The following is a 72,089-nucleotide window of genomic DNA, read 5'->3' on the forward strand; positions in this document are numbered from 1 at the left end:
TCCCATAATATCCAAGGCAGACAGACACAATAGAACAGTGATGGCGAACCTTGGCACCCCAGATGTTTTGGAACTACATTTCCCATGATGCTCATGCACTCTGCAGTGTAGTGGAGTATCATGGGAAATGTAGTTTCAAAACATCAGGAGTGCCAAGGTTCGCCATCACTGCAATAGAACATTGGAATACAGCCACACCCCAAACGATCACAGCAAAGAGTCCACAACAGCATGAGACAACACACAATATATACATTTATACAACATTCCAGTGTGGCTGTACAATGTGTCTAAATAGCACAAATCATAGTGGGGTTCTCAGTCACCATGTGCCCCTAATGGACACAGGGTGCTTTACACATAAGAGGGGCCAGCGGAGCAAAACCCCCACCCAAAATCACTCCAGTCACAGTTTTAAAGCAAAAAGTAAAAAATATTGGGGTTTTTTTGTTTAGTTTTTTTCAAAATTATTGGTCTTTTTTTGTTTATAGAGCAAAAAAGAAACCGCGGAGGTGATCACATACCACCAAAAGAAAGCCCTATTTGTGGGCAAAAAAAGGACATCAATATTATTTGGGTACAGTGTCACATGACCGCACAATTGTCAGTTAAAATAACGCACTGCCATACTGGCAAAAAAAGGGCCTGGTCGTGAAGGGGGGGGTAAACCTTCCGGAGGTGAAGTGGTTAAACAGCATTTATTATTTACAGGTTACCAATACATTTCCAGTTATTGGGGAAGGTTTTTTTGTTTTTTTTTTATATGGGGAGGCCGTTTTCGTGCGTTACATATGGATTCCATGATCTCTGTGCACGGCACAATGCAGGCATTATAACATCAATGAATCTTAATGGACAATATATTCCGTTAATGCCAGTATTAACAATGTTTCTATTTTTCTATTTAACCACTTGGGATCCGCGCTATTGGAAAATGACGGCAATAGCGCGGACCCACATTTTCGGGACTACGTCTATTGACGTAGTCCCGGTTACGAGCGGCCTGCGCGCCCCCTGAGGGGCGCGCGCGGCGCGCTCTGTGATCGGCGAGTCCGTGAGACTCGCCTGATCACCGATCCGTGTAAGGGGTCGATCCCGACCCCTTATCACGTGATCAGCTGTCAGCCAATGACAGCTGATCATGTGATAAAACGGAGCCGGTAATCGGCTAGTATTCCTCCTCGCGCTGACAGCGCGAGGAGAAAAAAAAAAAGCCGATCGCCGGCGGCCGTGTTCGGGACATCAGTCCCGATCACGGCCAGCAATATAAAAGGACACCTGCCCCCTGCCAGTGCCCACCTGCCACCCGCAGTGCCATCCTGAATAAAGTAAGTGCCCCCCTGTCAGTGCCACCCAGCAGTGCCCATAGTGCCCACAGTGCCACCCAGCAGTGCCCACAGTGCCACCCAGCAGTGCCCACAGTGCCACCCACAGTGCCACCCAGCAGTGCCACCCACAGTGCCACCCAAAATCTGCCTCAGGTGCTGCACCCCAGTGCCGCCCATCAGTGCCCAGCAGTGCCGCCCATCAGTGCCCAGCAGTGCCGCCCATCAGTGCCCAGCAGTGCCACCTATCAGAGCCACCTATCAGTGCCACCTATCAGTGCCCATCAGTCCCATCTATCTGTGGTACCTATCAGTGCCCATCCGTGCCACCCATCCGTGCCACTTATCCGTGCCACCCATCCGTGCCATCTTATCTGTGCCCATCTTTGCCCATCAGTGCCGCCTTATCTGTGCCCATCGGTGCCGCCTTATCTGTGCCTATTAGTGCCGCCTTAACTATGCCTATCAGTGCCCACCAGTGCAGCCTATCAGTGCCCACCAATGCAGCCCATCAGTGCCCACCAATGCAGCCCATCAGTGCCCACCAATGCAGCCTATCAGTGCCGCCTAATCAGCGCACTTCAATGAAGGAGAAAAATGACCTGTTTGCAAAATTTTATAACAAACTATTAAAACATGATTTTTTTTTTTTTTTTTTTTGCATCTTTTTTTGTTTGTTTAGCAAAAAATAAAACTCCGAGCTGTGACTAAATACCACCAAAAGAAAGCTCTATTTGTGGGAAAAAAATGATAAAAATTTCATTTGGGTACAGTGTTGTATGACCGCGCAATTGTCACTCAAAGTGCATCAGCGCTGAAAGCTGAAAATTGGTCTGGGACTGAGGGGGGTTTAAGTGCCCAGTAAGCAAGTGGTTAAAAATGACAATGTGGGGGGACATAAAATAAAATATAATTGCTCAGTAATTACAAGGCAAGGTGAATAGATTGTTCAAGCATGTACGAAACATCAATAAAACCCAACGAAAAGGATAATTGAGACACTAGAGCTGGAAATGACACACGACGATACGTTGTTTTCTGAAATGCCAGCTGCTAATCACACGCCGACCTCTGATCTGTTTAATCTATTGTGAAAAGCTAAGTGCTCTCCTATCAGAAAGGGGGGGGGGGGGGGGGCGGATAAGGCAGGAATCATTATTGTGCCATCTGTGACCTGAAACATGGACACAATATAAGTATAAACGGATCACTCTACACTCGTTAAGTTGCGCCTTGAGCCGTATCGTATTGTATGATCACATTACTCTTATCCTTCTGTAATACCTAAAGTGCACCGCAATCTCCCAGACACATTTAACCACTTGCCGCCCGCCCTATTACAAATTGACGGCGGCAAAGTGGTTTCATTATCCTAACCGGACGTCATATGACGTGATTAGGATAATAAGCCGCTGCGCGCCCCCGGGGGCGCGCATCGCGGCGATAGTTGTTGCGGGGTGTCAGTCTAACACCCGGCAACTACGATCTCGGTAAAGAGTCTCCGACGGAGACTCTTTACCATGTGATCAGCCGTGTCCAATCACGGCTGATCACAGTGTAAATGGGAAGAGCCGGTGATCGGCTTTCCCTCACTCGCGTCTGTCAGACGCGAGTAGAGGAGAGCCGATCGGCTGCTCCTCTGACAGGGGGGGTCTGTGCTGATCGATTATCAGCACAGCCCCCCGAGGATGCCCACACTGGACCACCAGGGACACCACTAGACCACCAGGGAAAAGGTAATAACAATCCATAATCCTCCCTAGACCACCAGGGTGCCAGTCAGCACAATGGGTGCCAATCAGTGCCCATAATGGATGCCAATCAGTGGCCACAATGGGCATCACTGATTGGCATGCATTATTGTTTGGCACTGATTGGCATCCATTACTATAACACCGATGCCGCCTATGAGTGCCCACCTGTGCCGCCTATGAGTGCCCACCTGTGCCGCCTGAGTGCCCACCTGTGCCGCCTGAGTGCCCACCTGTGCCGCCTATGAGTGCCCACCTGTGCCGCCTATGAGTGCCCACCTGTGCCGCCTATCCATGCCCACCTGTGCCGCCTATCCATGCCCATCCGTGCCGCCCATCCGTGCCAGCTATCAGTGCCAATTTGTGCCACCTATCAGTGTCCGTCCGTGTCGCCCATCCGTGTCGCTCATCAGTGCCGCCTATCAGTGCCACTTCATTGGTGCCACATTGGTGCCCATCAGTGCCACCTTATCAGTGCCCATCAGTGTAGCCCCATCAGTGCCCATCAGTGAAGGAGAAAACGTACTTATTTACAAAGTTTTGAAACTGAAACAAAAAAAAACATTTTTTTTTCTAAATTTTCGGTACTTTTTTATTTGTAGCGCAAAAAATAAAAACCGTAGAGGTGATCAAATACCACCAAAAGAAAGCTCTATTTGTGGGGAAAAAATGATACAAATTTCATTTGGGTACAGTGTAGCATGACCGCGCAATTGTCATTCAAAGTGCGACAGCGCTGAAAGCTCAAAATTGGTCTGGGCAGGAAGGTGTTTAAGTGCCCTGTATTGAAGTGGTTAAAGGTACATGGCAAACATAAAAACAAAAAAGAAAAGATAAAAGTGCAGCACTTAACCTCTAAATGTAAATGTGACTTAAAGGGGTTGTAAAGTAAAAATTTTTATTTTTTTAAAATAACAAACATGTTATACTTACCTCCACTGTGCAGCTCGTTTTGCACAGAGTGGCCCCGAACCTGCTCTTCTGGGGTCCCTCGGCGGCTGTCTCTGCTTCCTCCCGCAGGTGCTTCTCACGTTAATGCGAGCTCCCTCACATTGGTGAGAAGCACTGCGGGCGCGCTCCCGTGATACAGCCGGCGGCTATAGCCGCTCGCTGTATCACAAGGCCCCGCCCCCCGGCGCGCTGCGTCATTGGATGTGATTGACAGCAGCGCGAGCCAATGGCTGCGCTGCTTTCAATCCATCCACTCCAGCCAATCAGCGGCCAGGCTGAGCGGCGAAGAGGACGGCGGGGGCGAGCGCGGGATTTTCGAGGGGTCAGGTAAGTAAAACGGGGGGACTGGGGGCGCCGGCAGTGTGAGATGTTTTTTCACCTTAATGCATAGAAAAAACATTTACCTTTACAACCCCTTTAAAGTGGGAGTCCACCGGGACTCCGCGTTTTTTTTTTTTTTTTTTAAGCCAGCAGCTACAAATACTGCAGCTGCTGACTTTTAAAATACTGACACTTACCCGCCCAGCGTGCCCGCGATGTCGGCACCCGAAGCCGATCTCTAGATCGTATCTCGGGTCCTGCCGCCGCCATCTTGGGTACGGGAATCAGGAAATGGAGCCTTTCGGCTTCATTTCCCGGGTTCCCTACTGCGCATGCGCGAGTAGCGCTGCGCAATAAGGACGGTCCCCGCTGCCTCTGGGATCTGTGTGTTTTCCCAGCAGGCAGCGGGGCACTTGCGGAAGGGGGCGGGCACTTGCGGAAAGGGGCGTAATCTACGCCCCTTTCCGCAGAGAGCTGTCCCGGAAGTGGGTGCAGTTACCTGGATTATCCAGGTAACTGCACCCCCCTCCCCCCTGAAAGGTGCCAATTGTAGCGCCGGAGGGGGGGAGGATTCCGATGAGCGGAAGGTCCATTTTAGGGTGGACCTCCGCTTTAATACGAAAATTTATGAATTTTGGTAAAAAAACCTAAATAATGAGAATCTAAATATTGTGAATCCAAATAGTGTGAAAATCATTAGTGAAAAATATTTTCAAAAATCAATTATCAGATAAAAAAAGCATTTGTCTGTAACTCAAATGTCCAATACATTTAAAAAACAAAAAACAAAAATGAAAAATTCAAGAGATGTATAATAGTGCAACACAGTGTAGATAATGTCCCATGTGAATGAACAACAAAAGTGTAGTTGATCTTGTTTGTTCAAACAAAAATAGTGCTTGACCACGTGGACCCTTCACCGCTGTAAATCAGTAATGAATGGAGGCTTACCAGATCACCGGTCGGTATACGCAGATACGGACACCTAGACGTTTTGATGCGGAAAACCGGAAAACGACCCACTCCTTCAGATATCCCGCAATCACCGAATCAGCTCGGATCCTCTCGTGAGCCGGTCTGCGCGGCTGCGGATATGTAGGAGTTTTGATACAGGAAGCCGGAAGACAACCCACTCCTTCGAATGTCTCGTAGTCACCAAATCCGCTCTGGTCCTCTCTGTTCTGAACACATGAGGGGAGGCTTGTGAGAGAACCAGAGCGGATTTGGTGACTACGAGACATTCGAAGGAGTGGACCAGAGCGGATTTGGTGACTACGAGACATTCGAAGGAGTGGACCAGAGGGGATTTGGTGACTACGAGACATTCGAAGGAGTGGGTTGTCTTCCGGCTTCCTGTATCAAAACTCCTACATATCCGCAGCCGCGCAAACTGTTGTAGACTTTTTACTAAATCGTTTGAGGTGTGGCTGTATCCCATTGTTCTAGTGTTTCTGTCTGCCTTGGGACAAAGTATTATGGGATGTATATGTGTTTCTAGCATGTAGACTGGGGGCAGAGTGGAGGGAGGGGGGAATTCCTCCAACAACCCTCCCTGGTGATAAGATGGTCTACTGATGAGAAGTTGGAATACACCTGTGTGTCTCTTGTTAGTGAACGCAGTTTACCCTGTCCTGTGTCATTATGGAAAGAAGAAGGGGGGGGGGTGGGGGATGGTCCCTAAGTGTATATCTCTTCGTACCTGTGTTTGAATAAACAGTCTTATGCTTCTTCACCCAACACTGATGCTTCGACAAGTGACTGGGTGGGCTAAGGGATCTTGGATCGTGCTGGTACCGGGCAAAGGAAGCTTTTACTGCGGACATACTCTTAATGTTATGCCAAGTAAGACAGGTCCTCTTTATTGAGAGATGTGGGGGTCAAAAAGACTCCACGTCTCTCATTTACCTTTTAAAAGAAAAAAAAAGCAATTTTGACTTAAAAAAAATTAAAACAAATCCTGTCAATCTGTCCGACGACCAGAAGTGACATCGGATGTCGCTCAGGTCCTCCAAGGGCATAGTCGAGTGGGGACAATCTTGCCCTCACTCAGCCTCCTGCCTAGCCATTAGCCGCATGGGATCAGATCAGAGCTTACCAATGGCTTTGGTAAGCTTGGAATTGACCAGGAAGCAACGAGGGTGGGGGGGGGGGGGGTGGCGACACCTCTCATGGCACGTATAAAAGTGATCTTGCTGCAAATCTGCCGCTGCGATCACTTTTAGCTGAAAGCCGGCTGCCTGACTGAAAAAAATATACAGGGCTTATGGCAGCTAGTTGGCTAAATATTTCAACGGGGACACTAGTTCTGGTAACAAACAAGCATTCCCTTACTTTGGAGCAGTGGGCGGCCACACCATTAGGGGCCACCACTGGCCCTACCTCAGATCACCCGAGGAAGGGCCATGGCCCGATAAGCATTGTCAAGACAACAGCCACGCTTTCTCCTTGCTTCCCCCGACTTTCTCTTCACCATCTTGAGCTCCAAGCCTCGCTTTGAATCTGGTCTCCCTGAGCATTTGACGTCACGCCCCCGGAAGTCCCACGCTCACTGGTTCCTATTGGGGCTTGCTTTGACTGTCTCCCGGGCCTGTTTCCACCTATATCTGGCTAGCTGTCACTGCTGGAAACCATCAGGGACTCGGTCTAGGCTCTACATCGTCTCCCAGTCCACACTAAATTTGGGGTTTCCCTGCCCCTTCCCCATTTGTGTGGATTCCATATGGGATGCATGAGGATTCCAACACTGCAGCAAATCTATCAACAAGCTGGTCCATTGGCCTCTGCCATAAGGTATCATTATAGTGATGAGCAAGCTGATTGTCTACCATCTACGCAAAGGAGAGTTTTAATCGTTTTTTTTTTCATTTAAAAAAAAAATCATCTTATGGCAACAATAAATTGATAAATGGTTCTTCTTATTGATTTTTGCCTGTGTATCTGTCTGCACAAGACTGGCTCAAATTTCGATTTTCCTTATGGTTGTCATTGACTGTATATAATTTTTTTAAAGTGTATCTGAACTGTAACGTGGTTGTAAACCCTTACTTCTCAGTTCCAGCAGGCAGGAGGCCAGGATCTGACTTCACACACTGCGCAGCAACGAGCAGGGAGCTGAGTGTAATTTGAGACCTGAGTGGAGGGAAAGGGCACTCCCGCTCTACACAGTCTCAAAAAGAATCATGCACAGCTGAGGCCGTCATTCACCTTTTGTGTGCTGGAGGGGGGCTGGAATATCTCTTGAGAGTCTGTGGGGTCAGGATAACTTGTCAGAAGTGAATAATGCAGATAGCAGAGGGAGGAGAGAGGAGACAGAAATCGAGCTGCTTTGGATTGAGGCCCATACACACTATAGAGGGATATGCATGGTTTATTTTTCATTTCTGAGGTTTAGTATTTCTTGGGAAGCATTAAAATTAGGGATGCACCGATACCATTTTTACGAGTACCGATACTTTTTTTTTTTAGTACTTACCAATACCTATTACTGATACCTACTACAACTGTTTTGTTTACACTTCAGCTGTCAGCAATGGTACAAAGCATTGAAAAGTTATTTACAAATGAAAGAAATATTTTTTTTTTTTACATTTTGCGCTTTTTTCAATGTGAAACATAGAAATATATGTTAAAGGTGGAAAAATATTAACGAACAAAGCAAACAAAAAAAAAGTTTTCATTATTAATTATTAACAATGTATATTTTTATTTTTATTTTTCAGCGGCTGAGCAGTGTTGTTGATAAACATTAACCGACAGCTTTTTTTTTTTTTCGACAGCTTCAATTGCTGGTCTTTAACATTTCAGCTGTCAACAGGGGAACCCCACTGACAGCGGGATGAGTCATCGTTTGTTAAGGACGCGGTGGCCCAGATCCTTAACAACCTATAATTGACAGATTTTTTTCTTTCTACATTTCAGCTGTCAGTGGGAGAATCAGGCCGGCAGCTGAAGGAACCAAGTCTGAAAGTATTGGTTTAAAGCGGTTTTGTACCTAAAAATTTAACTTCATATTATTAAAAGCACATGATAGAATACTTACCTAAATGAACCCTGAAAAAAAAAAAATATTCATTACTTACCTTATATTTCAGATGTTTGTGCTGACTTCCGGGCTGTCCTCCCGTGGGAGTAGGCGTGGTTATCATCCTTGCAATGGTCACTGGGAAATTTCTAAGCTGTTTCCCAAGAATCCATGGGGGACAATGAAATTGCGAAATCTCGTGAGATTTCGGGAGGACGCCGGTCACATGACGAGGGCGTGTCCGAAATTGCCATTTTTAAAGTGGGCAGGCAGCTGTATCTGCCATTACCACCGGAGCATGCTGGGAGCCGAGCGTCATAGAATAGAGGAAGTAAATGCCTGTGGGCTTCAGACGCCCACACTTAAAATGGAAAACGCCTGAGTACTTTTTTTAAACTTATCCGAAGCAAAAGAATCGTCGCGCCGGGGGTCAAAAACACGCCGATCGTGGATGCTAACCGACGGTAGCAATCGCCCACCTGTGACACAGGTAAGAAAAAAAAAAAGCAGCGGAATCCCGCTTTAAGTATCAGTGCATTTGCTCGAGTACCGATACTTGAGAAAATGCTTAGTATCAGTACCGACTGGTATCGGTGCAACCCTAAATAAAATATGATTACACACCTGGAGATCCTGCCAGGTCCCTTCACCCTGTTTGTTTCTGACCACACTAGGCGGGGAAGCAGATCCATCTTAGCATGGTCAGTTTGGGTCTGTGCCCTCTAAACAGGAACAACAGGATGCCTGTGCTCTCACAGTCAGACTGCTGCTAGCACGACCACCCACCCAGGCCTGCCTTCTGCTGAGAAACGATGTGGCTCTACTCACCCATGGTCAGATCTCTGCAGGATGCCCTACCACCCACCCGAACCTGCACAGTTGCCTGAGAGCTGCTGGGATATGTGACCTCAGTAGGAGCTGTCAATAGACCCTAGGAGTCCCCCCCCCCCCAGAGCCTATGATGCAGAGCCTACATAGCAGTTATGTCACTGCTCATAAACGTACTAAAAGTAAATGCATGTAGAAGTTTTTTTTTTTGTCTTAAAAGGGTTGCCATAGGTTAGTATTGAACATGAGTCAAATGTTTTAGGATAGACAAGGTTCACATTCACTTTAAGCATATTTTTCCTTACATTAAAATAAGTGAAATGTTACTGTAAAATCAATTTGACTGAAATCACTCCAACGGGCTGATATGACCCTGACGACAGTGAGCGGGGGGACATTTCTCCATCATCTGAGCTTCCTTTTGCTGTTGCTTGTATTTCTCTCCTCGTGGACTAGACCGGAGCACATGTGTTGAAAGTGTAACTTTACCTATATTGGGTAACATAAGTTCTCCCCTACAGCTAACACAGTTTACCATCTGGTTCCTCAGACACTACTGTATCTGTGTAGCATACAGTACCAGTGAGCAATGCCACATCACCTGTTCTGGATTACCCTATTGGCTCAGATCCACGTAGTTCCTCCCTGAACTTGCCCTTTTCATTACTGTTAAGCCTTGTTCTGCCTGCCAGAGTTGTTCCTCAAGTTTTAACCTTCTTGAACTGGGAGTATCTGGAAGCCACTTAGCATCACCATTAGTGCACCATCAAAGGGGCCCCAACCATGCCGGCAAACAATAAATTAAAAATCTTATTTATTATAATATATATATATATATATATATATATATATATATATATATATATATATATATTATATCATTTTTGGAGTGTTTTCCTCCCTGTTCATAGTATTTTGACTTTAGCAACATTTCACCTTCTAGGAACACTGAAGTCCTGCAGGCAGACTTGGACCTAGCAAAGTCACTCCAAGACCTAAGGCAGCATAGCTTCCAGGGGTTTATATTATCTGTTTCTGGCTGCCCTTATGATTATCTAGGTGACTGTGTTACAGTTTAAGCTGATTGGTAAAACCTAGGGCCAGTTACTCATAATTATCCTGTATTTTAAGTGTAACTTTACCATTGTTATTCATATCACCCCTTATCTCTGTCTACCTTTACCTACGCTATTTTATGACAATGTAATTTGTTTGTTTTACTAAATAGTCTGGTGCTTGCATTCTTTAAAATAGTATTATAGCTGGGTACTAATATACTATAATAGTACTCAGCCTGGTGTATCAGAGGGGCTAAAGTATTTGGGAAGGTCAGGCCAGCAACAGAGGACCCATCTTAACTAGCACCTTCGGGGGTAGCGCTACACAAGGACTGAAGATGGGTCCTTAAAGTGGAAGTAAACTCCCCTATCGTTTTCAGCCAAGGAAGCCGCCATCTTTTCCTCTGTTTAATCTTCAACTGCTATGGTGCTGCACATGTGATTCGTTATGACACCAGCCATTGGATGGTTTGATAGTTTGGCTGAGAGCACAGCTAATGTGCAGTTAGCATTCCCGGCATGCCTTTTTTTTTTAACTGTTTAAATCCATGGGTTTACTTCCACTTTAACCCTCAAATACATTAAATGTATTCCTTTAACCAATATGATATGAATTCCAGTTATGGATGTTTTGCATAGTTATCTAGCTTGGATTAATGTAACTATGCACAATCCATACCTGACCAATCTCCCTGCAAGCTGGCAATCGTTGTTGTAGGTACCACTACTACAGTGATCTCCACTAGCTTCCAGGTCTCTTGCCGAGTGGTTGCCCTTGGTCAAATTCTCGGCATGGGCACCATTTAGAGAACACTTTTTTTCAATGAATGCAAAAAGTTCTTTGATTTGACAAGGTGGAGAGGCAGGGCAGTTATATCATGATCTCCAGCTCGTCCAATCAGAGATTGCTTTACATTTATTGAGAAAAAAAGTGTTCATGTAAAGTTCAGGACTCGGAAGCTAGGGTTGATCACTGTACTAGAGGTGCCTACTACAGTGATCTCCAGCTTCCACAGGCTCGGCCAAGTATGGCACATACATACTTACATTGGTCCATACTGGTCCAATGTAAGTAAGCATAAAATCCATATCTTCAATTCACCTTTAAGTCTAGAATCAAAATTTTCATGTGTATAATTCTTCACTCAAGGCTCAACTTGAAGAACCAGCTCCCTGCCTGGTCCCTTCGGGAGTAGACCAGCCCAGGACACTCACAAGGGCCCATAGACCATTTATAAGGGAGGCTCAAAGCTGAAACTCTGATTATAAACAAAAATGGACCTTGAATTCTATCCAGCACACCTAAAGCGTTCTAGAACATTATGCAGCAAGTGAAAACAGAATTCCCGACCGCCATGTTTCTTTGGGGCCAGTGACTCAGCTGGTGTTGAAGATATTGGATCCCAATTAAGTAACCTTTTCAGACAAAAAAAAAAACTGACCACTACTGATGGTAATTATTTTTTATTTTGCAGTTCCATGTCAATATGGGTTACATAGTTACTCTGGAAAATTTTCATCAGGATTTTTGAAGTGAGATGATTGGACAGATTTGTTATGAGAGCTTGCTGATGTCTTCAGACCAAGCAGTCATTTGAAGAGGTTTTCCATCCCACCAAAGACAGACCTCAATCTGATAAGACTTGCTGCAACAGAATATTACAATCCCTGGTATATAGAGTACTTGTATCCAAATGCATCTGACTTCTGCAATAACTGTTTATTGGTGTAACACGGGAAGTACGGAGTAGCGCACTCATTAGGACCTTGACCTGGTTGATCATTTTCAGGGTACACATCTGAACTTGCATTGTATTTATGAAGCCATTTCTCATATATCCTAGAAATAGTTATGGAAAGATAAAGATAATAAATCTCCATACAAAAATCCTAATACAAAAAAGTCCTATTTCAGTTTTGCCATTGGGGGATTCTGTCAACTTCTCTTCTCCTGTATCACCCAATTACTCCAACCCTGTACAGCGCACACACACCCCACAATTATCCCACATTTCTGGCTTCCTCTGTCCCTGACCACCAAAACATGTCAGACCCCCATCAGTCCCTGATCCTCCAGAGAAATGTGGCTGGAGCAACTAATAGCAAAAACTTCCAAGTTAGCCCTTTAACATTCACAGCAGCTCACCTCCCATTCCATATCCATTCCTGGCCACCTCACTCACTCCTCTTTATCCACTAAAACATATTGATTCCTCTGGCTACCTTATCACCCCTCCCTTCCCACCTTACACCCATCCCTCTCTGATAGTCTCACTATCTTTCACTGACATATCCATTTCTGGCCTCCTCCTCCCCATCAATTCCCTACCCCAATGACAGATATCCATTTCTGGCCTCCTCCTCCCCATCAATTCCCTACCCCAATGACAGATATCCATTTCTGGCCTCCTCCTCCCCATCAATTCCCTACCCCAATGACAGATATCCATTTCTGGCCTCCTCCTCCCCATCAATTCCCTACCCCAATGACAGATATCCATTTCTGGCCTCCTCCTCCCCATCAATTCCCTACCCCAATGACAGATATCCCTTACTGGCCTCCTCACCCCCTTCAAATCCCTAATCCATGTGCCCGGTCCCTAATATAGCAGGGTACCAGGCGCATGGATTCCAATTTTTTTTTTTTTGAAGCACATGATTAATAATTGGCTTCAAAAAAGGATGGGCTTGGGGTGCAGAGCACTGCTCCCCGGAACTGACCCAGTTGTGTGACAGTAGCAAATTAATATTCACTATTGTCTTCCTGATTCTCCTCCAGGCCAATCAGGAAGCAGGTCCTGAGACCCGACTAGCCAGGGGGTATTCCAGACTTCCTATTCCTGGTGCAGGCCTGTGGCCAGGGAGGGCTGGAGCTGGCCTCTGGAAGCCGTAGTGAGCATGGAGGCTGAGGTTGGGCAGGAGCTGTGGGTCGGTGGAGCAGATGACGAATGACATGCTGGTGGTGACTGGACTGCCAGAAGAAGTGAGTACACCCCCTCCCTGCCCATACACCGTACAATCTCATTGATTACCGCATTCCCACCTGTCTCCCGCAAGAGGGGCAGGCTTGGCGCTAGATTGCCCCCCCCCAAAAAAAATATTGAGCACCTGCCACCACTGACGCTACTGTACCCCAATGGTTGCCCTGACCTTGCAAGTCTCCTGACATCTCTGACACCCAGACATTTTAGCAAAGAAATATGGATGCAGACACAGAATAATTCACAGTAAACCAGTTGAGTTTAACTTTGGATTTTGCAGTAAATAGAATCAATAGAAAATGGATCAGATAAGAGAAATCAGGTTATTATTACACTCTTTATATGAACAAACAAAATGAATGGTCAACTGAAGTCCCTGAATCAGCAAGTTTAACCAATCAAGGTCTATGGCTGCAGGCCAGAAGAGGGTAGGAGAATGAGCAACGTGGAGTCAGACCACTTTCTTCAACCTCCTGACACCATAGCTCCTCTTTAACACAAACACTTAACACAGGTTAGCAAGTTGTGTCTGAAGTCTATGAAGTAGATTTCTTAATAAAGAGAGTTTCTTGGTGATATGGGGCCGGATAGATGCCCCATGTTTCTGTCCCTTGTGGGGGGATAAAGTAGTAAATGTAGAAATCTTGTGTCTTCAGCTAGATCTAATGGAGGGGCCCAAAGTAATTGTTATTAATAACATTCGGCAGTACATTAGATATTATAGATGTCTCCTTATAGAGCTCTAATGAAGGAGCCAAAGTAACGGTGTTTGCATATCCTTGGGCAGGTCTCAAGTCCTGCGGGAACGCATGGGAACGGAGTTCCTGTACTTTTTCCAAAACAGGAACTCGGTTCCCGTTAGCTACCTTGTCCTGCAAGACTTTGAAGTATGCGAGCTGTGTGGCAGGTGTTACACCAGCAGCTCGCAATAGTAAGTGCCGCACACCTGACCATTCAGCCATTACCAGTATGGGGCCCCATGACAGCTTCCGCTTCGATCTACCTGTCAATCACAGCTAGCTGACAGGTTGATCAGGTCCCTGCTGCTAAGAGATTGTATTTAGTCAGACCTCTCGTGATGCGCTCCTCCCCGCCGGCCCCTCCTGATTTTCTGTCTCTTCATCTGAACCCTCCCCCCACGCCCCAGTGTCTTGTTTACTTGCTCTGTGTGTCCCGCTGAATCCCCCCCTCCTCTATCTTCAGTGACATATGATGAGAGAACCCAGAGAAGGAGCACAGCTATTCTGCTCACAGGACATGCAGGGTGAGAGGTGAGCTGAGGGAGGAACATAAGTTTGGGGTGGTAAGCTGAGCACAATACTTGGCAAAGTTTAATGCCAGGAGAGAAGTTTATGTGGGAATATGTGAAGGGTTGGAAGAGCAGCGAGTGTGTGTTGGAGCCCTGCAGAGTTTGCAGCCCCCCAAGCTAACATACATCTCCTAAGCAGGAACACATCACTATCTCCCCAACATTCTGTCCAGATAATGTGCAGTTCATTTATGACCTTTCCATTTAACGCTGTGTTATCCAAACTCTGTTCAATGAAAAGTGTAAACTCACCACATAAACACTCTATATACAAAATAACATTCCCCAATAAAGATCAGAACACGATGTTCACATTTACATGGAAGAACAACTGAATGAATGCTGATTATTCAGAGAATGACCGTACTTATGTTTATTGAGGATTGTTTTTTTTATGTACGAACAGTTAAGCTTCATACACACAATAAGAAAATTGGATTAAAAATAAAATTTTTGAAGTGTTCGTGCATATGAGAGTATCATTTATTTATATTTTTGGTGGGGGGAGTGGATCTTGGGTGGGAGTTCTCACACCATTTTCCCCAGGACTTGACCCCTGTCCTTGGGTGTAAAGAGTGTAAAGGGTGGCTTGCACCCACTCACCAATTTGGGCGACAAGAAGCTCAGGAGAAATTATGAGAAGATCCTGCAGAAGGCCTCTGCAGATACAATGCTCAAGGCATGGCTCTCGACCCCGCACCTCTCAGCACCACAGCTCTGCTGGATCTGTGATGCAGGTGATGAGGGTGTCTTCTTGGCTAAGACCTGATGACCTGATACTGTCAACAGCAGATGTGCCAACACTTGATCCCAGAGGCTTTGCCTTGCCACCTAGCCCGCAGCAGAGCCCTGGCTTTTGGATCACTGCTTTTCAGATGAAAGCCGTGGTCTCAAGACACCAACTCCTCCCCAACACAGGCTATTTATCCCCTCTCCCATCATTCTGTTCTCTTCCTTCAGCCGGCTGGAACTTGTAGTCCAACACAGTCTGGCTCCAATGCAAACTTGGCTTTCCGAACTAGATGTCTCAGGATCCTTTGCTATTCTCTCAAGCCGCGTACACACGGGCGGACTGTATGGCCTACTTAGTCCGTCATACAATCCGACGGACAGTCCGTCCTACTTTCGAATGAACGGACTTGACCACACACGGATGCACAAACAGTCCGTCGAAAGCTTGCGCGATGACGTGTACAGCACGTACGACGGGACTAGAAATAGGAAGTCCAATACACAGCAATGCAACTTTCCGCCGTGTAAATCCTTTCTGAGCATGCGCCATTCTTAGTCCGTCGAACTAGCCTACTGACGAGCGGATTGTCCGCTGAAACCAAAGTATGACAGACAGAATTTCGAAAAATCTGAAATACTTAGTACACCAGACTGCACGCTGAAAAAGTCAGCTGAAGCCCACACACGAGCGGACTGTCCGCTGAAATGTGTTTCGACGGACTAAGTACGCCATACAGTCCGCCCGTGTGTACGCGGCATAACAAATCCTCACTTGCTCTGCATTCAGAATACAGTAAACAGTCTGTGCTGAACAGCGGCAGCCCGTCTATTAAGGGCGCACGCCACCCCCCTCCCCCAACCATGCTTCCGGCCTCCTGATCTACATAATCTACATAAGTAAACAAATACTCTTGCAGTTATCTAGTGTTCAAGGGATAACTTCTCAGGCCTTGCTGCCCTCCAGGATAGGGGCATCCTAGCAGTCATAAGAGAAATAAAGAAGAGAGGTGTGCCTTGTGCATTATCCTAACTAATCTATTAATGTAAACAGATTAAAAACTACTCACAAACACGTGAAGAAAAATCACTGTTCTCTTAGGCCGCGTACACACGGGCGGATTGTCTGCCCAACTAAGTTCGTCAGACAATCCGACAGACAGTCCGTTCAAAATTTGAATGAACGGACTTGACCACACACGATGAGCAGACAGTGCGCGATGACGTGTACGGCACGTACGACGGGACTAGAAAAACGACGTCCAATACACTGCAATGCAACCTTCGGCCATGTAAATCCTTTCTGAGCATGCGCCATACTTAGTCCGTCCAACTTGCCTACACACGAGCGGACTGTCCGCTGAAACCAAGTTTGGACGGACAAAACCAAGTTTGAACGGACAAAATTACGGAAATTCCGTAAGACTTTGTTCGTCAGACTGTCCGCTGAAAAAGTCCGCTGAAGCCCACACACGAGCGGATTGTCCGCTGAAACACGGTTCAGCGGACTAAGTTGGACAGACAATCCGCCCGTGTGTACGCGGCCTTAGGAGTAAAAATTGCTCATATAGAGCATTATATGTACATGGTTTAGACGAGTTTAGAAGAGTTTTATGTTTTTTTTTCTGCCAGTGAGCTCCAATCAGAAATGCGACCCAGAAGATTTTTTTTTTTCCTGCCTTTAAACAATGATCTCAAAATATGCCTGGAAACGTTTTAATGTGTATGGACACATAGGATAACATTGGGCTGCTTCTAGAGGCAGAACACAAAACTCCTGTAGAAGCAACGTCTTTTAGGCCAGTGTGCATGGAGCCTTAAAATGGAAGTAAACCCTTCCAAACAACTTTGACCTACAGGTAAGCCTAGATTAAGGCTTACCTGTAGGTCCAAGTAATATCTCCTAAACCTATATGGTTTAGGAGATATTTGCCCGAAAATGGGCACCGCTGTCTACGGCGCATGCGCCGTAGACAGCGGCGCGCAGGCGCACTAAATGCGGCAAGTCCAAGAATGGATTTGCCTAATTTGTCGACTCCCGTGCGCATGCGCGGGAGTGACGTCATCGCGGCTCCGCCGAATGGCAGCGTCGGAGCTCCGAGACGCGACTCCCGTGCGCATGTGCGGGAGTGACGTCATCGCGGCTTCTCCGCTGTCATTCGTCGGAGCTGCGAGAGACGCCACAACCAAGATGGATGCGGCGGACTACAGGTGACAGCGGCGACTTCGCTGGCTCCTGTGTCAGGTAAGTGACACATAATGGACTACTATGCGATGCAATGCGATGCATAGTAGTCCATTATGCTTTACCTTTGCAGGGAAAAAAAGAGGAAGTAAACCCATCAGGGTTTACTTCCTCTTTAAGCCTCGTAAACACGATCCGATTGTTGGCAGGGGATTGTCTGTTGACAGACTGTTGTCCTAAAATCTGACCGTTAGTACACGCCTTTTGATAATTGTTGTTCAACTTTCGGCCAACAAATGTTGGATGACATGCTAGTAATTTTTCGGTGGACAACGGTTGGTTGTCAGATTTTCTGATGGTCTGTTCAAAAATCCAAGAATGACATTTCCAGCAGGCTAGTTAAAAAAAAAATCAAGATGGTGCTGCTATAAGACCAACAAACAGTACAGAACATATTACAGCGCACACATTCAAGAAATTTCCAGAAGGCTAGTTAAAGGTGTTTTCAACTAGCCTGCTGAAAATGTCATTTTTGAATGTGTGCGCTGTAATATGTTCTGTACTGTTTGTTGGTCTTATAGCAGCACCATCTTGAATTTAACCCCCCTGACGGTATTCCCGAGTCTGACTCGGGGGGGATTTTTCATACCAAAAGCGGTATCCCCGAGCCAGACTCGGGACCGCATCGCTGGATCCAGGAGGAGGTTTACTTACCTTCTCCCTCGGATCCAGCGTTGTATCCCCGCTGTACGAGCGAGCCGTGTCTCGCTCGATGCATTACATCGCCGATCTCCGTGCCCTGCGAGCGTTGCGACGCACGGGCACGGAGATCGGCGCCAAATTCAAAAAGTGAAACAAACAGTAAACATACAGTATAATGTAATCTTACAGATTACATTGCTGTATGTAAATATTTCACATCCGCCTTTGTCCCTAGTGGTCTGCCCAGTGTCCTGCATGTAGTTTTATATAATAAAAACTGTTCTTTATGCCTGGAAACTGGAGATTGCCCATAGCAACCAAAACTGTCACTGTACATCAAAAATGATTTTAGACCAGCTAGAAAACAGCGATAATAAATTAGAATCACTCGCAGAATTGAGCGATAGCGATTTGTGGGGAGATCCGTCATCAAATACTGAAAAGTAATGACAGCGACAATTCTGCAACTGAGCAAATTTCAGTGTTTTTGATTTGATTACATTATTGAATAATTTTTATTATTGTTATATTATTATTTGGTACAATTATTTATAATTATTTATTATATTATAATTTATGATTTAATTTTTCAAACTTTATCATACCCGGGATGTCTGCTAGACTCTGGTTTGGACAGATTTAAGAGAGTTATTCCTAAGAATTGCAGGACTACAATATAAAACGCCAAATTTTCATGCAAAATAATGGTACCGCTTTTAGCACCTAAAATCCAAAATAATCGTACCGCCAGGGAGGTTAAACGCATTAGGGTGTGCCCTCCAAATATGTTTTCTGTATATTGTAATAGACCCTGACCAGGTTTTTTGGGGATGGCGCACCCCTCCCCCTCTTCATTACCTCTTATTTAGTGGCCATCATTGCATAGGAGGAATCCCTTCATGGTTGAGACGCAGGATCTTTCATTCTATTAGACCCCTTTCACACCACACCGCCCTTTGCGTCGGCGGTAAAACGCCGCTATTTCTAGCGGCGTTTTACTGCCGGATTTGCGGCGGATTTGTGGCGCATTTCAGCCACTAGTAGGGCGCTTTTACCTCCCGTTAGCGGCCGCTAAAGGGTTAAAACCGCCGGCAATACGCCGCGGCCCATTGATTTCAATGGGGAGCAGCGGTGGAGGAGCGGTAAACACACCGCTCCTTCACCGCCTCCAAAGAAGCTGCTGGCAGGACTTTTTTCTGACGTCCTGCCAGCGCACCGCTGTAGTGTGAAAGCCCTCGGGGCTTTCACAATACACACAATGGTGCAGCTTCTTTAGGGCGGATTGCAGGCGCTATTTCTAACGCTATAGCACCTGCATAAAGCCCTGGTGTGAAAGGGGTGTTACTAGGGTAGGACCCATTAATTCTGGGTACTTTGATGCAGTAAGTGGGCTTAGCACTATATAATCATAAAGTGTGACCAAACCCCCGTATTTTTTGAATATGTTCAGGCGTTTTTTAACTAGCCTGCTGGAAATGTCATTCTTGAATGTGTGCGCTGTAATATGTTCTGTACTGTTTGTTGGTCTTGTAGCAGCACCATCTTGAATTTAAAGGTATTAGGGTGTGCCCCCCAAATATGTGTTCTGTTCACAAATCTGCCACACAAATGTTGAAAATACAGACACGCATGTTCGGAATCAATGCTCACCAAACACAAAATTAGCAGAAGGGGCCAAAAGGGTGGCGCTCAAGAGATGAAATTCCTCATAGTACGTCTAGTACAGTGTTTCTCAACTCCTGTCCTCAAGGCGTCCCGACAGGTTAGGATTTCCCTCAGATGAAACGGCTGTGGTAAAATTACTAAGCCAGTGAAACCGATCAAATCACCTGTACAAAATAATGGAGAGCCTGAAAACATGACCTGTTGGGGCGCCTTGAGGACTGGAGTTGAGAAACACTGGTCTAGTACGTCACTGCGTTTTATTTGTTGGCCAACAATTGTGCACCATTAATATGCAAGACAACAATTGTATCGTGTGTACGAGGCTTTAGAATGTATTACAGCTGGAAAAACTCCTCTTCAAATACACTCCTTCTGGTGTTTTTTTCAGGCAGAAAACACAAAACGTGGATAAAAGCCATGGATAAATCATAAAAGATTTGGTGAGAAGACTTACTTGTCAATAAAACAATGGTGCAGTATAAACATTGGATCATTGCTGGAGATTGGAACCTCAGACATCGTCCCACCAAGGAAGTTATGCATCAAGTTATGCATTGTAGTCTTATGCAAGTCCATCCCATCGCTTGGATTTAGAAAACCTTCAAAGATAATATAACAAGGTTATGGTCCTCTAGTTACATTTCTATTAGAGCTCCCATATCTTTCTATATTCCCCTAATAGGTCTGTAGGTACTACAAGCTAATGTGGAGTTTGGCAAATTAAAATATTAAAAATCCCTACTAAGCTATTATTATTTTTACTATCTGCATGTAGAATGTCCATGTGACATAAACCTATCAAATTTCTACAACCATTTCTGTAGCACAGGTTTCTATGGTTCCCCTATGGCAGGCATGTCCAAAGTCCGGCCCGCGGGCCAATCGCGGCCCAGTTTTGAACGGCCCGCCTCGTAATCTAAACATATATATCTTTTGTGGCCCCCGGCGATCTCCCAGCGCCGGGGCCACAAAAGATATATAGTCTGGTTGCATTGGAGATAGGAGGCTGTACGAGCGCCGTGCACACAGGTGTATTTCCTGTTTACACGGCAGCCTCTGTAATAGGAAGTCCCATCTCCGTTATTGGACGACTGTTCTGTCCATCAAAGGAGGCGGGACTTTCTCTTAAAGAGGCCGCTGTGTAAACAGGAGATTCTCCTGTTCTTTGGCGCTCGTTCAGCCCCCTCCATGTCCCCTCCAAGGCTGCACTGATGCCAATGGTAAGTACATTCCTGGCTAATGGTGGCTGCATTCCTGGCTAATGGTGGCTGCATTCCTGGCAATAGTATGTGAAATCCTGGCTAATGGTGGCTGCATTCCTGGCTAATGGTGAGTGAAATCCTGGCAATGGTGGCTGCATTCCTGGCTAATAGTGAGTGAAATCCTGGCAATGGTGGCTGCATTCCTGGCTAATGGTGGCTGCATTCCTGGTAATGGTGGCTGCATTCCTGGCTAATGGTGGCTGCATTCCTGGCAATGGTGGGCGCGCAGATGGGCACTGACCCTTATTTTGCTTTACAGTTTTTTATTTAAAATTTTAAGGTTTTTTCCTGAAACTTCCCTCTTATTCGCCAATAAATACGGTATATCCAAATAACACGCCCGAGCTCATCTCTTCAACACAAAGGCAAGAGAATTCTTGTTGGGCCGTGTATTAGTGTTCGAACGAACACACTTAGACCGAATTTTAATGGTTCAAAGAATGTCAGGAAAAATGGTCGGCCCTCGTGCATGTTCACTTCATCAAATCTGGCCCTCTTTGAAAAAAGTTTGGACACCCCTGCCCTATGGCTTTAAAAATCAAGTACATACCCAGGAATTCGAATTTTTTACCAGTGCTGGGCAATTTCCTCAATGTGTCAAAATGTAGTTAAAGGTCCAGTCAGGAAAGGGGGGACAAGCCCCCCTTCCTGAACCGTACCAGGCCACATGCCTTCCACATGGGGGTGCTTTGGGATGGGGGGAGCTTTTTAAAGGGGGCTTCCAGATTCTAATAAGCCCCCCCGCTCAAAGATCCCCACAAACACAGCCCAGGATTGTCGGAACAGAGTGCCATGTCCCATCAACATGGGGACAAGGAGTCTTCTCACCCCAAATCTCCTTGTCCTCATATTGAAGGGGACAAGGGCCACTGTTTCAACAATCCTGGGCTGTGGTTGTGGGGATCTGTAAGCAAAGGGCTTATCGGAACCTGGAAGCACCCTTTAAAAGGGGGGCCCCAGATCTTGCCCCCTCCCATGTGAATAAGTATGACGTACATTGTATCCCTACTCATTCATCAAAAAAGTGTCAATAATAAAAAAAAACACAGTTTATTAAAAAAAAAAATAATTACAACAAACGTCCCCCCATGTAGATCCATCATCAATCCCGATGCCTGGCACCACAGACGAACCCAAAATCAGGAGAAAAATAAAGCTCTGCCCGCGAGGAAGGCTGACCACTGAATGCCCGCGCCGCCATTTGACAGTTCTTAAATAAGTGTCATCAACCAGCATACACCGGTTGGCAAAGTCACAAGGGAGTGGGGCCACTAGGTGACATCACCAGGTGGCCCTGCCCATTACCTATTTAGGAACTGTCAAACAGTGGGGCAGGCATTCAGCAGTTAGCCTTCTTTGCGGGCGGAGCAATTTTTTTTATTTTTACGGGCGTCGTGATTGACAATGGAGCTCCATCGGGGGACATTTTTTTTTATGTTTTCGTTTTTTAATAAAGAAATTGTCTAAAACTGCCTCTTGTCATTATTTATTTTTGACACTTTTCTTTAGTGAATGAGTAGGAGTACAATGTGGTACTGGCGGCCGCTTTTTGTTTAAGGGGGCTTCCAGATTACGATAATTCCCCTGCCCGCAGACCTCTACAACCACCGCACAGGGTTGTCGGGGGAGGCCCTTGTCCCCATCAACATGGGGACAAGATGCTTTGGGGTGGGGGGCAGAGCACCCCCCCATGCTGAGGGCATTTAGCCTGGTATAGTTCAGGAGGTGGTTGGCCCTCACTCTTCCACCCCTTTCCTGGCCTGCCAGGCTGCAGGCTGCATGCTGAAATAAGGGTCTGGTATGGATTTTGGTGTGGGGTTCCACTTCTTTTTTTTTCTTTTTATATTTATATTGCCGGAAACAGCTTGCAGCAGCAAAGTCTGTTTAAATGCCTTTTTTTTCCTTTAGAAATGTCATTATTGCTGCAGCAGGTTCTATATATGGTACAGATGTGGCACGTTACAAGCAGACTAAGGGGACTCACCAAGCACTATATTTAACCACTTGCCTACCGGGCACTAACACCCCCTTCCTTCCCAAGCCATTTTTCAGCTTTCAGCACTTTGCATTTTGCATTTTGAATGAAAATTGCGCGGTCATGCTACACTTGACCAAAACAATTTTTTTTATTATTTTATTCACACAAATAGAGCTTTCTTTTGGTGGTATTTAACCACTGCTGTTTTTTTTTTTTTTCATTTTTTACAAAAAAAAGACCAAAAACTTAGGAAAAAATTAGTTTTTTACTTTTTTTCTGTCAGTAAATTTTGTAACTAAGTAATTTTTCGCCTTCACTGATGTGCGCTGATGAGGCAGCACTGATGGGCACTGATAGGCTGAACTGGTGAGCATTGGTGAGGTGGCACTTATGGGCACTGATGAGGCAGCACTTATGGGCACTGATGAGGTGTCACTGACGAGGAGGCACTAATATGCCGCACATATGGGCACTGATATGTGGCACTGATATGTGGCACTGATGAGCACTGATAGGCACTGTTAGGTGGCACTGATGGGCACTGATAGGCGGCACTGGTGGGCACTGATAGGCGATACAGATGGCCACTGATGGGCATTGACGGGTGGCACTTATAGGCGTCACTAATGGGCATTTATCAACAGCAGTGATGGGCATTGATGGGCAGCACTGATAGGCGGCACTGATTGCAGCACTGACTGGCATGGCTAATGGGCACTGATTAGTGGCACTTGTGGGCAGTGGTGGGCACTGATTGCTTCCACTGGTGGGCACTCTAAGCTGGCATTGGTGGGCAATGGTGGGCACTGATTTCTGACACTTTATTTATTGTAATGAGGGCACTGATGCTCAGTGCCCTGATTACATTCCTTAATGTCAGCTTGTGTGGCGATGCCGCTGATCGGCTTTCCTTGCCACACATAGTGTGAGGTGAGGAGAGACGATTACCGGCATCTCCGTGTTTACATGTGGCCGGCTGTGATTGGACGTGGCTCTTTACACCAATCGGGGGTCACGCCGTGCTCTAGGAACAAGTCGCGGCCACGATCGCCACGCAGGCATGCAAGAGCAGCTGTTCTGGGACAGGAAGCAGTTAAAGGAATTTTTCATTTTTCATTTTTATTGTTTCACCATTAACCACTTACAGACCAGCTCACGACGATATACATCGGTACTTTGAAGGAGAATATCTTTGTTATGGCAGCGGCTAACAGCCGTATCCTCTTCTTCAGTCAGCAGTCTGGTTTAAGATAAAAGTGGTCTCTGCAGCAGATTCGCCACAAAATCACTTTTATCAGGGGCCCCCCCGCACTCCGGTCCCCTCTCCCTCCGCACTCCGGTCCCCTCTCCCTCCGCACTCTGGTTCCCCCAGTCCAGTCAGTTTTTGACAATTCCTTTATTTAAAGTCTTCTTCTTTCCATCTTCTTCCGGTCTTCTTCCTTCATCCTTCGGTTTCTTCCTCCATCTTCTTCTTCCTCTGCTTCTTCCTCTGATCCTCTGCTTCTTGCTCCGGTGTTCTCGTTCCGGCATCTTCCTCCACAGGGTCTTCTTCCCCGCTTCCTTCTCGGGCCGCTCCGCATCCATGGGAGGCTCCCGCTGTGTGAAGCTTTTCTTCTTCTGACACTTCTATAACGTAACCGTGCGTTAGAGGTGGGCGGGGTCATCGGGTGGCCCCACCCTGCGTTATATAAGAGCTGTCAGAAGAAGAGATGCTTCACACAGCGGGAGCCTCCCATCAATGTGGAGCGACCCAAGAACGAAGCGGGGAAGAAGGCGACGTGGAGGAAGATGCCGGACGAGAACACCGGAGCACGAAGCAAAGGATCGGAGGAAGAAGCAGAGGAAGAAGAAGATGGAGGAAGAAACCGAAGGCTGAAGGAAGGAAGAAGGAAGAAGACCCAAAGAAGTTGGAAAGAAGAAGACTTGTCATTTTTAACATTTTTGACACTTTTGTTGCAAAATGGTATGGGAACTTTTGTACCCCCTTACCATTTCACACGGAGAGGCTGGATATGGGGGTCCCCTTGTTAAAGGGGGCTTCCAGATTCCGATAAGCCCCCCCGCAGACCCCCACAACCACCGGGCAAGGGTTATGGGGATGAGGCCCTTGTCCCCATCAACATGGGGGCAAGGTGCTTTGGGGGGCTACCCTCAAAGCACCCTCCCAATGTTGAGGGCATGTGGCCAGTACGGTTTAGGAGGGGGGCGCACTCTCGGACCCCCCTCTTTTCCTGCAGCCTGCCAGGTTGCATGCTTGGATAAGGGTCTGGTATGGATTTTGAGGGGGACCCCCACGCCATTTTTTTTTTAAAATTTGGCACGGCGTTTTCCCGTTAATATTCATACCAGACCTAAGGGCCTGGTATGCTCTTGGTGGGGAACCCATAACGTTTTTTTATTTAAAATTAAAGTAGCCTGGCCTGGGGGGGCGACTTAAAGTCATGTTGTAAGTCGCCCCAAGTCGCGTTGAAGTCGCCCCAAGTCACACTGTGATTCATACTCAAGTTGTGTCCAAGTTGCCTCCCAAAGTCGTGCTGGAAGTTGTGTTGCCCCTGTGTGAATGGACTCTTAATGATACGGCGTGTGCTATTATCAATGGCATATTATTATTGCTGTTGCTCATATGAGTACACCGGTTCACGCGCTCAATTATTGGGTTATCTGGTGCACCAATTAAGGTATGAACCGGCGCAGCACATTCATCTTAGTAAATTACCCCCAATGTCTCTCTCACAGCTCCATGCTGCAGTGGCCCACACCCTGACCTGGGCAGGGGAGTTCTTGAACCCTGAATCACTGCCCACCCCTTAACTATAAAGTCTGTGCTCACCTGTACAGTCAGGCTGCTGGTCTCTGGTAAGATATGGACATCGAAGTAGAGGCTTCTTCCCTCTTGAGACTCTTTAAAATCTCTGGACTCCAGGGCCCAATCCAGCAATCCAGGAGTTACCAGTTCTGGAGAAAAGTGCAAAACCAGTTTTCTCTACTAAAAGTAACCATCCTGGAGTCCCTCACCCTGCATCAGTGAGAACCCTTTGTGGCATGTAATCCATCTAACACAGTGGCGAGGAACTTATATCCCTGAGATTTACCCTTACTTCCTGTTACTTCCTGTTTCCTGTTCCTGTCTACAGGACACCGGGGGGGGGGGGGGGGTTCTGCTCTGCCAAAAACAACATTACATTGTTATAGCCAGATATACACTTTGAGGGAAAAAAAAAAGAATGTTACAGTACTGCTTACCCACCTTCTAAGGCATTACGGAAGCTATGTTTTGCATTTCTGTTGTAGGGATAGGTGTCAAAGTGTTTAAATTTCAAAGTGTCCTCTACATCTTGGAAGGTGGGTGGGCTTTGGGCGTGAGGATTAGCGCCGGGCTTCCTGTGCAGTATTTGCAACTGATTGAAGTCATCTGCAGCAAGGCAGTAAGAATCAACATAGTTGTACCCACTGCAAATAGACTAAAAAGTGGAAATATAAAAAGCCTTGTTAATACAGAAAGACAAATATTTATTTTCAAAATGACATCATCTGTACTTCCTGTTACTCTTCAGTTAGTTATGGGGAGAGCATTCCTCCAGGACTCATGTATTGATATCTGAACCCAGCCTATGTGATGGGGAAGTCTCGCTGAGGAGTCAGGAGGATTCCGCCCTACAGACACAAATCTGTGTGTGAGTGTTGGGAAGACACCTATGTTCTTTAGAGAGACTGCAGGTGGCAGTTTGAACCCTGGGGTAAGCTAGGAGAGAGCTTGACCCAAGCATACAGGTCTATGCAACAGACCTATGACCTAGGCATGATGCCTGAAGCAGCTGTGTCGTCAGTAGGCAAGCCAGGAGGCTGAATAACCATGATGCAATAATGGTGTGTAGTACCCTGTAGCTTAGCCAGGGAGCTCCTCACAAATTTACTTGCCAGGGGTAGTTTTCCTGGTTGATTTATACAGATCCATTGATTTCTCCCTAAGTTTGGCATTGTTGCTACTTTTCTCTTCTTCCACTAAGTGGCTGGGTACTTGGTGGTACTATATATGAGAAGGGCAACCCAATTTCAATTTATAAGTGTATGGGGTATCTCAGCCAATGGGCAGGGGTTTTCTTGAATCCCTTGGCCTGCTGGGATCACCTATATATTTAGATGGAGTCAGGCGATCTACATTCTGTGCCACCCCGACGGCTGTCTGAATGAATGTGTTAAATGTGCCCTGGGTTACTAGGCCAGAGATTGGGCCTATCCCGGGGGTATCTGGCTGCTGAGCTGTCTGAGGGCCTATCCAGAAGCAAGAGAGCAGCGCAGGGTTGGGATTGCAGCTTGCAGTCCAACCAAAAGTGACGTTTCTGTCAGCCAGAGAACCTGTCAGTGGTCGGAGGTAGAAGGGAAGCTGTTGCCACAAAGGGACCAACCACCTGATTACCAGGGACCACAGTGAGTAACTGAAGTAAGTACCAGAGTAGTATTTTTACCGGTGTGGTTTTGGAATTTGATACATTTTGTTTCCTGTTCTAATGAATTCCATATTTTTAGAACGATTCGAATTCGGAATGGTCGAGAAATGATCGACCGATTTGAATTGTGTGTGAAGAACAGCTAGTTTTTAAGCAGCGGGGCGGGAAGCCAGTCGCTGCGTCCTTAACAACCGAGGATTCATACCTGTCAGCAGGCTTCCCTAAACAGAACAATGCCGGCAATAGAAAATTCCATAAAAAATACACTGTGGAGTCCCCCCCCCCAATCAATACCAAGCCTTTCGGGTCTGGTATGGATTCTAAAGGAAACTCCACACCAAAATAAAAGAAAAAAATGTGTGGTCCCCCCAAAATCCATACCAGACCCTTATCCAAGCATGCAGCATGGCAGGCAAGGAAAGGGGGCGAGCACCCCCCTGCTGAGCCATACCAGTTCACAAGCACTCAACATGGGGGGTGCTTTGGGGCAGGGGGGCTGCCAGTTTCATCCCCAAAACCCTGACCGGTGGTTGTGAGGGTGTACAGGCAGGGGGCTTATCAGAATCTGGAAGTCCCCTTTAACTAGGGGATGCCCAAATTCCCCCAATGTGAATGAGTATGGGGTACCCCAATCCATTCACAAAAAATGTGTAAAAAGTGAATAAAGACAGTAAACAAGTTTTTGAAAAAACCTTAAACAATCTCCCGATGTAGATCCATCTCACTCCGCTTGCCCCACCGCCGAACCTGAAAAAAGAAAAACAAAAACCTCCGGCCTCGTTGAACGCTCCCCGTGGACTGCCTGCTCCTCCAACTAACATCTCCAATATATGCAAGGAGTGGGGCCACCTGGTGACCCCGCCCCAATGTGACATCATCGACCCAGCATGTCCCTGGATGACATCATTGGGTGACTCAGCCCCTTAGCTATTTCAGAAATGTCAGATGGAGGAGCAGGCAGTCCATGGGAAGCATTTCTGGATCAATCTACATCGAGGGACATTATTATTTATTTATTAATGCTCATTTACTGTCTTTATTCACTTTTTACAAATTTTTGGTGAAAGGGTAGGGGGCCCCCTAGTTAAAGGGGCTTCCAGATTCCGATAAGCCCCCTGCCTGCAGACCCCCACAACCAACCTGACAGGGTTGTGGGAATGAGCTTGCCCCCCCCACCCTTTCCTGGCCTGCATGCTCGGATAAGGGTGCGGTATGTATTTTGGGTGGGACCCCATAATGTTTTTTTAAATTTTGGCATGGGGTTCCCCTTAGAATCCATACCAGACCCAAAGGGCTTGGTATTGATTGGGGGGGGGGGACTCCACGCTGTTTTTTTCTGGAAATTTCTATTGTTTTGTATACATTTCAGCTGTCAGTGGGGAAGCCAGCTGACAGCTGATGAGTGATTGTTGTTAAGGAGCTGCTTAAGAACCAGCTATTCTTCACACAAAATTCAAATCGGTCAATCATTTTTCGACCACTCCGAATTCTAATAATTTTGAAAATTTGGAATTAGTTGGAAAACGAATAAACAAAATGAATTTTAACGAATTTCAACAAAATTTGTTACTATTTAATTCAGATATTCGGATACATCCAAATCTCTGAATAACCAAAAAATCATCCGAATTTGTAGTTTGACCGAAACTAATTGCACATGTCTAAATATTTTTTTTTAGTAGAGACGGAAAAGGTTAAAGTCCCTGTTAGCATTTTAATATTGTCCACATTTCTGTTCCAAATTTCCCCTTACTTCCTATCGGATGAAATTGTTTTCAACCCAACAGTTAGAGGAAATCTTCCTAACAAAGCCCAAGAGAGCAGCAAAAAACAGACAGAATTTCGAATCCCTCCCTACTTTTGGCTGCACTTACACTGTATACCTATTGTTAAAAATAGTTATAGTTTCCCATTACCTTCCAAAAAGCAAAATGGGAGTATCGACTGAGAAACCCTTCAACGTCATTATCTCCGAGGAAGTCATTGGTGCAGATTGAGCATTTTTTTTCTCCTCTCCAGTCCCAATAAGGAAGGGCAAAATTTTCATCCCCTGTCAAGAGCTGAATTTGTCTCTCCAGGAAGAGGAGGCCCAGACGATGCCAACCGGGAAAAGCTGGACCTTGATGGGCGTAGTTTGTGCTATAATCAAAGGTCCCATTCCTTAGAATTGGCTTTGTGGAGTAGTAATGGATCCAAGAAAAAACATCATAGATGGCGGCATCAACAAAGCGGTAAGTGTCTTTGTGATGGCGGTCTCCGGTGTATAAGATAACAAAGTCCGGACTTTTTGTGATTTTGGCCAGCGCCAAGTAGCTGAAAAATCTTTTCCTTTCAAGCAAAGAAAGTTCTCGAATTTCCTTCCGCACTATTGTGATTTTACGATCACATTTTTCTCCGAAATGCCCGTACTTACAGTCACCGCAGCCGTAGCCGCTGTAGTTTCCAAAGCACTCACAGGCATTGCTAAAGTAATACTTTGGCCAGTTTAGGCGGTCATCATTGTATTGGGGCACTTTGCCAAATTCTCCAAAAACAGGCACAATCTGGGGACGGCATATGCCACGGCCTGAGCTGGAGCCACAGGGGCTGCGGTCCTTCCAAAGTGGGCAACAGGAATTGCTCTTCAAAGCCTCCTCTGTGACACAGACCCGTGGAAACTGAGCTTGGACCAAATCATAGCAAAGAACAAGAAAAACACAAAAGACAATCATGGCTTGCTGCAGAAAAATCAACACCTGGAGAAGACAGTGGAGCCAGAGGATTTACGAACTCTAGTCTAAATAAAAAAAAGAAAGGTGTTGTAAAATACAAAGACTTTTTAAACATATGAAACTTTAAAGGGAAATGATAATGTATATTCAGCAAGTAGACCTGTCACATTTTTACCTTTTTGTTCCGTATTTTGCTTATTCAAATGAACCAAAAAATTATGATAATATACGGCGCACAAAACAACATAAAACATGTGTAAATCAAAATAAATAATACATAAAACTGTAGCCTGTTTCAATCTTGTATAATTCCTGTATCACTCCTTGCTCCAGGTGACCTCTGATGCTGTCAAGTAGGGATGAGCCGAACACCCCCGGTTCGGTTCGCACCAGAACCTGCGAACGGACCGAAAATTTGCACGAACTTTAGAACCCCATTAAAGTCTATGGGACACAAACGTTTGAAATCAAAAGTGCTACGTTTAAAGGCTAATATGCAAGTTATTGTCCTAAAAGGGTTTGGGGACCTGGCTTTTGCCCCAGGGGACATGTATCAATGCAAAAAAAAAGTTTTAAAAACTACAGTTTTTTCAGGAGCACTGATTTTAATTATGCTTAAAGTGAAAAAAAAAGTGAAATATTCCTTTAAATATCGTGCCTGGGGGGTGCCTGTGAAGTGGCACGTGTTTCCTGTGTTAAGAACAATCCCTGCACAAAATTAGATTTCTAACGGAAAAAAGGTAATTTAAAACTGCTTGCGGTTTTAATGTAATGTCTGGTCAAAATCAAAATAGATCAAAATCATTGAGGAAAATGGCATGGGTACCCCCCCCCCCCCTGCCCATTACCAGCCCCTTTGAGTCTTGTATGGATATTAAGGGGAACCCCGTACCCAAATTTAAAAAAGGAAAGGCGTGGGGCCCCCAGGCCCTATATATAGAACAGCAGTATACAGACAGTGCAAACAAGACAGGGACTGTGTAGGTTTGTTGTTAAGTAGAATCTGTTTGTAATTTTGAACTGTAGTAGGAGACGTTTGTAAGTTGGATGTTTGGAAGTAGGGGTCTACCCTATATGCTCTCCAGAAATTTGGGCCTAGGGTGTCAGTGTTGCCAAAACACTGTAAGCCCTCATAGTGACTCTTGGTGGGAGCTGGAACACCCTGCTGTGAACTATTATATCAAGAATTGTAATTACATGCCATTGTTGAACAGTGGTAGAAAAATTGGGCCTTTGGTGGTGGTGGTGCTGGTGCCACAACACTATAAGTCCTCACAGTTACTCTCGGTGGGCGCTGTAACGGGCCCTGCTGTGAAATATTACATCAAGAATTGTAATTACATGCACCCGTTGAACAGGGGCAGAAAAAATGGGCCTTAGGCACTGGTGCCACAACACTGCAACACCTCACAGAAACTCTAGTTGGAGAGCAGGAATGAGACCTGCTGCAAAGTATTACATCAAAAATTGTAACTACACGCCCCTGTTAAACAGGGGCTGAAAAATTGGGTCTTAGGCACTGTGGCTGGTGCCACGACACTGCAACCCCTCACAGACACTCTAGTTGGAGCGCAGGAATGAGCCCTGCTGCAAAGTATTGCATCAAAAATTGTAATTACACGGCCCTTTTAAACAGGGGCTGAAAAATTGGGCCTTAGGAACTGGTGCTGGTGCCACAACACTGCTACCCCTCACAGATATTCTAGTTGGAGCGCAGGAATGAGCCCTGCTGCAAAGTATTGCACCAAAAATTGTAATTACATGCCCCTGTTAAACAGAGGCTGAAAAATTGGGCCTTAGCCACTGGTGGCGGCGCCCAGAACCAAAAATGTTCTTGCAACCTATCAGCAGGATCATTGAGGAAGAGGATAGTCAGTCAGCATAACAGGATAGTCACTCAACATCAGAATAGGCAGTCTTGAAGGGATTACTGGATTACTGGAGCTGCCTGCGGCATAGGATCAGCAGAACACCAGAAATTGGGGTAGCTTTAGGTGCACAATGTGCAGATGACACAATACACCAACTGTAATTACTGGAGCTGCCTGCGATATAAGATCATCAGAACACCAGCAATTGGGGTAGCTTTAGGTGCAAACTGTTGAACTGTCTCTGCTGAGAATGCCTGATGTAAGGAGGGACTCCGCTGGGGGCACTTAATGGCATCTGGTGGCAGGCGACGTGGCAAGTGACACGCTCAGGGCTCCCACTTGTTCTGCATTATGGTGAGTTGAACTATTTCATTTTATATTACAATGTAATAATAGAAATCCTAGCGCCATGATGATTGAAGCACTAACACCAGGTGTTTGGAGTATCTTTATTTGCTGATTGTTAAACTTTCTGGAATACACATATTTCTATTGTAGTGTAGGATCTGGGCTTGCTGTCCCTCAATCCCTCCTTCTTTCCTTCCTTCTCTCTCCTTCCCTCCCTTCCTATCGCTTTCTTTCTCTCTCTCTCTCTCCTAGAGATGGCCCTGCGGTTCGCCTGGCGGTCAGTTCGTGGCGAATTTTGGTCGTTCGTGATTCGCCAAACCGGCAGACTTCTGGCGCTGTTCACGCGGCAGACATATCCGTTTAGATTGTGAAGAACTTTGACCCATGACACATCCATCATGGGGTACAGGACAGCCAATTGAGACATTTCAGCACATGGGCAATTGGACATCCCCCCTACCTTATAAATAGACCTGATCTGGTGGCCATTTTACATTCTGTCTTTTGTCAGTGTAGGGAAAGGACGCTGTGTGGAGCAGAGACAGTCAGTTTAATCACTAGCTAATAGCTATTACTATTAGGTCCACAAAAGTCCTTTTAAGGACTGGTATAGGTGTACAGTATATAGGGTTGTAATACACCTATAATATACTTTCTTTCAAATATAGAAAGTATATTATGGTGCACTGCTGACTGCTATGCTGCTGAGTGTTGGCCGATTCTGCAGCTTTGGTGTTTTGGAGCAGGGACAGTCTGCAAATCACTAGCTACTAGGTCCACAAAGGTCCTTTTAAGGACTGGTATAGATGTACAGTATATAGGGTTGTACACGTATAATATACTTTCTTTCAAATATAGAAAGTATATTATGGTGCACTGCTGTGCTGCTGAGTGCTGACCGATTCTGCAGCTGTCTTTTATCAGTGTAGGGACTGAGGGACAGTTTGGTGTTTTGGAGCAGGGACAGTCTGCAAATCACTAGCTACCAGGTCCACAAAGGTCCTTTTAAAGTGGTTGTAAACCCTTACAAACCACTTTGACCTACAGGTAAGCCTAGATTAAGGCTTACCTGTAGGTCCAAGAAATATCTCCTAAACCTATACGGTTTAGGAGATATTTACAAAAAGACAGCCACCGTTGTCTTTGGCGCATGTGCTGTAGACAGCGGCACGCAGGCGCACTGGGCAGGCCGCAGATTGCGGCGATATGCCGCTCGTGTCGTTTAAGGACTGGTATAGGTGTACTTTATATGGGTTGTACACGTATAATATACTTTCTTTCAAATATAGAAAGCATATTATAGTGCACTGCACTGCTGTGCTGCTGACCGATTCTGAAACTGTTGTTTCTCAGTGTAGGGAGGGACAGTTTGGTGTTTGGAGCAGGGACAGTCTGCAATTCACTAGCTACTAGCTACTATTAGGTCCACAAAGGTCCTTTTAAGGACTGGTATAGGTGTACTATTTGGTGTGCAGTAGGGATGAGCTTCGTGGTTCGAGTCGAACGTATCATCGGCTGTTCGCCCGTTCGGCGAATTCCGAACATTATGGGCCGTTCGCGCCAAATTCGTGTGGCGCTCACGGCCCACAATGCACTGCGTCATCGCAGTGCATTGCTGGCTCATGATTGGCCAAGCATGCACTGTGACCCCGCATGCTTGGCCAATCACAGCGCCAGCAGCGAGGAGAGCCATGATTGGCCACAGGCAGGATGCCTGTGGCCAATCATAGCTCAGGCTGTGTAGTACACGCCCCACACTATATAAGGCCGCCAGCGCGGCGGCCTTGTGGAGTGTGTTGGCGTCTGAAGCAGTTAGTGGGTGTTCTGTGTACCTTCAACACAGTACACACCGATCGTTATCGGACGATTTTTCATCTTGCTCTTCTGTAGTGGTTGTTGTCTGCGTACCCTGACCGCAGTATACACCGCTATATTCACCTCACCTATATAGCTAGTGATCTATCTTTTATAATAGAGCTTGCAGTCAGTAGTGTTAGGAGATAGTGCGTGCTGTCTGCGTGCTCTGTACCCAGTACACACCGCTATATCCACCTACATAGCTCTTCTCTATTTGAGCCCACTTGCCATCTGCAGGAGTTATTGGAAGTTGTGTGTGCCTCCAGCACAGCACAGTATACATCTGTATATACCCCTTTATCTCTGGTGTTCTATAATAAAGGCATCTGCAGGAGTTAGTGGGTTTTTTGTGCCTCCAGCACAATACACACCTGTATCTACCCTTTATTGCTGTTCTCTAATAGAGCCATCTGCAGGGCTTAGTGGGTGTTGTGTGACTCCATTACAGTATACCCCTTTATCTCTGGTGTTCTATAATAAAGGCATCTGCAGGAGTTAGTGGGTGTTGTGTGCCTCCAGCACAATATACACTACCCAACTGCTGTTTTACCCAACTCCCTTCAGACCATTACCATGTCTGGAAGGCCAGCAAGGAGAGGCAGACAGGCGTGAGCCGATAAAAGAGGGCAAGCAGGCTCTGTGTCTAGAGACAACAGTGCTGGTCGTGGACGCGGTGCATTGTCATCAGCATGTGGCCATGGGACACGCTTGTCCTTCTTTTCGGCAGCTGGACATGTTGAGCCGCAACATGCCAACGACTTGGTAGAGTGGATGACCAAGCCCTCTTCATCCTCCTCATCCTCTCTCACCCAGTCTCAGGGTACTAGCAAAGCAGCTGCCAACGCATCGTCTTCCCTCGTCTCAATGTCATCATCAGTGACTCCTTCCCTAGACCCACCACGTCCTCCTGAGGAGTCTCCTGAACTCTTTGAGCACAGGGTTGGGTACATGCTCCAGGAGAATGCCCAGTGTTTTGTATCTCTGATGATGACACTCAGCTAGAGGAAGGCAGTAGCGTGAATGCAGAGAGAGGGGATGCTCAAGAAGGACAGCAATCTGGCAGTCATGTTCCACAAGCTGCAGCATACTGCCAGGTTTGCTACAGCGATGAAGAGGGAGGGGATGATGAGGGCACTGACTCCACGTGGGTGCCTGGTAGGAGAGAGGAGGAGGAGGAGGCACATGTCCAACGAGGCAGGATGCCCTCCGGGGGCCAGCTTAGGGGCAGCACACCGACTGAATCACACCGCAGAGCTCCGCCTGTGCAGGGCGCTGCCTCTGCGCGTTATTCTAAAAGTTCTTTGGTGTGGGCCTTTTTTGAGACGAGTGCATCAGATCGCACCGCTGCTATTTGCAACATATATCTCAAGCGTATCTCGCGTGGCCAAAACATCAGCCGCTTGGGCACCACATGCTTGACCAGACATATGTTGACCTGCCATGCAGCTCGTTGGCAAGCGTACCTCAAAGACCCACACCAAAGAACAAAGCGGACCTCTCCTTGCACCTCATCAGCTGGGATCTCCAACCCCACTAGACCTTCAGTCCTCTCTGAAACCTGCTCTGAGAGGAATGAAGGTGTAGAATTAGGTGTGTCACAGCCAAGTGCTTCTGGGCACTCTGCTAGCAGTACACCCACGTCCGATTATAGCAGGCAAATGTCCCTGCCCCAGCTGCTGGACCGGCGAAAGAAGTTCACTCCCAGCCATCCACATGCCCAGCGGTTGAATGCTAGCTTGGCTAAATTGCTAGCACTTCAACTGCTGCCTTTTCAGTTGGTAGACTCAGCCCCCTTCCGTGAGTTTGTACAATGTGCGGTTCCTCAGTGGCAGGTCCCCAAACGCCACTTTTTCTCACGGAAGGCGATTCCGGCTCTCTACCGGCATGTGGAAGGCAATGTCCTTGCCTCGCTGGACAGGGCGGTCAGCGGTAAGGTGCATATTACCGCTGACTCATGGTCCAGCAGGCATGGACAGGGACGTTACCTGTCTTTCACGGCCCATTGGGTCACTCTTCTGGCAGCTGGGAAGGATGCAGGACAAGGTGCAGTAGTGTTGGAGGTTGTTCCGCCACCACGCCTCCAAAATGCTACTATTGGTTGTGACACACCTCTCTCCTCCACCCCCTCCTCTTCTTCTTATTCCATGGCCTCTTCCAGTGCTCTGTCCTCAGAACCAGCGGTGCTCCGTAGGCGTTCCAGGGGCTACGCAAGTACGCAGGCAAAACAATGCCATGCCATGCTTGCGCTGGTTTGTTTGGGGGACAGGAGCCACACTGGGGCGGATGTTTTGTCAGATCCTCAGGGGCAGGCCGAGAGGTGGTTGACGCCACGCCAGCTTAAGCCAGGAATGGTGGTTTGCGACAATGGCACCAACCTCCTCTCCGCCCTCCGACAGGGACAACTGACCCATGTGCCCTGTGTAGCTCACGTCCTTAACCTGGTGGTGCAGCGGTTCTTTGGCAGGTACCCAGGCTTACAGGATGTCCTGAAGCAGGCCAGGAAATTCTGTGTGCATTTCCGCCGATCATTTAATGCCTGTGCTCGGCTGGTTGAGCTCCAAAAGGAGTTGAATCTGCCCAAGAACCGCCTTATATGTGACATGCCCACCAGGTGGAACTCAACGTTGGCCATGCTGCAGCGGCTGCACACGCAGCAGAGGGCCATCAATGAGTACCTGTGCGACTACGGCACCAGGACAGGGTCAGGGGAGCTCCGTTTTTTCTCACCACGCCAGTGGGGCATGATCAGGGATGCATGCACTGTCCTGTTACCGTTTGAGGAGGCCACAAGGATGGTGAGCAGTGACAGTGCATGCATCAGTGACACTGTACCTCTTGTCCACCTCTTGGAGCATACGCTGCATGGAATAATGGACAGGGCACTTGAGGCAGAACAGAGGCAGGAAGAGGAGGACTTCCTTGCCTCTCAAGGCCCCCTTTATCCAGACAGTGTTCCTGCTGTGCCACCCATCACACAGGAAGAGGATGAGGAGGAGGAAGAGGAGGAGGAAGAGGAGGAGGAGGATGATTGTGTCAGCATGGAGGTGGAGGCTGGCACTCAGCATCAGCAGCAGCAGCAGTAGTCTTGTAGGGATGATTTACAGTCCCAAGAAACACGTGGACTTGTACGTGGCTGGGAGGAGGTAGCTGCGGATCATGTTGTCCTTAGTGACCCAGAGGACTCCGGACCGAATGCCTCAGCTAACCTACGCTGCATGGCCTCCCTGATCCTGCAAAGCCTGCGGAAGGATCCTCCTATTCTTCGGATCAAGGAGAGGGACCATTACTGGCTGGCCACTCTCCTTGATCCACGGTACAAGGGTAAGGTTGCCGACCTTATCTTGCCATCGCAGAGGGAGCAGAGGATGAGACATCTCCGGGAGGCCTTGCAGAAAGGTCTGTGCAACGCGTTCCCAGAGACTGGGAGGTTACAAACTCCTGGTCCTGGACAACGTGTTGCTGAGGCATCGGTCAGAAGGAGCGGTGGAGAAGGTGGCCGTCTGACTGATGCTTTCAGACAATTTTTTAGTCCGCAGCCCCAAGGTATGATCGGCAACCATCGCCAGCGTCTGATTTACATGGTGCAGGAATACCTAGGGGTAAGGTCAGACTTGGACACCTTTCCCACCGAAAATCCTCTGGCTTACTGGGTCTTGAGGATGGATCACTGGCCAGAGCTTGCACAGTATGCAATTGAGCTACTGGCCTGTCCTGCATCCAGCGTTCTTTCGGAACGCACCTTCAGTGCTGCTGGTGGCTTTGTTACCGATTACAGGGTGCGCCTGTCCACCGAATCAGTTGATCGACTGACCTTCATCAAGATGAATCAGTCTTGGATCACCCACAGCTACCAAGCACCTGAAGCTGATGTAACCGAATAATTTTTTTTGAAATATCACATCCCTTCAAGACTGCCTATGCTGATGCTGAGTGACTGTCCTGTTATGTTGATTGTCTATCCTCTTCCTCCTCCGCTGATATGTTGGAAGAACATTTCTGGTTCTGGTTCTGGGTGATGCCATCAGCCCAATTTTTCTGCCCCTGTTTAACAGGGGAGTTTAATTACAATTTTTGATGCAATGCTTTGCTACAGGGCTAATTCCTGCAATAAAAATAGAGTATATGGGAGAGGTTGCAGTGTCGTGGCACCAGCACCAGTGCCTAAGGCCCAATTTTTCTGCCCCTGTTTAACAGGGGCGTTTAATTACAATTTTTGATGCAATGCTTCGCAGCAGGGCTAATTCCTGCAATAAAACAAGAGTATATGGGAGAGGTTGCAGTGTTGTGGCACCAGCACCAGTGCCTAAGGCCCAATTTTTCTGCCCCTGTTTAACAGGGGCGTTTAATTACAATTTTTGATGCAATGCTTTGCAGCAGGGCTAATTCCTGCAATAAAACAAGAGTATATGGGAGAGGTTGCAGTGTGGGGGCACCAGCACCAGTGCCTAAGGCCCAATTTTTCTGTCCCTGTTTAACAGGGGCGTTTAATTACAATTTTTGATGCAATGCTTTGCAGCAGGGCTAATTCCTGCAATAAAACAAGAGTATATGGGAGAGGTTGCAGTGTCGTGGCACCAGCACCAGTGCCTAAGGCCCAATTTTTCTGCTCCTGTTTAACAGGGGTGTTTAAGTACAATTTTTGATGCAATGCTTTGCAGCAGGGCTAATTCCTGCAATAAAACTAGAGTATATGGGAGAGGTTGCAGTGTGGTGGCACCAGCACCAGTGCCTAAGGCCCAATTTTTATGCCCCTGTTTAACAGGGACATGTAATTACAATTCTTAATATAATATTTCACAGGAGGGCCCCTTCCTGTGCCCACCCAGAGTAACAGTGAGGACTTATAGTGTTGTGGCACCAGCACCACAACCACCAAAGGTCAATTTTTCTACCACTGTTCAACAATGGCATGTAATTACAATTCTTGATATAATCGTTCACAGCAGGGCGCTCCAGCGCCCACCAAGAGTCACTTTGAGGGCTTACAATGTTGTGGCAAAACCAACACCTTGTTCCGCCATTTCTGCAGAGCATATAGGGCAGGCCCCTACTTTCAAACATCTAACTTACAAACATCTCCTACTTGCAAACGGAAGGAGACAACAGCAAGTGAGATGAAAAAAGATGGACGACAAAACAAATTATACAGGGGTGATAACCCTTCCCTATGTTTTCCAAAAAGCTTAAAAATAGTTTTTTTGACTGGAGCTACACTTTACAAATGTACCAGTTGAAAATTACAAACAGATTCAACTTAACACAACAAATCTACACAGTCCCTGTCTTGTTTGCACCGCCTGTATACTGCTGTTCTGAGTATATAGGGCCTGGGGGCCACACGCATTTCCTTTTTTTAATATGGGTACGGGGTTCCCCTTAATATGCGTACAAGACCCAAAGGGGCTGGTAATGGGCAGGGAGGGCTACCCATGCCATTTTTCTCAATGATTTTCAACCATATTGCAGGAACCAGATATAACATTAAAACCGCAAGCAGTTTTAAATGATGTTATTTCCGTTTAATGTCATTTTGTGCAGGGACTGTTCTAAACACGGGAAACACGTGGCACTTCACAGGCATACTACAGACACCCCCCAGGCACCATATTTAAAGGAATAATTCACTTTTTTTCCCACTTTAATCATCATTAAAATCAGTGCTCCCGCCAAAACGGCCATTTTTAAAAACATTTTAGGCATTGACCCATGTCCCCTGGGGCAGGAGCCAGGTCCCCAAACCCTTTTTAGGACACTATCTTGCATATTAGCCGTTAAAATTAGCACTTTTAATTTCGAACGTTCGAGTCCCATAGACTTCAATGGGGTTCTAACGTTCGTACGAATTTGGGGTCCGTTCGAAAGTTCTGATGCGAACCGAACCGGGGGGTGTTCGGCTCATCCCTAGTGTGCAGTATATAGGGGTGTAATACACATATAAAATACTTGCAAATATAGAAAGCATAGTATAGTGCATTTTCACTGTGCAGCATTTGTGACTGCTGAGCGGTTCTGCAGCGATACTACAAAGAGTGACAAACGCAATTAAATTTTTTTTTTATAACTGATGTGATAGACCAGTGGCCCCCCAAAATGACCATTTGAAGCGGGGTGTTATATACCTTCTTCCACATACATACTCTCTATCATGGTGCTGGTGTCAGTGCTCTCTATATCGGTGCTGGTGTCAGTGCTCTCTATCTCGGTGCTGGTGTGGTCTCAGTGCTCTCTATCATGGTGCTGGTGTCAGTGCTCTCACGGTGCTGGTGTCAGTGCTCTCTATAATGGTGCTGGTGTCAGTGCTCTCTATCTTGGTGCTGGTGTCAGTGCTCTCTATCACGGTGCTGGTGTTACTGCTCAGTCTCTATCGTGGTGCTGGTTTCAGACAGTGAGGGAGATAGCAGCGGAGAAGCCAATCAGCAGGCAGTGCCAGCACCATGGCTGAGGATCAGCACTGGACTGGCACCTCCGGACCACCGCAGTGGAGCCCTGCATAGGTGGGGGTAAGGGCCGGGCAGAAGGAGGGGCTCAAGCACAGGTTGGCACACTGGGACACTGGCACAGGACTGGGCTGCCCTGACTGCGGCACTGATCATCTCCTGCACCCCCTTCATAGCCTGCCCTGACCTTGCCTCTCCTCCATGGCCTTCATGCACTCCTGAATTGTCAAAATTTCACAGATAAAAAAAGAATGCTTGTCGTTGTCGATCCCAGATTCACTTAATACTTTTGTTATGTCAGTGTCCATGTTGTGGGACTATGTATGCACAGCTAGTAAGTATTTTGTGGCTGAAAATATGACCTGGAGGTTTTTAAGGTTCGCCTGCCATTAAAGTCAATGGGGTCCGCCGCGAACCTTGCGGTTCGTGAACTTTTGGCCGCGTTCGCGGTTCGCGTTTGCGAAACGTCCCGTCGGAAGTTCGTCCATCACTACTCTCTCCCTCCCTCTTCCCCCCATCCCTTGTTCATCTCAGACTCTAACCACATCCCCTTTGAGCCATGCCACTTTAAGCCACGGCCAACATTCCTCTTAAACCACACCAATTTTTCACCGCGGCACTTACCGTATTTTTCTTTCCCCGCTATAACACATCTACAACTGAATGCCCTGCCCACTAATTATGACAAGATCCCACCTACGGGAAAAAAAGTGTCCTAAATGTTTGTACAATGTCGGCAAATATGTGAATGTAGGTTTGCTTACACTCTACTCCCCCTAGTCACACAAACTGCATGACCAGGGTAGATAAGATGTTCCACCTTCTTGTGACTGCTAACCATTGTATATTCCACCGTTAACCTCACTTAACTTTACCTACAATTAACTAGACCACACTTGAGATGGAGTATAACTGGCCATAGCAGCCTTTTTATAAAAAAATATAAAATATATAACAATCTTTTTACATAACAAAACTCCAACTATCAGTTGCTCCCCCCTGGTGGTCTTTGATGGAACTTCCCAACTTAACTCTGTTCCACTTCTACAAAGCAGCCATTTTTCCATACTAGGCCTCCAGCCATGTAACACCAGCTCAGAGACAACTCATTACCCGCAGTGCAACCATTACCATCATCCAGCTAAACCATGTTAGCTGGAATAGACCAGAGGGCCCATACCATCGATGAGTCCCTCACACTTCCATCTCATAGGTTATCTTGCCACCATTAGGGATGTGGTTCGTGTTCTCACGTTTGACTCAAACATCGGCTGTTTGATCATTCGAAGATCGAACATTATGGGCCGTTTACGCCAAATTCGAGAGGCGCATCACGGGCCATAAGGCTCTGCATCATCGCAGTGGTTTGCTGGCTGATGATTGGCCAAGCATGCACTATGACCATGCTTTGGCCAATCACAGCACCATAAGCAAACAGAGCAATGATTGGCCAAAGGCATGTGTTCCGGCATTGAGAGAGAGTGTCATTTAATTTAATTTAGATAGCTTGATCAGACAGTTGATTCAGTTAGCTCCAGTATATTTAGTATATATATATATATATATATATATATATATATATATATATATATATATATATATATATATATATATATATATATACTGTATACAGTTTAGCTAGATCTCACTGCAGAGCATTCCTGGTGTACTGTTCCTAATATACTACAGGCAGGCAGTTCATTCAGTTAGCTGCAGTATATTCAGTACTGTATCCTGTGCAGCTAGATCTCACTGCAGACCATTCCTGTTGTTCTGTTCCTAATATACTACAGGCAGGCAGTTCATTCAGTTAGCTGCAGTATATTCAATATACTGTATCCAGTTTAGCTAGATCTCACTGCAGACCGTTACTGGTTGTTCTGTTCCTAATATACTACAGGTAGACAGTTCACTCAGTTAGCTGCAGTATATTCAGTATACTGTATCCAGTTTAGCTAGATCTCACTGCAGACCGTTCCTGTTGTTCTCTTCCTAATATAATACAGGCAGGCAGTTGATTCAGTTAGCTGCAGTATATTCAGTATATATATATATGCAGCTACATCTCACTGCAGGCCATTCCTGGTGTACCTATTCAAATACATTACAAATACAGTATGTCTGGAAGGCCAACAAGGAGAGGCAGACGCTCACAGGCCATTAAAAGAGGGCAAGCAGGCTCTGTATCTACATCCAACATTGCTGATCATGGACACGGTGCATCCTCAGCACGTGGCTGTGGGGCACGCTTGTCCTTTTTTTCAGCACCTGGCTGTGTTGAGCCACAACATGCAGAAGAGTTGGTAGAGTGGATGATCAAGCAGTCCTGATCCAGCGTTTTGAAGGCTACGATGATGGTACCCAGTATGAGGAAGGCAGTAACATGGGCCCAGAGAGAGGGAGTGCCCAAGAAGGACACCAAACTGGCAGTCATGTTCCCCCAGCTGAAGCATGGTGCCAGGTTTACTCCAGTGATGAAGAGGGAGGGGATGATGAGGTCACTGACTCTACGTGGGTGCCTGATAGGAGAGAGGAGGAGGAGGAGGAGGCACATCTCCAATGAGGCAGGATGCCCTCCAGGGGCCAGCTTAAGGGCAGCCAACCGACTCTGCAGAGCTCTGCATGTGCAGGGCGCTGCTGACTCCACGTGTTTTTCCAAAAGTTCTTTGGTGTGGGCCTTTTTTGAGAAGTGTGCAGCAGATCACACCATTGTTTGCAACATATGTCTGAAGCGTATCAAGCGTGGCCAAAACAGCAGCTGCTTGGGCACCACATGCTTGACCAGACATATGTCGAACTCCATTGCGGTCCGTTGGCAAGTATACTTAAAAGACCCACACCAAAGAACAAGGCGTACCTCTCCTTGCTCCTCATCAGCTAGGATCTCCAACCCCACTATACCTTCAGTTCTCTCAGAAACCTGCACTGGGCGAAATGAAGGTGTAGAATTAGGTGTGCCAAGTACACCAACGTCTGATTGTAGCAGGCAAATTTCCCTACCCCAGTTGCTAAACCAGCAAAAGAAATTTGGTCCCAGCCATTCACATGCCCAGGGACTGAATGCTAGCTTGGCTAAATTGCTAGCACTCCAACTGCTGCCTTTTCAGCTGGTAGACTTTGCCCCCTTTTGTGAATTTGTGGAATGTGCGGTACCTCAGTGGCAGGTTCCCAAACGCCACTTTTTTTCACGGAAGGCGATTCCGGCTCTCTACTGGCATGTGGAAGGCAATGTCTTGGCCTTGCTGGACAGGGCGGCCAGCGGTAAGATGCATATTACCACTGAATCATGGTCCAGCAGGCATGGACAGGGACTTTCACGGTGCACTGGGTGACCCTACTGGCAGCTGGAAAGGATACAGGACAGGGTGCAGTATTGTTGGAGCTTGTTCCACCACCACGCTTCCAAAATACTACTAGTGGTGATTCTAACACACCTCATGGCATCTTTGTGCCTGAGTGCTTGCGTAGCCCCTTGAACGCCTCCTCCACCCCCTCCTCTTCTTCTTCCTCCATGGCCTCTTCCTCTATAGATTTGTCCTTGGAACCAGCGATGCTCCGTAGGCCTTCAAGGGGCTACGCAAGCACTCTGGCACAAAGATGCCACGAGGTGCTTGAGCTGGTGTGCTTAGGGGACAGGAGCCACACTTGGGCAGAGATTCTGTCAGCTCTGAAGGGGCAGGCTCAAAGGTGGTTGATGCCATGCCAGCTTCAGGCAGGAATGGTGGTTTGCGACAATGGCACCAACCCATGTTCCCTGTTTGGCTCACGTCCTTAATCTGGTGGTGCAGCATTTTTGTGCAGGTACCCGGGCTTACAGGATCTCCTGAGGCAGGCCAGGAAAGTCTGTGTGCATTTTCGCCGGTCATATAATGCCAGTGCTCGGCTGGCTGACCTCCAAAAGGAATACAACCTGCCCAAGAACTGCGTAAACAAGACAGGGATTGTGTAGATTTGTTGTGTTAAGTTGAATCTGTATGTAATTTTGAACTGGTACATTTTTAAAGTGTAGCCCCAGTCAAAAAATCTATTTTTAAACTTTTTGGAAAACATAGTGAAGGGTTATCACCCCTGTATAATTTGTTTTGCTGTCCGTCTTTTTTTGATCTCACTTCTTGTTGTCTCCTTCTGTTTGCAAGTAGGAGACGTTTGTAAGTTGGATGTTTGAAGGTAGGGGCCTGCCCTATATGCTCTGCAGAAATGGCGGAACAAGGTGTTGGTGTTGCCACAACATTGTAAGCCCTCAAAGTGACTCTTGGTGGGCACTGGAGCGCCCTGCTGTGAACGATTATATCCAAGAATTGTAATTACCATCCATTGTTGAACAGTGGTAGAAAAATGTACCTTTGGTGGTTGTGGTGCTGGTGCCACAACACTATTAGTCTTCACAGTTACTCTGGGTGGGCACAGGAACGGGCCCTCCTGTGAAATATTATATCAAGAATTGTAATTACATGCCCCTGTTAAACAGGGGCTGAAAAAATGGGCTGCTGGCACTGGTGCTGGTGCCACAACACTGCAACCTCTCCCATATACTCTAGTTGTGGTGCAGGAATGAGCCCTGCTGCAAAGCATTGCATCAAAAATTGTAATTAAACGCCCCTGTTAAACAGGGGCAGAAAAATTGGGCCTGGTGCCACGACACTGCAACCTCTCCCATATACTCTAGTTGTGGTGCAGGAATGAGCCCTGCTGCAAAGCATTGCATCAAAAATTGTAATTAAACGTCCCTGTTAAACAGGGGCTGAAAAATTGGGCTGCTGGCACTGGTGCTGGTGCAACGACACTGCAACCTCTCCCATATACTCTAGTTTTGGTGCAGGAATGAGCCTTGCTGCAAAGCATTGCATCAAAAATTGTAATTAAATGCCCCTGTTAAACAGGGGCAGAAAAATTGGGCTGCTGTCACTGGTGCTGGTGCCACGACACTGCAACATCTCCCATATACTCTATTTGGAGTGCAGGAATGAGCCCTGCTGCAAAGCATTGCATCAAAAATTGTAATTGCATGCCCCTGTTAAACAGGGGCTGAAAAATTGGGCTTGTGGAATCACCAAGAACCAAAAATGTTCTTCCAACATATCAGCGGAGGAGGAAGAGGATAGACAATCAACGTAACAGGACAGTCACTCAGCATCAGCATAGGCAGTCTTGAAGGGATGTGATATTTCAAAAAAAATTATTCGGTTACATCAGCTTCAGGTGCTTGGTAGCTGTGGGTGATCCAAGACTGATTCATCTTGATGAAGGTCAGTCGATCAACTGAAACGGTGGACAGGCGCACCCTGTGATCGGTAACAAAGCCACCAGCAGCACTGAAGGTGCGTTCCGAAAAAACGCTGGATGCAGGACAGGCCAGTAGCTCAATTGCATACTGTGCAAGCTCTGGCCAGTGATCCATCCTCAAGACCCAGTAAGCCAGAGGTTTTTCGGTGGGAAAGGTGTCCAAGTCTGACCTTGCCCCTAGGTATTCCTGCACCATGTAAATCAGACGCTGGCGATGGTTGCTGGAACCGATCATACCTTGGGACTAAAAAATTGTCTGAACGCATCGGTCAGACGGCCACCTTCTCCACCGCTCCTTCTGACTAATGCCTCAGCAACACGGTGACCAGGACCAGGAGTTTGTAACCTCCCAGTCTCTAGGAACGCGTTGCACAGACCTTTCTGCAAGGCCTCCCGGAGATGTCTCATCCTCTGCTCCCTCTGCGATGGCAAGATAAGGTCGGCAACCTTACCCTTGTACCGTGGATCAAGGAGAGTGGCCAGCTAGTAATGGTCCCTCTCCTTGATCCGAAGAATACGAGGATCCTTCCGCAGGCTTTGCAGGATCAGGGAGGCCATGAAGCGTAGGTTAGCTGAGGCATTCGGTCCGGAGTCCTCTGGGTCACTAAGGACAACATGATCCGCAGCTACCTCCTCCCAGCCACGTACAAGTCCACGGGTTTCTTGGGACTGTAAATCATCCCTACAAGACTGCTGCTACTGCTGCTGCTGCTGCTGAGTGCCAGCCTCCACCTCCATGCTGACACAATCATCCTCCTCCTCATCCTCTTCCTGTGTGATGGGTGGCACAGCAGGATAAAGGGGGCCTTGAGAGGCATACATCTGCCTCAAGTGCTCTGTCCATTATTCCATGCAGCGTATGCTCCAAGAAGTGGACAAGAGGTACAGTGTCACTGATGCATGCACTGTCACTGCTCACCATCCTTGTGGCCTCCTCAAACGGTGACAGGACAGTGGATGCATCCCTGATCATGCCCCACTGGCATGGTGAGAAAAAACCGAGCTCCCCTGACCCTGTCCTGGTGCCGTAGTCGCACAGGTACTCATTGATGGCCCTCTGGTGCGCGTGCAGCCGCTGCAGCATGGCCAACGTTGAGTTCCACCTGGTGGGCATGTCACATATAAGGCGGTTCTTGGGCAGGTTCAACTCCTTTTGGAGCTCAGCCAGCCGAGCACAGGCATTAAATGATCGGCGGAAATGCACACAGACTTTCCTGGCCTGCTTCAGGACATCCCGTAAGCCCGGGTACCTGACCAAGGACCACCAGGTTAAGGACGTGAGCCACACAGGGCACATGGGTCAGTTGTCCCTGTCGGAGAGCGGAGAGGAGGTTGGTGCCATTGTCGCAAACCACCATTCCTGGCTTAAGCTGGCGTGGCGTCAACCACCTCTTGGCCTGCCCCTGCAGAGCTGACAAAATATCTGCCCCAGTGTGGCTCCTGTCCCCCAAACAAACCAGCGCAAGCACGGCATGGCATTCTTTTGCCTGCGTACTTGCGTAGCCCCTGGAACGCCTAGAGAGCACCGCTGGTTCTGAGGACAGAGCACTGGAAGAGGCCATGGAATAAGAAGAAGAGGAGGGGGTGGAGGAGAGAGGTGTGTCACAACCAATAGCATTTTGGAGGCGTGGTGGCGGAACAACCTCCAACACTACTGCACCTTGTCCTCTGCCAGAAGAGTGACCCAATGGGCCGTGAAAGACAGGTAACGTCCCTGTCCATGCCTGCTGGACCATGAGTCAGCGGTAATATGCACCTTACCACTGACCGCCCTGTCCAGCGAGGCAAGGACATTGCCTTCCACATGGCGGTAGAGAGCCGGAATCGCCTTCCGTGAGAAAAAGTGGCGTTTGTGGACCTGCCACTGAGGAACCGCACATTGTACAAACTCACGGAAGGGGGCCGAGTCTACCAACTGAAAAGGGAGCAGTTGAAGTGCTAGCAATTTAGCCAAGCTAGCATTCAACCGCTGGGCATGTGGATGGCTGGGAATGAACTTCTTTAGACGGTCCAGCAGCTGGGGCAGGGACATTTGCCTGCTATAATCGGACGTGGGTTTACTGCTGGCAGAGGGCCCGGAAGCACTTGGCTGTGACACACCTAATTCTACACCTTCATTCCTCTCAGAGCAGGTTTCAGAGAGGACTGAAGGTCTAGTGGGGTTGGAGATCCCAGCTGATGAGGAGCAAGGAGAGGTCCGCTTTGTTCTTTGGTGTGGGTCTTTGAGGTACGCTTGCCAACGAGCTGCATGGCAGGTCAACATATGTCTGGTCAAGCATGTGGTGCCCAAGCGGCTGATGTTTTGGCCACGCGAGATACACTTGAGACATATGTTGCAAATAGCAGCGGTGCTATCTCATGCACTCGTCTCAAAAAAGGCCCACACCAAAGAACTTTTAGAATAACACGCCGAGGTAGCGCCCTGCACAGGCGGAGCTCTGCGGTGTGATTCAGTCGGTGTGATGCCCCTAAGCTGGCCCCCGGAGGGCATCCTGCCTTGTTGGACATGTGCCTCCTCCTCCTCCTCCCTCCTACCAGGCACCCACTTGGAGTCAGTGCCCTCATCATCCCCTCCCTCTTCATCGCTGGAGCAAACCTGGCAGTATGCTGCAGCTTGTGGAACATGACTGCCAGATTGCTGTCCTTCTTGAGCATCCCCTCTCTCTGCACTCACGCTACTGCCTTCCTCTAGCTAAGTATCATCATCAGAGCCTACAAAAAACTGGGCATCCTCCTGGAGCATGTACCCAACACTGTGCTCAAAGAGTTCAGGAGACTCCTCAGGAGGACGTGGTGGGTCTAGGGAAGGAGTCACTGATGATGACATTGAGAGGAGGGAAGACGATGCGTTGGCAGCTTCTTTTCTAGTACCCTGAGCCTGGGTGAGAGAGGATGAGGAGGATGAAGAGGGCTTGGCCATCCACTCTACCAAGTCTTCGGCATGTTGCGGCTCAACATGTCCAGCTGCCGAAAAGAAGGACAAGCGTGTCCCATGGCCACGTGCTGATGATGACGATGCACTGCGTCCACGACCAGCACTGTTGTCTCTAGACACAGAGCCTGCTTGCCATCTTTTATCGGCTCGCGCCTGTCTGCCTCTCCTTGTTGGCCTTCCAGACATGGTAATGGCCTGAAGGGAGATGGGAAAACCAGCAATTGGGTAGTGTATATTGTGCTGGAGGCACACAACACCCACTAACTCCTGCAGATGGCAGATGGCTCAATTAGAGAAGAGCTATATAGGTGGATATAACGGTGTATACTGCGATCAGGGCACGCAGACAGCACGCACAATCTCCTACAACTGACTGCAAGCTCTATTAAAACAGAGCAAGATAGCTAGCTATATAGGTGGATATAACGGTGTATGCTGCGGTCAGGGCACGCAGACAGCAAGCACAATCTCCTACAACTGACTGCAAGCTCTATTAAAAAAGAGCAAGATAGCTAGCTATATAGGGGGATATAACAGTGTATACTGCGGTCAGGGCACGCAGACAGCATGCACAATCTCCTACAACTGACTGCAAGCTCTATTAAAAAAAGAGCAATATAGCTAGCTATATAGGTGGATATAATGGTGTATACTGCGGTCAGGGCACGCAGACAACACCCACTACAGAAGAGCAAGAATGCAAAATCAGCCGATAACGAACGGTGTGTACTGTGTTGAAGGTACACAGAACACCCACTAACTCCTACAGACGCCAACACACTACACAAGGCCGCCACGCTGGCGGCCTTATATAGTGTGGGGCGTGTACTACACAGCCTGAGCTATGATTGGCCACAGGCAGGAGGCTCTCCTCACTGCCGGCACTGTGATTGGCACAGCATGCGGGGGTCACAGTGCATGCTTGGCCAATCATGAGCCAGCAATGCACTGCGATGACGCAGTGCATTGTGGGCCGTGAGCGCCACACGAATTTGGTGCGAACGGCCCATAACGTTCGGTATTCGCTGAACGGGCGAACAGCCGATGTTCGAGTCGAACGTATGTTCGACTCGAACACGAAGCTCATCCCTAGTGGTGAGATTGCACCTCGAGTAATGAGTGATATACATGGCTGAATTTATGGATCATCCAAGATTGCACATAGAGATATGGACAATTCATGTATGTTTTTTTTTTTTTTTGTATATACACTTTTTATATTTCTATATTCATTTGTGTTAACGTGATACTAAAGTCTAGTTTTTGTTTGTTTACAAATATCAAACATGTTATGCTTATCTGCTCTGTGCAGTTGGTTTTGCACAGAGCAGCCTGGGTCCTCTTGTTGGACCCCTCGCGGCACTCCTGGCACCTCCCTCCTGCCTCCTGTCCCACAGCAAGCAGCTTGCTATGGGGGCACCCGAGCTTAGCCACTGCTCTGTGTGTCCACTTAGATGCGTCTCGGCCCCACCCTCTCTCTCTCCTCATTGGCTCACTGACCTTGATCCTGATCCTGCTGCTGTCTCAGCCAATGAGAAGGGAGAGCTGAAGGTCTCATGCAACATCGCTGGATCGAGATGGGGCTCAGGTAAGTATTAGGGGGCTGCTGCACACAGAAGGTTGTTTTTTTTTATCTTAATGCATACAATGCATCTTCTGCCTTCAGAACCACTTTAATTTATATTTAATATTTTTGTTTAATTATTAAACCCCTTAGTGTTTTAGTTGTGCGCATTGAGCACAAAAGCTAAAAAGAAAAAAAAAAGTTCCCAGTAAAATATTTATTGAAATTCTTACCCTGTTACTTGCAGTTTACACCTTTTAATGCTGCTGGCTCCTGCAATCTCAGTGTGGCTTCTGTTAACTTACGGTTAACAGGGGACACAGTGCAGTCTCTAGTCAGTTGGTTAGCTTGGAAGGGGGAGGAGAAGGGAGGGATAGGAGAGTGCCTTGTCACCCTAGGCTACAGGGCTGTGTGTGTCTATTGAGGCACACAGCATAGGGTGACAGCTCTGGTGCCTGCATGCAAGGGTGGCTTCATAGGATGATGCAAGGGGCAGGCAGGAGAGGCCTCTTCCCCGTGCACTTTAGCATCATATGAGGTGGGGGGGCGCCACAAGGAGATGGTGTGGGAGGGGACTTATGATAGTAGGGGGAATTAGTAGGGTGGCAGGGGGTACATTTTGGTCTAGGAGAGGAAATTTAGGGAGGAGGGGTGCTAAAAGTGGTAATTTAGGGGGATTTTTGTTTGGAGGGGGATAAGAAGATGTGTGCTAGAAAGGGAGGATTTGGGGAGAATTTGTGCTGGGAGGGGGGATTTGAAGTGGGTGGGGGGGGATGTGCACTAAGAGGGAACATTTTAGGGGTAGAGGAATTGTGCTAGGATCATTGATTTTGTTTTTTTGTTTTTTTCTTTTTGGGGAGGGGGCATTTAAAATGGTGGGATTTGGAGGATAGGGGGGCAAAAGACTGAGAGAGGAGATTTCAGCAGGGGGGTAGATTTGTACTGGAAGGGGAAATTTATACTTGGAGAGTAAGCATGCAGATTAGTGCTCAGTGCTTTTGTGAGGAGATGTTTGACACATAATACTCATACATTTTGAGGGGGGGTTCCAGGTTGGCATGTTCGCCCTGGGCTCTAGATGACCTTGTCCCAGCACTGGTGCCAGGACTTTTTTTCTCAGAGAATAGGTGCAGGTACTAACCGTCTCTTGGTTACCCTTCAGCAGCCAGCAACAGTAGATCCCTGATAACAACAACTGACCCATAGGTGTGCGCAGCCAAATTGCATTAGGGTGTGCACCAGTGGTGCCCCTTCCATTAGGGGTGGATGGGCGCAGCCCCTCAATTTACATGCAGGGTGCCTGATGCATAAATTCTAATGAGGGGGATTTGAAGCATGTGATTAGATCCAGAGGCTCTAATAGGCTTCAGAAAACCCACTGTTCCGCCCACCCCACCCAGTTGTGTAACAATAGCGAATGAATGTTCACTATTGTCACATTGATTCTCCTCCCGGCGAATTGGGAAGCAGGTCGAGGTTGGCCTTATGCCGCGTACACACGACCGGACTTTTCAGCAGAAAAGGGCCGACAGTCTTCCCGACAGACTTCCAATGGAGTTACGGTGGACTTCCGACCTAACGGACTTTCCCACACACGAACGGACCAAAGTCCGTTCATTTTGAGCGTGATGACGTATGACGGGACTAGAAAAGGAAGTTCAATAGCCAGTAGCCAATAGCTGCCCTTGTGTCGTATTTGGTCTGTCGGACCAGCATACAAACGAACGGTTTTCCCAATAGAAATGGATTCCGTCGGACAAATTTGAAACTGAAACAGATTGTTCTATTTCTAGGTCCGTCTGAATTTTTGAAGAAAAAAGTCAGATGAAGCCCACAAACGATCGTAATATCCGACGGAATGATTCAGTCGGACCTTTTCTGACGGAAAGTCCGGTCGTGTGTACGCGGCATTATGCTTTGCACATTTCGGCCGGTTCTTCATGAATTGGCCAATGAGAATCACTTCTTATGTCTGGAATCCCAGAAGAATGGAGCCTCAAAAGGATTCTCACTGACTCAGATTTTTTTTTTAGTTCAGTCTGTAAATTGTGTATGGACGGCTTTACCTTTTCACCTGTTTTGTGATAAGGTGAACCAACCCATTAAGAACATTGGCAATGCTACCATGCAGTGGCGTAACTAGAACCTTCAGGGCCCCGATGCAAGAAACCATGAAGGGCCCCCTAAACCCCAGCCAGGGCCCGTCCCTCTGAGTCTGGCGGTGGAACTCCAGGGTGTGGTCACAGGTATGACCTTTGTGAGCCCTGTAGTTCCACCACTGGTATCAGTATTTTTTTTTTATTATTTTTTTTTCATTTTTAGGTGCCCCCTTGGGGGACTGTCCCTAGGCAGGATGGGGTCCCCGTCCCCAGAATAGATGAGGTCCTTTTCTCCAGGGCAGATGAAGTTACTGCCCCCAGGTGAGAAGGGGTCCTTGTTCCCAGGAGAGGTGGGGGTCCCGGTCCCCACGTGAGAAGGGGTCCCTGTCCCCAGGGAGAGATGGACGGGGTATGTAATGGTGTGTGGGGGATGGGGTCCTCTCACTCACCATGACCAAGCTGTAGGCCGCGCACTCATCCATGTTGGCCTGGGCTCCATCCAGTGTGCTGGACGGGTGATCAGCATATCTCCCAAAAAGACCTTTCATCATCTGTGTATGACGGGGGAGGAGGGGGGCTGGCAGACAAGCCTGCAGTGTCCTCCGGGGAGCCGTCTCTCATAGGGCTACACTGCATCTGTGTGCTTAAAGTTTGTTTACCCGGGAGAAGTATGCAGTGCAGTGTTGGCCGGACTCTGGCTGGGGAGAACAGACATCGGACTGAGCGGCAATGCATGGAGCAGGAGAGGGGTACTCTGAGGAGCCGGCCGAGGACACAGGTCATGTGGGGAATGCACAACTAAAGAGCAGCCAGTGCGATAGTCGAGCATGGAGCTCTGCTAGTCACCCTCTACCTCCAGCCACCCATGTGCATGGTGCACTGGTAACCCTAGCTGGCTGCCTATGCTGCTGCCAGCCATATGTAGAGGGGGCTGCATGGGCCCCCTGCATCACAGGGCCCAGTTGCGGTCGCGACTGCTGCACCCCCTATAGTTACGCCCCTGCTACCATGGCAAAAAAATAAAAACTTACTTGTGTCCGGGAATGGACGTCTCTTCTGTCAGGATGAAAGACTTCTTGCTGATATGGATATAATTCTGAGGATTTCTCCTTTGTGCTTCGGCTTATAAAGTCAGAAAATTAACATAAATAATCAATACATCCCAGAAAAGGCATGACCAAGAATCCAATGTAGCCAATAAAAAGAACGTATTCCATTCAGAAAGGAAACTGTTAACTTTTATTTTACAGCATGTAGTGTAAGCAAACATAGTATTTTTAATCTTGGTAAAATTCCCTAGAAACTGAAAGTTTATTTGCTTAAATTTATGTACAGTAGAGCACAAGTCGATTTATGTTGTAACATTACATAGGTCAAGGGCTGCAGATACTCTAGGTCTCGCTTCCCACATGGATGAGACCTTCTATATTGTTGGGAACAAGGAACACATACAGTGCCTTGCAAAAGCATTCAACCCCTCCCCCCCCCTTTGAATTTTTACCTATTTTGTTACATTGCAGCCTTTAGTTAAAAAATTTTTTATCTGAATTATATGTGATGGATCAGAACACAATAGTCTAAGTTGGTGAAGTAAAATTAGAAAAATATTTACATGAAACTATTTTTCAGACATACCTGTATAAGCCTGATAATTGGCATGTGCGTATGTATTCACCCCCTTTGTTATGAAGCCCATAAAAAGCTCTGGTGCAACCAATTACCTTCAGTCACGTAATTAGGCAAATGATGTCCACCTGTGTGCAATCTAATGCCGCGTACACACGATCTGACTTTGCGACAGACTTGGTCCGGCGGACCGGAAATCCGTTGGACAATCCGTTTGTGTGTGGGCTCTAGTGGACTTTTTTTTCCCCAAAAGTCAGATTGACCTAGAAATAAAACATGTTTCAAATCTATCCGACGGACTAAAAAACGGGAAAACCGTTCGTCTGTGTGCTAGTCCGCCAGACCAAATACAAAGCAAGAGCAGCTATTGGCTACTGGCTATTGAACTTCCTTGTTTAGTCCCGTTTACGTCATCACATTCAAAACGAATGGACTTTCGAACGGACTTAGTTCGGTCGTGTGTGGCCAAGTCTCTTGTTCAGAAAGTCCATTGGACCTCCACCGAAAGTCTGTCGGGAAGACCGTCGGACCTAGTCCGTCGAAAAGTCCGGTCGTGTGTGCACGGCATAAGTGTGACATGATCTGTTATTACATATACACACCTTTTTGAAAGGCCCCAGAGGCTGTAACACCTAAGCAAGAGGCACCACTAACCAAACACTGCAACGAAGACCAAGGAACTCTCCAAACAAGTAAGGCGGCGGCGACAGAAGACCGGGCCACAGCCTCTAAAAGAGCTATAAGAAGGCGCGGTGGCCCGGCAGAAGAACCGAAGAGGGGGACAAGACCCCCGAAGTCGGGAGAAGAGGCCGGCGGCGAGGAAGAAAGCCGGACTCCTCCGCTAGCAAAAGAGCTACAAGAAGATAGCGGAGGAGTCCGGCGAGAAGACCCCCAAAGACGGAAGACCCCCGGAGCTGTGCAATAAAATATTTTAACCCTGTGTTGTGTTTTTTTTTGTACATTTTTTCACAGGTGAATGGGTAGGGGTACATTGTACCCCATACTCATTCACATAGGGTGGGGGGCCGGTATCCGGGGCCCCCTTATTATAGGGGGCTCCCGGATTCCGATAAGCCCCCCGCCCGCAGACCCCGACAACCAACAGCCAGGGTTGTCGGGAAGAGGCCCTTGTCCTCATCAACATGGGGACAAGGTGCTTTGGGGTGGGGGGCCGCACGCCCCCCTCCCCCAAGGCACCCCCCATGTTGAGGGCACGCGGCCTGGTACGGCTCAGGAGGGGGGACGCTCGCTCGCCCCCCTTTCCTGGCCGGCCGGGTAGCGTGCTCGGACAAGGGTCTGTTGTGGACTTGGGGGGGACCCCCACGCCGATTTTTTTCGGCGTTGGGGTTCCCCTTTAAGTCCATACCAGGCGGCGGGGCCAGCAACGTCTCCTTCGTGGGCCCCGCCTACCTGGATACCCGCTCGAAATGAGCGGACTTTTCTCCAGGCGGGAAAAGTCCACTCATTTCAAAAGTACGGCGGACTGGCACACACACGGGCGGATTGTCCGCCCAAATGCGAGTCCGACGGACTGTATTACGGAAATTCCGAAATACTTAGTCCGCCAGACTGCACGCTGAAAAAGTCCGCTGAAGCCCACACACAAGCGGACTGTCCGCTGAAATGTGTTTCGGCGGACTAAGTAGGCCAGACAGTCCGTCCGTGTGTACGCGGCTTTACAGTCGCCTACCACCTGAGGCCACCAGAACGTGCGTTGTACCAGTTCAGCCGTCTTCAGGGCACTGAAGTGCCCGGCCAGCTTGTGGTCATGACAGAGCTCCAATACTGCCTTAGGTACAACAATTTTACCTTCAAGCCACATAGGCCATCCTGTGCCTGTAAGCTGGTTTCAGAAGATGAAGCAACCTCAGCAGAAGGCTGTTTGATTTGGGATAGCATATTCTCCTGTAGTATTAGAAAGTTTCCTCAGGGAAGGATGGTGTCTGGAAGTGTGGACCTCTCAGAGTCGTTGAACATACATGAGAGTGCATCTGGTTTTGTATTCTGGCCTGTACGCTATATGGAATGAGAATCTAGAGAAAAAAAGTGCCCACCTTGCCTGCCGTGGTTTTAATCTCTTAGCCGTTCTCAGATATTCTAAGTTCTTGTGGTCCGTATAGACCAGAATGGAATGTGCTGCACCTTCAAGTAAGTAATGCCATTCTTCTAATGCGGCCTTGATGGCCAAAAGCTCACGGTCTCCTACATCATAATTTCTTTCCGCTGTAGATAATTTGCGGGAAACGAAAGCAACTGAGTAGAGAAGGGCTTTAGCTCTTTGCTGTTGAGACAGCACAGCCCCTACTGCAATTCCGAGGCATCAACTTCAAGAACAAACGGTAAGGCAGGGTCAGGGTGCTTCAAGATGAAGGCTGAAGTAAACAGTTTTTTGAGGGCTTCAAATGCGAATTACACTTTGGAAGACCAGAGGAATTGGGTTCCTTGTTTAGTTAGTTCGGTAATGGGGGCAATAATAGCAGAGAACCCCCTAATAAACTTCTGGTAGAAGTTGGCAAACCCAATAAAGAGTTGAACTCCATTCTTGTTCACAGGAGTTGACCAATCTAAGATGGCGGTGACTTTCTTGGGGTCCATCTTGATGCCTTCAACAGAGATTATCAAACCTAAGAATTGGATGCACTGCAGTTCAAATTTGCACTTCTCCGGTTTAGCACATTTCGGACATGCCTACAGTGGTCATCTACTGTGGAAAAGAAAATCAGGATGTCATCCAGGTACACAATGATGTACAAGTCCATATAGTCATGAAAAATGTAATTGACAAAGTGCTGAAAGGTGGCTAGCGCGTTGCAAGACTAGGTACTCGAAGTGCCCGATTCGGGTACGAAAAGTAGTTTTCCACTCATCTCCTTCTCGAATACGGATTAGGATTAGGTTGCATGCTCCCTGGAGATCCAGTTTAGTGAAGATGACTGTGGTTCCCATTCTTTGAAACAGTTTGGGCACAAGAGGCACTGGGTAACGGTTTTTGACAGTAATCTTGTTCAATTTTCGGTAGTCTACGCAGGGGAGTAGTGAATGGTCCTTCTTTTTAACAAAGAAGATGCCTGTGCCAGCCGGAGAAGTAGATGGGCGAATATATCCTTTTTTAAGGTTGTCATCAATATAGTCCTTCAACGTGCCCAACTCAAGCTCGGTTAAAGGGAAAATCCTTCCAAAGGGGATCTCAGCCCCTGGTAACAGTTCAATAGGGAAGTCGTAGGATCTAAGGGGAGGTAGGGTCTCTGCACCCTTCTTACTGAACACGTCCAGAAAATCGTGGTATGCCACTGGGATTAATTGGTATAATTCAGGATCTGTGTCAAGGCAGAGTAAGGGTGAGGGGTTGACTGAAGCCTCTTGCAGACAATGTTGCTGGAAATAACTTGAAGGAAATTTGATTTCTCCAGTGGCCCAGTTGATGTGGGGATTATGGGCCTGCAGCCAGGGCATATGGGGAACAGAGGTGAGGAAATGGCATCCAGGCGTAAAAACTCTTGGTGATGGGAGGCAATGATAGCCAGCAAAGGGACAGTCTCCTGTGTGACCAGACCGTATTTAATGACAGAGCCATCAACAAGATGTACGCCTAGTCCCCGGGTCTTTGGTTGAAGTGGAATGAGGTGTTTGGATGCAAACGTCAAGTCTATGAAACAGCTGCAGGTTCCGGAATCAATTATGAAGCAGAGCCGTCTTTAAGGCAGGGCAAAAGGGGCAGCTGTCCTGGGCCCTGTCATTGTTGTGGGGCCCAAAGCAGCTGCCTCATATTTGTCAACTATCCCAGTTTAAATTTCCTTGTCCCTTGAAGTTTTAGTCCTGTGCTGTGTCCCGATATCTCAGTATGAAGTGCTGGTACTAATGCTGCCCAGCTCTGCCCTATTGCTGTGTACAGATGACTCACCTGCAGGCCCTGTGTTTACATGTAAATAATCGGCATTCATATGTAAATAGTGGCAGCATTATTAAGTAAATACCTGCAACTGACGGCAATGATATGTAAATAAAAGTGGAATTCATATGTATATCATGCTCCCCTGCAGTGAGGAGATGATGTGCTGTAACCTCTAGTAACTAATCAGTGAGCCATAATGTGTGCTGTAACCTCTAGCAACCAGTCAGTAAGCAGTAATGATATGCTGTAACAGCTGGCAACCAATCGCAATTGCTGCCTGATCTGATACGGTAAACTGGTTTTAAGTCTAGCTTCTATTTATTGTATGTCTCAGAGCAGGTGGAGAGTGAAATTGCATGGGGGGGCCCAAGAAAATTTTTGCCCAAGGTCCAATCAATATTAAAGACGGCCCTGTTATGAAGGATACCTGGATACTCTTTTCTGGGAGCTGTAACACGATGGGGAGAGCAAGGTGAGAGGCTTGGTTAAGTAAGACAGGAACATGCGTTGAATATATTGAGAGTCACTTACGCATCTTTGCAGGACAAGACCTCACATAAAGCCCGGGTCCCCCACAGTACATACAGAGATTATTGATTCATCTGCGCTGTCATTCCTCCATGGTGAGAGAGGGACAAAGCAAAACCAACTGCATGGGCTTGGAGGAATCTGGAGCCGGAGCAACTGGAGCGGGTGGAGTCTGGCTGGAGAAAATGGGAACTTTAGGTAGCATCCAAGTTGGCCGATATTGACCTATGGATCTTTCAGTGCGACGTTCCCTTAGGACAGGGATGTCCAAACTTTTTTCAAAGAGGGCCAGATTTGATGAAGTGAACATGCGTGAGGGCCGACCATTTTGCCTGATATTCTTTGAACCATTAAAAGTTGGTCTTAGTGTGTTCGTCCGAACACTAATACACTGCCCAACAAGAATTCTCTTGCCTTTGTGGCTGTGTGTGGTGAAGAGATGAACTCAAGTGTATTATTTGTATACACTGTATTTATTGGCATATAACACGCACCTTCACTTTAAGAGGGAAGCTTCAGAAGAAAAAAACTTAAAATTTTGCTCAGTTTTTCCCAACTGTGCACAAAAGGCTCCCCAGAACCGGGGGACAAACTGACTACCCCTGTCCGAGACAATCACCTTGGGTAGCCCATGTAAGCGAAAGATCTGCTGAGCAAAAATGGAAGCCAGTTCCTTAGAAGTAGGCAACTTCTTAAGTGGAATACAATGACACATCTTAGAGAACTGGTCAACCACCATAAGGATAACAGTGATTCCTTCGGAGTTGGGTAACTCCACAATGAAATACATAGACAGGTGGGTCCAGGGCCTCTCTCCATTGGGTATGGGTTGCAGGAGGCCCACTGGAAGGTGTCGAGGAGTCTTACTCTGAGCACACATGGAACAGACAGCTACGAAGGCAATTATATCAGCCTGTAGACTAGGCCACCAGAATTGTTGGGAAATGGCCCAAATGAGTTGATTCTTCCCAGGGTGGCCAGCTGCCTTGGGAGAATGGTAAGTCTGGAGCACGACAGTATGGAGACTCCCTGGGAGAAAGCAGCGGTCACAATGTTTCTCAGGAGGAGCATGGACCTGAGCAGCAAGAATTTTGTCACCCAAAGGAGAAGTAAGACTGGTGTGAACCGTAGCCAGAATATGATCAGGAGGAACCACAGGAACCGGAACCGCCTCCAACTTGGAAGTGGAGGACAATTGTCATGACAAGGCATCAGCTCTTTCATTCTTAGTCCCGGGTAACAATGAGACAATGTAATTAAAACTCAACAAGAAAAGAGCCCATCCCTTCTGGGAGAGAGGCGCTTATCCTCAGACAACAATATGAGATTCTGATGGTCATTAAGAATGAAAACCTGCACAGTTGTACCTTCAAGGTGAGGTCTCCATTCTTTGAGGGCTAAAATGACCGCCAACAGCTCTCTGTCACCAATCTCATAATTGCATCTCAAAAGTGCACGCCGATGTACATCGGCAGAATGGCACGGGCAGGCAAACTGGTGTACAGGTACGTCCAGTTGAAATTGCTGCCCTGCCATCGCGTGCGTGCCGCCGTCAGTGTCAGTGTTCACTAACATACAGCCCCTCCTCCCACAGTTAGTAACACGCCCCTAGGAACACTTAACCCCTACACTGCCACCCCCGGTAAACCCCTTCACTGCCAGTGTCATTTACACAGGAATCAGTGCATTTGTATAGCACTGATTGCTGTATAAATGACAATGGTCCCAAAAATGTGTCAAAAATGTCCGATGTGTCTGCTATAATGTCGCAGTCACAATAAAAATCGCTGATCGCCGCTATTACTAGTAAAAAAAAAAATTAATAAAAATGCCATAAAACTATCCCCTATATTGTAAACGCTATAAATTTTGTGCAAACTAATCAATATACGCTTATTGCGATTTTCTTTTACAAAAATATGTAGAAGAATACGTATCGGCCTAAACTGAGGAAAACATTTTTTTTATATATTTTTGGGGAATATTTATTATAGCAAAAAGTTAAAAATAATGCGTTTATTTTCAAAATAGTCACTCTTTTTTTGTTTATAGCGCAAAAAGAAAGCTCTATTTGTGGGAAAAAAAGGACGTTAATTTTGTTTGGGAGCCACTTTGCACGACCGCGCAATTGTCAGTTAAAACGACGTAGTGCCGAATTGCAAAAAGTGGTCTGGTCTTAAGCCAGCAAAATGGTCCGGTCTGAAAGTGGTTAAGTTACAAATTACTTCTCCCAAAAAGTAATTGGGTTAATAACTTGGTTACTACATTGGAAAAGTAGTTCGTTACTCAGCAAAGTAACTGACTTTTTTTTTAATAGTCTATAGACGGGACTAGCGAAGGAAGTCAATGTCGCCGCCTCCATCGGCAAGATTGACACCTCGTGAGCCCCGTTGCCTGGTATGGATTCATAGGGGAACCCCTACACTGAAAAAACAGCGTGGGGGTCCCCCCAAAGTCCATAGCAGACCCTTATCCGAGCACGCAGCCTGGCCGGTTAGGAAAGGGGGTGGGGACCAGTGAATGCCCCCCTCCTGAACCGTACCAGGCCGTGTGCCCTCAACATGGGGGGGTGCTTTGGGGAAGGGGGCCCTTCGGCCCCCCCAACCCAAAGCACATTGTCCCCATGTTGATGAGGACAAGGGCCTCTTTCCGACAACCCTGGCCGCTGGTTGTCAGGGTCTGTGGGCGGGGGCTTATCAGAATCCGGGAGCCCCCTTTAATAAGGGGGCCCCCAGATCCTAGCCCCCTACCCTAGGTGAATGTGTATGGGGTATGATGTACCCTTACCCATTCACCTGGGTAAAAAAGTGTTAATAAAAAAACACAACACAGGTTTTTGAAGTACTTTATTAGACAGCTCCAGGGGTCTTCTTCTGACTTTGGGGGTCTTCTCGCCAGGCTCCTCCACTATCCTCTGTTCCTTTACCATTAGCTCTTTTACTAGCAGAGGAGCCCGGCTTTCTCCTTCGTTGCAGCCAGGATCTGGGGGTCCCCTTGTTAAAGGCGGCTTCCAGATTCTGATAAGCCCCCTACCGCAGACCCCCACAACCACCGGCCAGGGTTGTGGGGATGAGGCCCTTGCCCCATCATCATTGGGACATGGTTCTTTCAGGGGTCACAGACCATCAAAGCATCCTCCCAATGTTGAGGGCATGTGGCCTGATATGGTTCAGGAGGGGGGGCGCTCTCTCATCCCCCCTCTTTTCCTGCAGCCTGCCAGGTTGCGTGCTCGGATAAAGGGTCTTGTATGGATTTTTGGGGGGAACTCCACGCCATTCTTTTATTTTATTTGGCGTGGAGTTCCCCTTAAAATCCATACCAGACCTGAAGGGTCTGGTATGGATATTTGGGGGAAACCCCACGTAATTTTTTTTTTATTTGACATGGGGTTCCCCTTAATATCCATACAAGACCTGAAGGGCCTGGTAATTGAATTTGGGGGAACCCCATGCTTTTTTTTATCAATGACTTTCAATGACTGTTCTCTGTATTACGGGAGCCGACAATGGAAAGTGATTTTAAATTACTTTTTTTCCTGTAGAAATGACACTTTGTGCAGGGACAGTTCTAAGCGTGGGAAACATGCGCCGCTTTACAGGTATACTATAGACACCCCACAGGTACGAAATTTAAAGAAATATTACACTTTTATTGTTTCACTTTAAGCATTATTAAAATCACTGCTCCCGAAAAAATGGGCGTTTGAATATCTTTTTTTTTGCATTGATACATGTCCCCTGGGGCAGGACCCGGGTCCCCAAGCACTTTTTATGACAATAACTTGCATATAAGCCTTTAAAATTAGCACTTTAGATTTCTCCAATAGACTTATACAGGATGTTCCGCGGCTTTTCGAATTTGCCACGAACACCCCAAATTGTTCACTGTTCGGCAAACAGGCAATGTTTGAGTCGAATATGAGTTTGACTCGAACTCAAAGCTCATCCCTAGTCCTGAGGTAGGGTATGCCATAATATGCAAGTATGCACAGCATATTAGCACATTAGGGTACACTTGCCTGTCAGACTGAGCCCTCCAGCGCTGCGCTGTGATCCCCCTCTCATCCCCTTTCTCTCTCTCATCCTCCCTCTCTCCATTTAATTTAATTTGTTATAACAAAAAATTGTTTGCATTTTTATTTTTTATAAAAAAGCCCCACCAAAATCCTCAGCACCAGGCCCATGATGTTCTTGATCTGGCCCTGTGTGCCTGCACCTGTTAGTGCTCAACTATAGGCCAGCTTAGCCCAGACAAACTATTAAAAAGGGATAATAAAAGGTGGCATTAGACTTTAAGCAAATATCTAAGTTTTATATGATTTGGATTATGCCATAATACATACATTCTCATGTGCTGTGAAGTGCTGCATTCAAAGTTTACTTCCTGAAAAAAAAAATTATATATTTTCTTGGCCAATCAAGGTTTCACCTTATAGGAGCAGGTTACACCTGTATTTAGGGTGTAACACTTACCTATTCACAACCAGAATAACCCCTCCCTGTGACAGCAAGTGCTGGGGTCCTCTCACCACACCCACTATGACATTTCAAAATCTGTGGTGCTTTGTGGGGGCTCCACCCGCACATGACCTATGCATTCGGTAATTACCCCTTCCGTAAATATTCCCTTTTACTACCCATACCTTTACCATTCCCATTTTACCTTCCCCTTTCCCAATAAATAGACCACACCGGAGTTTGGAGTATAAAATTGGCCATAGCAGCCTTTTATTTAACCAAAAACTTTAACCAAAATAAAATAAATAACTTTATTGTTATAATAGAAAATACTTATATATTGCAACAGCAATTACAACTCCCAGTCGTTTGGTCTTTGACGGTACCTCGGTTCCATTTAACGTTACCTTTTTTCCCAAACCACTGCGGGACCAAAATTTTACCATACCAGGCCTCCGGCCGCTTAACAGCCCGGAGACAACCCCACCTTCCCGCAGTGTCACCAAACCCGTATCCCAGCCTACCCTTCCGCTGGGATACACCAAAAGGGGCACATACCACCTATGAGCCCCCCATACACTTCCATCACCTAATTTTCTTTACCCCGTCAAAGACCAAAGCTATGACGACCTCCTCCACCGAACCTGCAAGAAAAAGGAAAACCCGACAACAACCTGAAATCCAAACAACACAGCAACTTAACCTAAAGGGGCGGGTGGGCGGGCAACTTCCAACTTGTGACCCCACGCTTGCTGCCTTTGCTGCTCCCCCCTTTTATATACTGCTCCGCCCTCCCTTCTTCCTTTCCTTCCGCTCCACCCCTTCCTTGTTCTCTCTCACAGTTAAGCCTATAGGGGCTCCCTCGCATTGGTCATGCCAGCCCTGCACCTCCGTCTAGCCTACGTTTCCGTGCCTCCCTGGGCTGGTGCAAGGATTTTTGACACCCTAGGTGAAACCTAATTTTGACTCCTTCACCCTGTCCATGTACAGTATCTCACAAAAGTGAGTACACCCCTCACATTTTTGTAAATATTTTATTCTATCTTTTCACGTGACAACACTGAAGAAATTACACTTTGCTACAATGTAAAGTAGTGAGTGTTCAGCTTGTATAACAGTGTAAATTTGCTGTCCCCTCAAAATAACTCAACACACACCCATTAATGTCTAAACCGCTGCCAACAAAAGTAAGTTTTGGGCCCAATTAGCCATTTTCCCTCCCCGATGTCATGTGACTCGTTAGTGTTACAAGGTCTCAAGTGTGAATGGGGAGCATTTGTGTTAAATTTGGTGTTTTGACTCTCACTTTCTCATACTGGTCATTGGAAGTTCAACATGGATTCTCATAGCAAAGAACTCTCTGAGGATCTGAAAAAAAGAATTGTTGCTCTACATAAAGATGGCCTAGGCTATAAGAAGATCGCCAAGACCCTGAAACTGAGCTGCAGCACGGTAGCCATACAGAGGTTTAACAGGACAGGTTCCACTCAGAACAGGCCTCGCCATGGTCTACCAAAGAAGTTGCGTGCACGTGCTCAGCGTCATATCCAGAAGTTGTCTTTGGGAAATAGACGTATGAGTGCTGCCAGCATTGCTGCAGAGGTTGAAGACATCCCAGAAGGAAGCCTCTTCTAAAGATGATGCACAAGAAAGCCCGCAAACAGTTTGCTGAAGACAAGCAGATTAAGGACTTGGATTACTGGAACCATGTCCTGTGGTCTGATGAGACCAAGATAAACTTATTTGGTTCAGATGGTGTCAAGCGTGTGTGGGGGCAACCAGGTGAGAAGTGCAAAGACAAGTGTGTCTTGCCTACAGTCAAGCATGGTGGTGGGAGTGTCATGGTCTGGGGCTGCATGAGTGCTGCCGGTGTCATGTCAAATAGTGTCCCCCGTCGGATAATGTCCACTGTGTACTGCGCATGCGCAGTACACATGACAAGCATAATACATGACAAGCAAAATATCCGAAGATGAACGGCGTGGACATAGAGCTAGAATAAAAAGAGCCGAGCGAAGCGAGGCCGTGCCCAAAGCGTGGCGAGGGACCCTCTAACTATGTGCAGCCCTATGTCCACTTGGATGGTGGGGCTTGCACCTGGACTCATGGCACAGGCGCCGTTCATCTTCGGAGATTTTACGAATCTCCTTGTGCTCCGTATTGCTCAAGCGATGCGCCTGCGTAGTACACAGCGGATGCTATTCGATAGTCGGACATTTTTGGACAGAATACCGGCACTGGGGGAGCTACAGATCATTGGGGGAACCATGAATGACAACATGTACTGTGACATACTGAAGCAGAGCATGATCCCCTCCCTTCGGAGACCGGGCTGCAGGGCAGTATTGCAACACGATAATGACCCCAAACACCTCCAAGAGAGCCACTGCCTTGCTAAAGAAGCTGAGGGTAAAGGTGATGGACTGACCAAGCATGTCTCCAGACCTAAACCCTATTGAACATCTGTGGGACATCCTCAAATGGAAGGTGGAGGAGTGCAAGGTCTCCAACATCCACCAGCTCTGTGATGTCATCATGGAGGAGGGGAAGAGGACTCCAATGGCAACCTGTGAAGCTCTGGTGAACTCCATGCACAAGAGGGTTAAGGGCTTAAGAGCTGGAAAATAATGGTGACCACAGAAAATATTAACACTTTGGGCCCAATTTGGACATTTTCACTTAGGGGTGTTCTCACTTTTGTTGCCAGCGGTTTAGACATTAATGGCTGTGTGTTGAGTTATTTTGAGGGGACAGGAAATTTACACTGTTATACAAGCTGTACACTCACTACTTTACATTGTAGACAAGTGTCATTTCTTCACTGTTGTCACATGAAAAGATATAATAAAATATTTACAAATATTTGAGGGGTGTACTCACTTTTGTGAGATACTGTATACCCCATCTTTTTAATGAAGCGCCCATCAAGTACAGCCTCACCAGTGCCCAAAAATTCAGCCTCACCAGGGGCCATCAAATGCAGCCTCATCAGCACCCATCAATGCAGCCTCACCAGCACCCATCAATTGCAACCTACCAGCGCCCATCAATGCAGCCTACCAGTGCCCATCAATGAAGGTTTGCTTGCTTCCATTCAATCGGGAGTTGGGACACAAACACAGTCCACCGCCGCTGTACCTCTGACACTATGTGCGAATGGAGTGGTGGCTGCCTGCTCATGCTTAGACTTAGTTGCTTGCTGCAGAGAGAAGAGAGTAGGAACACCAGTGGCCAGGCGCCCTAGGCAGCAGTGCGCCCTAGACAGCTGCCTAGTTTGCCTAGTGGTAGGTCTAGCCCTGCACCAGCACCATTCATTCACAGCAATCTGAATGATAAAACTTCAAGTCCCCTCTACCACCGCAGCAGCTGGACTCAGGCTGTAGTTTGGTGACCACTGTTGTACAGGCTCCTGTGAAAAATAAATGCAAATTTTTCCTGCACATATGGGAATTTATTATTTTTGGTCAACTTTGTCTTAATTTGATATCATGTTTACACTCTCAGTAGAATCCCATGAAAGGAATAATTAAGAGAAGGAGCTGGAAGTGACACATGATGCTCTGCTTCCTGAGGACACCAGCCACTAACATGACAACCTCTGATCGGTTTGATCCATTGTGAAATGCCAAGTACTCCCCAATTAGAGTTGGAGGCAACACATAAAGCCTTTTTGTGTCATCTGTGACCTAAAAACAAGGCCAATACAATTATAAAGGGATCATTCTACACTTAAGTTGCACCAAAAGCTAGATTATATAACACAATCACCATTTTCTAATGCCTAAAGTACGCTGCAATCTCCTACACAAATTTAAATGTAGATTGCCTAACAAAATCCCTGTTCATTTGCACAAAAATGAGGGATTGAGGAAAAAACAAAATGTGAACATTGGGAAATTGAATAACATGTAGCACTACCCTCGTGAAGGCCGCTGATAGAGTCTATACCCCACTGGTTCCCCCGACTCTGCAAATCTTTTGTCACCTCTGACACCCTGGGTTCATGGGTGTCCGCAGAACTAAGGTCACCTATGCTCTGCCCCTTTTCGACTGTCATCACAGTCAGAGACTGCAGACATAGTACAGATACACCCAGATACATTACACCCCCATACACACAGATACATTACACCCAGGGGCGTACCAATAAGGGGGCGGGGGGTGCGGTCCGCCCCAGGTGCCACACTTTGGGGGGGTGTCAGTGGCCAAGTGACTTTGATATGGGGTGCATTCCGCACCCAAGTCGGGGTGACACCATCAGATCATCTCAAGGGCATCCCTGCTGTTTCTGGTTGCTCATTTTCACTTTCGTTTTTTTAGAACACCCCCCTGCCATGGCCACAATGGAATGTTCCAGACTGTTCAGTGAGTGACTGTATTCCCTCCTGCTGTCCCCCTCCCCCTTCCATGTGTATAGTGTAGCTGATTGGGGGGGGGGGGGTAATGTAAGAAGAGGCTGGAGTATTGTGTCTACCCTGTGCTGGTCTGAGGGGAGTCAGGGTGACTGCTGTGTCCATCACCCCTCCCCCTGCCATGTAGTGTAGCTGACTTGGTGGGGGAGGGGGGATTTCAGAATTCAGATATGTCCTATATACAAGGTGCAGATATGTCCTATATACAAGGTGCAGAATGCAGATATGTGCTATATACAGGGTGCAGAATGCAGGTATGTCCTATATACAGGGTGCAGAATGCAGGTATGTGCTATATACAGGGTGCAGAATGCAGGTATGTGCTATATACAGGGTGCAGAATGCAGGTATGTGCTATATACAGGGTGCAGAATGCAGGTATGTGCTATATACAGGGTGCAGAATGCAGGTATGTGCTATATACAGAGTGCAGAATGCAGGTATGTCCTATATACAGGGTGCAGAATGCAGGTATGTCCTATATACAGGGTGCAGAATGCAGGTATGTCCTATATACAGGGTGCAGAATGCAGGTATGTCCTATATACAGGGTGCAGAATGCAGGTATGTCCTATATACAGGGTGCAGAATGCAGGTATGTCCTATATACAGGGTGCAGAATGCAGGTATGTCCTATATACAGGGTGTAGAATCCAGGCGTGTGCTGTATACAATAAATATTCTTGAGAAAATGGAAAATAAATCGTGGGTGTTTTTTCATTTAAAATTTGGAGGGGGGGTTCCAGATGTAGGATCCGCCCCGGGTGCCAAATGCTCTAGGTACGCCCCTGATTACACCTCCACACACAGATACAATACACTCCCATACATCCAGATACATTACACCCCGATACGCCAAGATACATTACAACCCCATACACACAGATAAATTACACACACAATCATTAGTATGGAGAATCCCCCTCCAATCAATTTCTATATTGCAATCTTCAGTTGACAGGGAGAATTAAATGGATTACTAACCCAAGAAAAGGCAAATGGAAGGCTCCAACAACAGCTGCACATGCCAAGCAGCTCAGATAAGGCTGGGGCCCCATGTGGTGGGTGTTTTTGGGGCCCCTATGAAGAAGGAAGCACTGGGCCTCTCACACATGTCCAGGCAGAGCACACACATCAGAGCCTTAACATTTACATCCGCCCACTGCTCCAAATCATCAGATGCTCAGACCTTTGCTTCCACTCTTACGCTGATGACACACAACTTTATTTCCGGATCAATGGGAAAAAAGATCACCAACAAGAACTTGAAAACTGCCTCAGATCAATAGAGGACTGGATGACCACCAACTCCCTCCAACTGAACGAATCAAAGACAGAGCTGCTTATCTTACACCCAAATCATAAACCCGCAACCAAAACCTCCTGGTCTCCACCAACCGTCTTTGGGCAGACTATCTCCCCAAAAACCAAAGCCAAGAGTCTCGGGGTTATTTTAGACGCACAAATGTCAATGGATGCGCAAATAGGATCTGTAGTCAGTGGATCTCACCATCTGCTGCGCATGCTTCGCAGACTCATCCCTTTTATCCCAAAGAATGACAAAGCAGTGGTAGTTGGAACAATCATCAATTCACGACTGGACTACGCAAACTCGCTTTACATAGGATTACCACAATATCAACTTGCGCGATTACAACTGATCCAAAACACGGCGGCAAGGCTGATAACAGGAAAAAAACCTGGGAATCCATTTCTCCTTCACTGAGGAGCTTACATTGGCTAACCGTAAAAAATCGGATCACGTTCAAGACCCTTTGCCTCACCCACAAATGCGTGCATAGAGAAGCTCCGCAATACCTAATGGAGAAAATAAATCATTACACACCAAACCGCAGTCTTCCATCAGCCAACAAAAACCTCCTCCTCGTGCCCAAAGCCCGGTATAAATCCAAGGGGGATCGGAGATTCGCTGTCCAAGGGCCTCGGCTATGGAATGCTCTACCAATCAACATCCGTCTGGAAGAAAATCACCTGGCTTTTAGGAAAAAACTCAAGACCTTCCTCTTTTAGCTGATGACCAAAGCTCGCCACAGCGCCTAGAGGCGATTCAGTTCGCATTGTGCGCTATACAAGTATTTCATTCATTCATTCATTCAGAGCCGAGGAGGAGGAGAGGAGGGGATATAAATCATCAGGGATCTGGTCAGGCTGAGCATTAGCAGATGCTGTCCAGGCAGCAGGTGAAAGGTAACAGGCAAGCTGCGGAAGAGCTTTGTATTCCCTGCATCTGGCTGCGCTGCCTCCCCCCCCCCCCCCCCCCCCGCAGCTCAGGGGCTGCAAACACCATCACTCCCTGACACTCCATGTTGTGTATGTTACTCCCGGCCCTGCTACATGCGGCGCCCCCAACTGAGTGCACGCACTTGCCTAGAGGTAGCACCAGCCCTGCTGGCTGGGGCACTTGGCCCCTCTTGCGGACACCCATGCCTAGGTTCATTCATTTTTACCAGTTGTCACCAATAATACAAAACTTACACAATGTTAATGAAACAGTTAAATTTGTTTACTGTGATAAAAGGGACATGTGAAAGTGTAAAACATAACATTGTAAATTGCAAAGGTATTTTTATCTGAACAATATAGCACTGTTTCTAAGTGCTTTTTGCAATGGTTAACTTTTGGCAGTAAAGAGGATTGCAACGCATACAAAAATCACACAAATTGTGCCAAACCCTGTTTCCATCACAGTAACTAGGGATGAGCCGAACACCCCCCGGTTCGGTTCGTACCAGAACTTTCGAACGGACCCCACGTTCGTTACGAACGTTAGAACCCCATTGAAGTCTATGGGACTCGAACGTTCGAAATGGAAAGTGCTAATTTTAACGGCTAATATGCAAGATACTGTCCTAAAAAGGGTTTGGGGACCTGGCTCCTGCCCCAGGGGACATGGGTCAATGCCTAAAATGTTTTTAAAAATGGCCGTTTTGGCGGGAGCACTGATTTTACTGACGATTAAAGTGAAAAAAAAAAGTGAAACATTCCTTTAAATATGGTGCCTGGGGGGTGTCTGTAGTATGCCTGTGAAGTGCCACGTGTTTCCCGTGTTTAGAACAGTCCCTGCACAAAATGACATTAAACGGAAATAACACCATTTAAAACTGCTTGTGGTTTTAATGTTATATCTGGTTCCTGCAATATGGTTGAAAATCATTCAGAAAAATGGCATGGGTAGCCCTCCCTGCCCATTACCAGCCTATTTGGGTCTTGTACGCATATTAAGGGGTACCCTGTACCCATATTAAAAAAAGGAAATGTGTGTGGCCCCCAGGCCCTATATACTCAGAACAGCAGTATACAGGCGGTGCAAACAAGACAGGGACTGTGTAGGTTTGTTGTGTTAAGTTGAATCTGTTTGTAATTTTCAACTGGTACATTTTTAAAGTGTAGCTCCAGTCAAAAAAACTATTTTTAAGCTTTTTGGAAAACATAGGGAAGGGTTATCACCCCTGTATAATTTGTTTTGTCGTCCATCTTTTTTCATCTCACTTGCTGCTGTCTGATGTTTGTAAGTTGGATGTTTGAAAGTAGGGGCCTGCCCTATATGCTCTGCAGAAATGGCGGAACAAGGTGTTGGTTTTGCCACAACATTGTAAGCCCTCAAAGTAACTCTTGGTGGGCGCTGGAGCGCCCTGCTGTGAACGATTATATCAAGAATTGTAATTACATGCCATTGTTGAACAGTGGTAGAAAAATTGACCTTTGGTGGTTGTGGTGCTGGTGCCACAACACTATAAGTCCTCACCGTTACTCTGGGTGGGCACAGGAAGGGGCCCTCCTGTGAAATATTATATCAACAATTGTAATTACATGTCCCTGTTAAACAGGGGCAGAAAAATTGGGCCTTAGGCTGAGGTGAATATCGCGGTGTATACTGCGGTCAGGGCACGCAGACAATAACCAGAAAACAGCAGAGATAAAGGGGTATATACAGATGTATACTGTGCTGTGCTGGAGGCACACACAACTTCCAATAACTCCTGCAGGTGGCAATTGGGCTCAAATAGAGAACAGCTATGTAGGTGGATTATAGCGGTATGTACTGGGTACAGAGCACGCAGACAGCACGCACTATCTCCTGACACTACTGACTGCAAGCTCTATTATTAAAGATAGATCACTAGCTATATAGGTGAGGTGAATATAGTGGTGTATACTGCGGTCAGGGCACAGACAATAACCACTACACAAGAGTAAGATAGGAAATCAGCCAAAAACGATCGATGTGTACTGTGTTGAAGGTACACAGAACACCCACTGCTTCAGATGCTAACACACTACACGAGGCCGCCTCAATGGCGGCCTTATATAGTGTGGGGTGTGCACTACACAGCCTGAGCTATGATTGGCCACAGGCATCCTGCCTGTGGCCAATCATGGCTCTCCTCGCTGCTGGCGCTGCGATTGGCCAAGCATGCGGGGTCACAGTGCATGCTTGGCCAATCATGAGCCAGCAATGCACTGCGCCATCGCAGTGCATTGTGGGCCATGAGCGCCACACGAATTTTGACGCGAACGGACCAAGAGTTCGGAT

The 72,089-nt window shown here is 47.2% G+C and overlaps 1 protein-coding gene across 1 annotated transcript; it reads right to left on the bottom strand.

Moving 5' to 3' along the window:
• Positions 1 to 11,703: 11,703 nt before the first annotated feature.
• LOC143956520 (tyrosinase-like) lies at positions 11,704 to 53,792 on the bottom strand. Its single transcript, XM_077466720.1, has 5 exons — positions 53,651 to 53,792; positions 29,431 to 30,290; positions 26,314 to 26,527; positions 20,281 to 20,425; positions 11,704 to 12,095 (listed from the first exon to the last, which is right to left on the bottom strand). Exons 2-5 carry the CDS (start codon positions 30,223 to 30,225, stop codon positions 11,915 to 11,917), a joined length of 1,335 nt encoding a protein of 444 aa, XP_077322846.1. The 5' UTR covers positions 30,226 to 30,290; positions 53,651 to 53,792; the 3' UTR covers positions 11,704 to 11,914.
• Between the last annotated feature and the right edge of the window lie 18,297 nt (positions 53,793 to 72,089).

This window comes from Lithobates pipiens, unplaced genomic scaffold, assembly GCF_037356315.1.
Source record: "Lithobates pipiens isolate NorthernLeopardFrog02 unplaced genomic scaffold, aLitPip1_a1.2 Scaffold_37, whole genome shotgun sequence".
Lineage (NCBI taxonomy): Eukaryota > Metazoa > Chordata > Amphibia > Anura > Ranidae > Lithobates > Lithobates pipiens.

Bases quoted from the DNA above. Each gene is read 5' to 3' on its own strand.
- LOC143956520 (XM_077466720.1), bottom strand. From the start codon at position 30,225: ATGATTGTCTTTTGTGTTTTTCTTGTTCTTTGCTATGATTTGGTCCAA. The intron at 20,426-26,313 runs GTGGGTAAGCAG...TTATCTTTGAAG, and splicing joins CTTCCGTAATGCCTTAGAAG to GTTTTCTAAATCCAAGCGAT. The intron at 12,096-20,280 runs GTAAGTCTTCTC...AACTATTTCTAG, and splicing joins CACCATTGTTTTATTGACAA to GATATATGAGAAATGGCTTC.